The sequence below is a fragment of the Salvelinus namaycush genome, chromosome 23 (assembly GCF_016432855.1).
Source record: "Salvelinus namaycush isolate Seneca chromosome 23, SaNama_1.0, whole genome shotgun sequence".
Lineage (NCBI taxonomy): Eukaryota > Metazoa > Chordata > Actinopteri > Salmoniformes > Salmonidae > Salvelinus > Salvelinus namaycush.
In genome coordinates, this window is record NC_052329.1 from 32,051,262 (window position 1) to 32,122,945 (window position 71,684).

General features: G+C 41.1%; 4 protein-coding genes across 6 annotated transcripts; 3 read left to right on the forward strand and 1 right to left on the reverse strand.

Moving 5' to 3' along the window:
- Positions 1–2,694: 2,694 nt before the first annotated feature.
- Positions 2,695–17,161, reverse strand: LOC120018320 (ribosome biogenesis protein NOP53-like). The gene is made up of 13 exons (XM_038961451.1): positions 17,089–17,161; positions 15,840–16,140; positions 14,719–14,795; positions 14,526–14,622; positions 13,823–14,022; positions 13,675–13,730; positions 13,425–13,520; positions 11,284–11,385; positions 11,016–11,165; positions 10,739–10,914; positions 10,358–10,424; positions 4,159–4,235; positions 2,695–3,547 (listed from the first exon to the last, which is right to left on the reverse strand). The coding sequence occupies exons 2-13, from the start codon at positions 16,043–16,045 to the stop codon at positions 3,487–3,489; spliced, it is 1,365 nt and encodes a 454-aa protein (XP_038817379.1). The 5' UTR covers positions 16,046–16,140; positions 17,089–17,161; the 3' UTR covers positions 2,695–3,486.
- Positions 16,629–19,729, forward strand: LOC120018322 (histone H3.3A). The gene is made up of 4 exons (XM_038961454.1): positions 16,629–16,758; positions 17,810–17,953; positions 18,089–18,242; positions 18,768–19,729. The coding sequence occupies exons 2-4, from the start codon at positions 17,826–17,828 to the stop codon at positions 18,894–18,896; spliced, it is 411 nt and encodes a 136-aa protein (XP_038817382.1). The 5' UTR covers positions 16,629–16,758; positions 17,810–17,825; the 3' UTR covers positions 18,897–19,729.
- An 863-nt stretch (positions 19,730–20,592) lies between these two features.
- Positions 20,593–23,813, forward strand: LOC120018321 (histone H3.3A). 2 transcript variants are annotated; one of them, XM_038961452.1, is made up of 4 exons: positions 20,593–20,724; positions 21,580–21,723; positions 21,924–22,077; positions 22,310–23,813. In XM_038961452.1, exons 2-4 carry the CDS (start codon positions 21,596–21,598, stop codon positions 22,436–22,438), a joined length of 411 nt encoding a protein of 136 aa, XP_038817380.1. In that variant the 5' UTR covers positions 20,593–20,724; positions 21,580–21,595; the 3' UTR covers positions 22,439–23,813. The 2 variants fall into 2 exon arrangements, with proteins under 2 accessions (XP_038817380.1, XP_038817381.1); XM_038961453.1 differs by having other exon boundaries at positions 20,605–20,720.
- A 20,128-nt stretch (positions 23,814–43,941) lies between these two features.
- LOC120018876 (homeobox protein otx5-like) lies at positions 43,942–46,266 on the forward strand. 2 transcript variants are annotated; one of them, XM_038962095.1, is made up of 4 exons: positions 43,942–44,038; positions 44,544–44,550; positions 45,301–45,469; positions 45,637–46,266. In XM_038962095.1, the coding sequence occupies exons 1-4, from the start codon at positions 43,942–43,944 to the stop codon at positions 46,264–46,266; spliced, it is 903 nt and encodes a 300-aa protein (XP_038818023.1). The 2 variants fall into 2 exon arrangements, with proteins under 2 accessions (XP_038818023.1, XP_038818025.1); XM_038962097.1 differs by lacking the exon at positions 44,544–44,550 and having other exon boundaries at positions 45,318–45,469.
- The last annotated feature ends 25,418 nt before the right edge of the window (positions 46,267–71,684 follow it).

The following is a 71,684-nucleotide window of genomic DNA, read 5'->3' on the forward strand; positions in this document are numbered from 1 at the left end:
TTCATGCAAAAACCTTTCTAAGCAGGAAATTACATCACACAGCCACAGCGTCAATGGGAGTGGAATGCGGAGGCCTTTACAAGGTGTATATACTAGTGTGTCTGTGTATCATCAGCTGGACACCAGCACAGACGCCAGACTGGGAGGACTCATGGAGAGCAGTCACAAGGATCCAGACCCTTATCCTCCCTGGTGAATACAGATGTGGGATCTGACTTGTAAGCTACTGTATGTACACAGTTCATATCACTATGCTACCCATCATCTCACATTCAAGGAAGCATCCACTGTGAGGTTCAGGTGAAGATTAGAAATACCTCCCAAGAGAGGGGTCTTTGACAGTCATGTCCTGAGCAAGTGAGTTATGGTCAGTATCAGTGCAGTCGGTAGGGGAGGGGATGAGGTATTCACCACTCACCTTCACTATTCATGTGTCTTTGAGATAGGAGAAAGGACAGCTTAAAGACCGGTATATAGGACTATAGGTGAGGAGACTGATGGTTGCTGGCTCAGCACACCGATGTGCTCGGGGAGCCGTGAGACACACTATAATGAAGTGATGCAGGTGAACAGTGAGAGCGTTCATAATGTGTACCGCACGACTCCACTCACGACGCACCATAGTCATCTACCTCATGCTAAGGCAATCTGGCTCCATCAACGGCTCGCACGTGAGGTGAGGGAGAATAGGAGAAAAACATGAAAACCATCGCTCTCAAACATACCTAAATCTGAACACTCAAAATGACTGACGGTCATGGTGAACCAAATTGAACACCAAGATGGCTGGTAGCATTGACAGAATAGATTAAACGAGAACATTATTGTCCATTGCATTGTGAAATAGAAATGTGCCTTTTTAGTGCCATTGCTGTCGACGGCTATACCATAGGTAAGGTTTACTGTGGGCACAGTCTCAGAGCCATCAGTGTGTTGAGGGTAACTACACCGTGGGTAGGGGCAGGGTAATGTGGGCACTGGATGGTGCCTGGCTGGCAGGCCCGAGGATTTGCGGTGCGGGATCAGAGGCAGGCGGTGGGCCACTCTTTAGGTAAAAGATTACATTTGCACCCCGATTAAGGGATAAGCAGCTTTGTCCACGCTCCAGACACCCACAGGGCAGCGGGATAGATGTCCATACCGCCCGGCCAGGGGTAATTAAGGATTACCCCCCCACCCGTGTCCCCCTCAGCTCCCCAACCCCATATTAATGCCCATGATTTTAGAATGAGATGTTTGATGAGCAGGTGTCCACATACTTCTGGTCATGTAGTGTAAGTTAAATGGACTCGCTGTTTGAAATAATAAGGGTTCACATGATTTTTGAATGACTAACACTTTCCCCTGTTCCCCATACTTACATATGTAAGGTCCCTCAGTTAAGCATTACATTTCAAGCACAGATTCAAGTACAAAGACCAGGGCGCTTTTTGGCAGCCTCATAAAGACTGATTGGTAGACGGGTAACAATAACAAATAAGACATTGAATATCTCTTTAAGCATGGCCAAGTTAATAATTATGCTGTGGAGGATGGATTAAACCACCCAGACACATCAAAGATGCAGTCGTCCTTCTGAACTGAGCTTCAGGACAGGAAGGAAACTGCTTAAGGATGTCACCATGAGGCCATTGGTGATATTAAAAGAGCTACCAGAGTTCAATGGCTGTGATGGGAGAAAACTGAGGATGGATCAACATTGTAGTGACTCCACAATAATGACCTACATGACAGAGTGAAAAGAACACAAATATACCAAATATGCATATGTAGGCAACAAGGCACTAAAGTAATACTGCAACAAAAACAACTGAGCAAAGGAATACACTTTTTGGCCTAAATGCAAAGCCTCATGTTTGGGGCAAATCCACACAGAGTAACTGCCTCATTTTCAAACATGGTGGTTGGTGGCTGCATCATGGTATGGGTGTACATGACATTGCCAAAGACTGGGGAGTTTTTCAGGATGAAAAGAAACAGGATGGAGCTAAGCACAGGCAAAATCATAGAGGAAACTCTGCTTCACACGAGACACTGGGAGATGAATTCACCTTTCAGTACGTCAACCACCTACAACACAAATCTACACCTTAGTTGCTTACCAAGACTTGAAAATTTGGATCTAGAATTTTGAAAATAGTGGTCAAATATTGCACAATACAGGTGTGGAAAGCTCAAGAGACTCACCCAAAAAGACTCTTTGCCAAGAGACTCACCCAAAAAGACTCTTTGCTGTAATCGCTGCCAAAGGTGTTTCCAACATGTATTGCCTGAAGGGGGCAAATACTTATCTAATCAAGGTAGTTTTATGTCATTCTTTTTTTTTGTGTGCATTTCATCCACTTTGACAGAATTGTGTGTAGACAAAAGTACAATAAAAACAATTAATCCCACTATGAAACACAATCAAATTTGGAAAAATATCCAAGGGCACTGTATAAATTTGAGCCACTATATTCCAAAGGTCAAAACTGACTGCTAAGATTTTTTCCATATATCACAAGCATCATGGATACAATGTATGAAAAATTAAGACATGTAAACTAGACCCTTAAAAAAAAAAACACACTATTTCAATGTATTGGTATTTTAAGTAGTGTAATACAGACTGGTGCCAAATTCATCTGTAAAAGGAAACCTTTGAGATTTATGCTTGTGGTTTAGACCATTGAGAAATCATACTAGACACCTTAATAATGCATTACTTATTTATTGATTAATACAGCTAATGTCTCCAGAGCCTGTAAAGTACACATCCCTCTCCACACTATTGTGACCAATGGGATTAAATAGGCTTTATTTTATTGTTACTACAAATGCAATGAGGCATTTAAATAGCAGTCTGTAAAAACAATGTCAATAATTAACTTGCTTTAATGAAATCAAGTCAGATTATGGCAAAAAAAGGGATTTTGTACACAATAACAGATGTAAGTGACAGAACGCACACAAGTCCAACTCTTGACACGTGGTTTTAAACGTTAGTCTGTCATTAATTGCTTTGCGTATTCACGCAGGCATCCACCCCTTCTAACGAGGGCATTAATCTTGGTTTGACAAGAGCAAAAGACAAGATTACCAACTGGGAGGGATAGACAGGAGCTCCCTTCTGAAGCCTTTAACGTTCCCCAACTGATGTTGACAGACACAGAGGATTTAAATATCCTGCCAATGAACTCATTTGACCTCAAAATGCATTAGAACTGACTGAATCTGTATAGCACTACCTGGGTTGGGCTGGTTCGTGTTGTATATAGATGTGTGAAAATATCAAGGCACGGCAAATGGAACAAGTTGTGGGGACTTCAATATTTTACAGATTTAAAAAGGTGGCAAATCCATCAATGACAGAAAATGGGCTGAGTTGATTGATGACAATTGATGGGGCAAACAGTAGCTCTCTGGCTGGCTGTCACTCAATGGTGGGTGCCGCTGTGTTGTTAGTGACGTCACAGTCTTGAACAGTTCCATAGGTTGGTTTGGTCTCTAGGTGATCTCCTTGAAGGCCCTCTTCTCAACATACTTCACCTTGTGTCTCCTCTTGAACCTGTGGGAGGCGGAGCGCACAATCAAACACTGTCCATTCTAAAGCACGTCAACGGCTTCACATCAAAGACTATTCTCATGTACAAGAAAAACAAAAAGGTGATGTGGAGGGGAAGCAGCATGTTGCCCTCAGTTCCCAGGAGGCTGTTTACACAACAGCTCCCTGAGTTCCATGATTGTCTTCACATTTCCGAGGAAATACTGTGAGCGCAAGGATGGGATCATCACTGGACACAGTCATGCTCAAGCTGACTGAACCAACGGGGGGAGCACTAGTTACCCAGCTAACTTTGATAAACAAGCAAAAATAACTATTGATTTTCTGGTTCATTAAGAAAGTCAAAGATGTGTTTGAGTCAGACCATTCCCATTTCAAGCTCAGCTTTCTAAAAAAGGTATTTCACAATATTTAGGCAAGTTAACTGGCTAACGCATTGATCCTGCTTTGTAGTATAACTCCCTGGAAATAAACAATAAACACAAATCTAGAAAGTTCTATGAAAGTTAGACATACAGACCACTATGTATATGACATCACTGTTCAATATCCATTATAGGCAAATACATTTCTGACATGAGATGCTGTTTGTTTTTAAAGGGAGAATAACTTACTTGGCTCGCTCTCTGGGCTCAATCATGTTCCTCTTCTGCATACTCTTGAAGCGGTCCTTGAGGACACTGCCCTCTGGCTGCAGGACACATAATTACATGTGAAGGGAAACATGTTAGTACATGTCAGTAAACCCAAATAAATAATGAGTGCTCTGATGAAGGACCGTGCGCCAAAACAGGGGTCAACGTGAGACATTATTGAAGGGAATTACATTGCTATCCTGAAACTTTTCAGCATTTCAGTTCCACATACACTATCGTTCAAAAGTTTGGGGTCACTTAGAAATGTCCTTGTTTTGGAAAAAAGCACATTTTTTGTCCATTAAAATAACATCAAATTGATCAGAAATACAGTGTAGACATTGTTAATGTTGTAAATGACTATTGTAGCTGGAAATGGCAGATTTTTTTATGGAATATCTATATAGGCCCATTATCAACAACCATCACTCCTTTGTTCCAATGGCACTTTGTGTTAGCCTTTTAAAATGAGAAACTTGGATTAGCTAATTGTTTAGAAAACCCTTTTGCAATGACTTTAGCACAGCTGAAAACTGTTGTTCTGATGAAAGAAGCAATAAAACTGGCCTTCTTTAGACTAGTTAAGTATCTGGAGCATCAGCATTTGTGGGTTTGAATACAGGCTCAAAATGGCCAGAAACAAAGACCTTTCTTCGGAAACTCGTCAGTTTATTCTTGTTCTGAGAAATGAAGGCTATTCCATGCGAGAAATTGCCAAGAAGCGGAAGATCTCGTACACAAGAATATACTGACGAGTTTCAAAAGGTCTTTGTTTCTGGCCATTTTGAGCCTGTAATCGAACCCACAAATGCTGATGCTCCAGATATTCAACTAGTCTAAAGGCCAGTTTTATTGCTTCTTTAAATCAGGTCAACCGATTTCAGCTGTGTTAACTTTTTAGGGATAGGGGGCAGCATTTTCACTTTGGATGAATAGCGGGCCCAGAGTGAACTGCCTCCTACTCTGTCCCAGATGCTAATATATGCATATTATTAATACTATTGGATAGAAAACACACTGAAGTTTCTAAAACTGTTTGAATGATATCTGTGAGTATAACAGAACTCATATGGCAGGCAAAAACCTGAGAAAAAAGCCAAACAGGAAGTGGGAATTCTGAGGCTGGTCGATTTTCAACCCATCGCCTATTGAAATCCCAGTGGGATATGGATCTGTTTGCACTTCCTACGCCTTCCACTAGATGTCAACAGTCTGTAGAACGTTGAATGAAGCTTCTACTGTGATATTGAGCCGGATGGGAACTGTTTGAGTCAGTGGTCTGGAAGAGTGACAGGTCCTGGTCACGCGCATTCCACATGATATCGACTTGCGTTCCATTACTTCTATAGACACAAAGGAATTCTCCGGTTGGAACGTTATTGAATATTTATGATAACATCCTAAAGATTGATTCTATACTTAGTTTGACAAGTTTATTTGACCTGTAATATAACTTTTTGAAGTTTGTCAGAAGTTCGCCTGGACCTGCGCGAACGTTTGGACATGTGTACTAAACGTGTTAACAAAAGTAGCTACTTGGACATAAATAATGGACATTATCGAACAAAACAACAATTTATTGTGGAACTAGGATTCCTGGGAGTGCATTCTGATGAAGATCAAAGGTAAGGGAATATTTCTGATGTAATTTCGTATTTCTGTTGACTCCAACATGGCGGAGAAATGTTGTTTCTATCGGAGCGCCGTCTCAGATTATTGCATGGTTTGCTTTTTCTGTAATTTTTTTTTGAAATGACACAGCGGTTGCATTAACAAGTGTATCTTTAATTCTATGTAAAACATGTATCTTTCATCAAAGTTTATTTGTTATTTGATGTGGCTCTCTGCAATTTCTCCAGATATTTTGGAGGCATTTCTGAACATGGCGCCAATGTAAACTGAGATTTTTGGATATAAATATGCACATTATCGAACAAAACATACATGTATTGTGTAACATGATGATCTTCATCAGATGACACTCATAGGACATCAAAGGTTAGTGATTAATTTGATCTCTATTTCTGCTTTTTGTGACTCCTATCTTTGCTGGGAAAATGGCTGTGTGTTTTTTGGACTTGGTGGTGATCTAACAATCGTATGTTGTGTTTTCGCTGTAAAGCCTTAAAATATATTATTATTATTTAAATCGGACACGATGGGTAGATTAACAAGATGTTTATCTTTCATTTGCTGTATTGGACTTGTTAATGTGTTAACCTGTTTGGGCTGCAGGGGCAGTATTGAGTAGCCGGATAAAAGGTGCCCATTTCAAACGGCCTCGTACTCAATTCTTGCTCTTACAATATGCATATTATTATTACTATTGGATAGAAAACTCTCTAGTTTCTAAAACCGTTTGAATTATATCTGTGAGTAAAACAGAACTCATTTTGCAGCAAACTTCCTGACAGGAAGTGGAAAATCTGAAATCGATGCTCTGTTCTAGGGCCTGCCTATAAATGTCCTTGATATTTATTAGAATAAATGCAGTTCATACGTCTTCCACTAGATGTCGACAGGCAGTGAGAGAAGAAATGGAGTGTATAACTTGATCTGGGGTCGAATAAAAGCTCTCGGGCATGACGTGTCACCAGTTTCCTGTTTTCTGGAGAGCGCGTGAAGGGACCTGGTTTTGCCTTCTGATAAGCTGTCGTTATAGACGACTAATATCTCCGGCTTTGATTTTATTTGATACATGTGACAATATCATCGTAAAGTATGTTTTTTCAATATAGTTTTATTAGATTATTGAAATTTATTCGGGACGTTATGCGTGTTGCGTTGTGTGCCTTTGTTCAGGAAGGAGAGCTTCGCGCCACTTTGCTAGCTTTCCGTGCTAATTGACTGGAGAAGAGGACATTCTAAATCCAAACAACGATTGTTCCCGACAAAGGACCCCTTGTACAACATTCTGATGAAAGATCATCAAAAGTAGGACCCATTTTATGATGCTATTTCATATATCTGTCGAACATGTGAAATAGTCGTTTGCGCCCAGATTTTGGGTACTCTCTCGCTATACCTAAGCTGGATGTCGTAATTAAGTTATTTTTAGAATTCTAACATGGCGATTGCATTAAGAACTAGTGTATCTATCATTTCCTATACAACATGTATTTTTTAGTAACGTTTATGTATAGTTATTTGGTCAGAATAGTTGAGTGCCATAAAAATATCCGCACATTCTGGGAAAAATATGCTACGTTAGCACAATGTATAACCACTGATTTCAGCTCTAAATATGCACATTTTCGAACAAAACATAAGTGTGTGTATAACCTGATGTTATAGGACTGTCATCTGATGAAGCTTATCAAGGTTAGTCAAAAATTATCTTTTGCTGGTTTATTCGCTATCGCTAACGTGCCTATTGCTATCGCTAACGTGCCTTGATGAATGAATGCGGTAGTGTGGTAGGCTATTGTAGTAAGCTAATATAATGCTATATTGTGTTTTCGCTGTAAAACACTTTAAAAAAAATCGGAAATATTGGCTGGATTCACAAGATGTTTGTCTTTAATTTGCTATACACCATCGATTTTTCAGAAATGTTTTATGATGAGTATTTAGGTATTTGACGTTGGTGTCTAATTACTCTGGCTGCTTCGGTCCTATTTGTGACGGTAGCTGTGATGGTAGCTGCAATGTAAAACTGATTTATACCTCAAATATGCAAATTTTTCGAACAAAACAGATTTATTGTATAACATGTTATAAGACTGTCATCTGATATCCTTGTCTCAGTATGTAAAATGTAATGAAATGTAATGTAAAAAAAAAAAAACGTTATAAAATGTATGCACTCTACTGTAAGTCGCTCTGGATAAGAGCGTCTGCTAAATGACTAAAATGTAAAAATGTGATGAAGTTGTTTCTTGGTTAGTTTGGTTGGTTCTTGGTTAGTTAGGTTGGCTTTGTGCATGCTACCTGTGCTGTGAAAAATGTCTGTCCTTTTTGTATTTGGTGGTGAGCTAACATAAATATATGTGGTGTTTTCGCTGTAAAACATTTTAAAAATCGGACATGTTGGCTGGATTCACAAGATGTTTATCTTTCATATGCTGTATTGGACTTGTTAATGTGTGAAAGTTAAATATTTCTAAAAAATATATTTTGAATTTCGTGCCCTGGACTTGAAGTGGCTGTTGTCATATTGTGCCCGGCTTCGGGCTTGCAGCCCAAAGAAGTTAAAGTTACATATTTCAAAAAAAATTTTTTTTATTTCTCGCGCTGCCTTTTCAGCGGAATGTTGTCGAGGGGTTCCGCTAGCGGAACGTGTCCTAGAAAGGTTAACATAATTGCAAAAGGGTTCTCTAATGACCTATTAGCCTTTTAAAATGATAAACTTGGATTTGCTAACACAAGGTGCCATAGGAACACAGGAGTGATGGTTGCTGATAATGGGCCTCTGTACGCCTATGTAGATATTCCATTTAAAAAATAAAAGCCGTTTCCAGCTACAATAGTAATTTACAACATTAACTTCTTTAGGGTAGGGGGCAGCATTTTCACGTTTGGATGAAAAGCATACCCAAATTCAACTGCCAGTTACTCATCCCCAGGAGATACGATATGCATATTATTAGTAGATATGGATAGAAAACACTCTGAAGTTTCTAAAACTGTTTGAATCATGTCTGTGAGTATAACAGAACTTATTTAGCAGGTGAAACCCCAAGGACAACCCATTCAGAGTTTTTTATTTTTTTGAGGTCACTGTCTTTTCAATGAGTTTTCATTGGGAAACCAGATTTCTAAGCGATTTGCTTGCAGTTCCTATGGCTTCCACTAGATGTCAACAGTCCTGAGAAATAGGTTGAGGTTATTCCTGTGTGAAATGAAGAAATACGGCCATCTTGAAGTCGAGGCACTCCAGGTGTCCTGGACATGCGCTTCAATCAAACAGAAGGCATGCAACATTTCGTTTTAATCCTGTATTGAACACATATCATCCCGTCTTCAATTTTACCGATTATTAACATTAAAAAATACCCAAAGTTGTATTACAAAAGCAGTTCGAATTTTTTTTGCAACGTTTACAGGTAACCTTGGAGATATTTTGCCGTCACGTTTGAGCAAGTTGGAACCGTTGTTTTTCTGGATCAAACACGCCAAATAAATTGACTTTTTGGATATATATATATATATATATATATATATATATATATATATATATATATATATATATATATATATATATATATATATATCGACAGAATTAAATCGAACAAAAGGACCATTTGTGACGTTTATGGGACATATTGGAGTGCCAACAACAGAAGCTCGTCAAAGGTAAGGCATGAATTATATGTTTTATTTGTGCGTTTTGTGTCGTGCCTGCAGGGTTTAAATGTTCTCTCTTTTGTTTCAGATAATAGCATTGTATGCTTTCGCTGAAAAGCCTATTTGAATTCTGACATGTTGGCTGGATTCACAATCAGTGTAGCTTTAATTTGGTATATTTCATGTGTGATTTAATGAAAGTTTGATTTTATAGTAATTAATTTTAATTTGTCGCTCTGCATTTTCTCAGGCTTTTTGCCAAGTGATACAGTAGTGTCTTGCCTAAACCCAGATTTTTAGATATAAATATGAACTTTACCGAACAAAAAATACATGTATTGTGTAACATGAAGTCCTATGAGTGTCATCTGATGAAGATTATCAAAGGTTAGCGATTAATTTTATCTCTATTTCTGCTTTTTGTTACTGCTCTCTTTAGCTGGAAAATGGCTGTCTTTTTCTGTGACTTGGCTCATACCTAACAATCGTTTGGTGTGCTTTCGCCGTAAAACCTTTTTGAAATCGGACACTTTGGCTGGATTTACAACAAGTGTAGCTTTAAAATGGTGTAAAATACTTATATGTTTGAGGAATTTAAATTATGGGATTTCTGTTGTTTTGAATTTGGCGCCCTGCAGTTTCACTGGCTGTTGACGAGGTGGGACGCTACCGTCCCACATACCCTAGAGAGGTTAACAATGTCTACACTGTATTTCTGATCAATTTGATGTTATTTTAATGGACAAAAAAAAGAAAAGGGCTTTTGTTTCAAAAACAAGGACATTTCTAAGTGACTCCAAACTTTTGAACTGTAGTGTATATGTACATGGGTTCAAAGGTCAGCCGAGTATGATTGTATTGTAGAATGTGATAGGGATACAGTCTGTCAAACCTTGAGTGTCCGCAGGGATCCAGGAATCTCATCACTTAGCTGGACCTCTAGATCCTGAGCCTGGAACCTGGGGAGATATGTGGGGGACAAGTTCAGACAGAGTATGGAGACCATAGACAAAACAGCACAGACGCAACTCACACTTAGGGGAAAGCAGCACTATAGAAATAAGGCTAAATTATTTGGTTTGGAATGGGGTATAGGCTCTTCTGGAGCCCATTATTACAGAAATGTCTAGGGCTACTTACAGTTCATTCTATGATGCATTTTACTTGATCTGCTTTGCAAAATGGGGGAACTGTTGCATCTCGCTCTAGGTATAAAATTGTAATAAATAACCAAGATAGCAGATAACAGTGGCAGCCCTGTGGAGGTACTGACTTGAGTCTGCCGAGACGTCGAGGCATGGACTTCTCTGCCTCTTGGTTGGCCTTGCGCTGGGCCACCCTCTCTCTAGTCTGCTGCTCCCGCCTCTTCAGGGTCGCCTGGATGGAGCGCAGCTGGAAGAGCTGCTGCTTCTTGTCAGTGAACGCCCTTGCTGCCTGCTTCTGTTGCGACTGCACAGCGAGAGAGACACTGTCGGTCAGATGCTAAGCTAGCACATGGAGGGGAAAGACTAGGGCACATTAGGGGAAAAAGGCTTTGTAGTCTCGCGTACCTTTATCTTGTTGGCTCTCTCTCGCCTCCTTTCTTTCTCTGTCTTTTTCTCCTGCTGCAAGCCGCCACGAATAGAAACATCCTCTTCCTCCTCATCTTCATCTTCCTCCTCTTCCACTAGCCCTTCCACTTGTTCCTGGAAGACTGTCTCCTGCAGAGAAACAGCGAGGAAGGTCAGGCAAAATTGAGCTGGACAGACCACATACAGGTCTGAATTGTGAAACGATGAACAGTTGAGAGGCGGGGGGAGGGGTGTACTGTTGTTGTACCTCAGTGGCGGTATCCTCTTGGTTGACAGCCAGCTGTCTCTCTATTCTCAGCTCCGCTTTCTCCCTCTTCACCTCCACCTCATGGGCCTCTAGTAACAAGGCCTGGGAGAAAGGTCAGCACTTCAATACATCAACCACAGCATTACTCAACATGAAGACAGAACACCACACACACACACCAAGGGAGCAGAAACATTGATGAACGAACTAGAGGTCGACCAATTAATTGGAATGGCCGATTAATTAGGGCCGACTTCAAGGTTTCATAACAATCAGTAATCGGTATTTTTGGATACCGATTGTGGCCGTTTTTTTTACACCTTTATTTAACTAGGCAAGTCAGATAAGAACACATTCTTATTTTCAATGACGGCCTAGGAACGGTGGGTTAACGGCCTTGTTCAGGGGCATAACGACAGATTTTTACCTTGTCAGCTCGGGGATTCGTTTCTGCAACCTTCCGGTTACTAGTCCAACGCTCTAACCACCTGCCTTACATTGCACTCCATCAGGAGCCTGCGTGGCAGGCTGACTACCTGTTACGCGAGGGCAGCAAGAAGCCAAGGTAAGTTGCTAGCTAGCATTAAACTTACCTTATAAAAAATAATCAATCTTAACAATCACTAGTTAACTACACATGGTTGATGATATTACTAGTTTATCTAGCTAGCGTGTCCTGCATTGCATATAATCGATGCGGTGCCTGTTAATTTCTCATCGAATCACAGCCTACTTCGCCAAACGGGTGGTGATTTAACAAGCGCATTCGCGAAAAAAGCACTGTCGTTGCACCAATGTGTACCGAACCATAAAGAAGAAATGCCTTTCTTTAAAATCAATACACAAGTATATATTTTTAAACCTGCATATTTAGTTAATATTGCCTGCTAACATGAATTTCTTATAACTAGGGAAATTGTGTCACTTCTCTTGTTTTCCGTGCAAGCAGTCAGGGTATATGCAGCAGTTTGGGCCGCCTGGCTCGTTGCGAACTGTGTGAAGTCCATTTATTCCTAACAAAGACCGTAATTAATTTGCCAGAATTGTACATAATTATGACACATTTTTGGGGTTGTACAATGTAACAGCAATATTTAGACTTAGGGATGCCATCCGTTAGATAAAATATGGAACGGGTCTGTATTTCACTGAAAGAATAAACGTTTTGTTTTCAAAATGATAGTTTCCGGATTCTACCATATTAATGACCAAAGGCTCATATTTCTGTGTGTTATTATGTTATAATTAAGTCTATGATTTGATAGAGCAGTCTGACTGAGCGATGGTAGGCAGCAGCAGGCTCGTAAGCATTCATTCAAACAGCACTTTTGTGCATTTGCCAGCAGCTCTTCGCTGTGCTTCAAGCATTGAGCTGTTTATGACTTCAAGCCTATCAACTCCCGAGATTAGGCTGGTGTAACTGATGTGAAATGGCTAGCTAGTTAGCGGGGTGCGCACTAATAGCGTTTCAAACGTCACTCGCTCTGAGACTTGGAGTAGTTGTTCCCCTTGCAGATGAGTAACGATGGGTAACGATGCTTCGAGGGTGGCTGTTATCGATGTGTTCCTGGTTCGAGCCCAGGTAGGGACGAGGAGAGGGACGGAAGCTATACTGTTACACTGGCAATACTAAAGTGCCTATAAGAACATCCAATAGTCAAAGGTATATGAAATACAAGTGGTATAGAGAGAAATAGTCCTATAATTACTACAACCTAAAACGTCTTACCTGGGAATATTGAAGACTCATGTTAAAAGGAACCACCAGCTTTCATATGTTCTCATGTTCTGAGCAAGGAACTTAAATGTTAGCTTTTTTACATGGCACATATTGCACTTTTTTCTCCAACACTTTATTTTTTGCATTATTTAAACCAAATTGAACATGTTTCATTATTTATTTGAGGCTAAATTGATTTTATTGATGTATTAATATTAAGTTAAAATAAGTGTTCATTCAGTATTGTTGTAATTGTCATTATTACAAATAAATAAAAATCGTCTGATTAATCGGTATCGGCTTTTTTTGGTCCTCCAATAATCGGTATGTATCGGTATTGAAAAATCATATTCGGTCGAACTCTAGAAAGAAAAAAGATGGAAGGTTTGGGTTTTAATCACTGTTAAGTGTAGTAAGTTACCTGATGGGAGAAGAAGTCTGGATTGTAGGAGCCTCCGGGGGCTATGACCTCCACTGCCGGGAGAACAGAGGGCTTTGAGTTGAGCTTCTCTGGTCGCTAAGAGTGAACAAGACAGTGTTAAACACCTCATGGTCAGACACTAAATATACAAACGCTCCCATTTGCCTAAGTATCCCTCTTCACTATACAGCACATACAATACTGAGAAACTATAAACTTTCAGGCAGTGACAATGCAGTATTCTTCTCACCTTCACACGCTTCTTCCCTGTTTGCTCAAGGTAGTAAGGATCAGCTGTCTCTTTGGCTGCAATATGTAGAAAAGATGGTCACAAACACTGACAAAAGCACTCCAGGATTTATTTGAAATAATTTAGCATTTTGAATAGTCAAACTTACCATCACCTCCCCACAGATCATAATAGGGTCTGTCTGGGAAGTTGTTGGCCGCCGTTTTTGATTTTGACGTTGTAATTGCCGGTCTGCGGTTCAAGAGCCGTTTCTGTCTCCGTGGTAACACACCCATGGCCGCCAATTTCTCTGCATTCTCTGCAATGCGGCGGAGTTTCTTTGCATTCGGTTGCTGGTAGGCCAAAACACTGGGGGAGAGGGGGAACTGAATTTTAAGTAGTGTCCTCAAGAAAAGGAAGACTTCAGTGCACAATCACAGTTTATTACGAGAATGAGGAATAAGCTAACCTAAGTACACTTGTGTACTTTTCAAAATATAGCCTTGCTGCATGGCTTCAGTTTACAAAGTGGAGGCAAATCTGGGTTGTATTAGTTAGTGCAAACAGTAGGAACACCTTTCGCAACAGAGAACAAAAGTAAGTTCAGGTAGTCCCTCCGTGAGTTTCTGTTTCATTTCTAGTACATACGACCCCGGAGAGGGTAAGCAGCACAGCATGTTGCCCTCAGTTGCCAGAAGACTGTTCACACAACAGCTCCCTAAGTTCCATGATTGTCTTCACATTCCAGAGGAAATACTGTGAGCACAAGGATGGGTTCACCGAGGGACATTGTGCCATGCACAACTTGACTGGCCCATCTCCGGGTAAGGGGGAGGATAACGGGGGTGAGCGGGCCATGGTCAGAAACTCACTCTTTAGGTGGATGGACGAGAGAGTCATGCTGCAGGATTAGGTCTATCCTCAAGGGCCGCAACTTTGACTTCTTCCCCTTCTTTCCCTCTTGGACTTCTGGCATCAGACACAGAAAACATCAGTGATTTGACACTAAACATTTACAAAACTGAGGCAGAAAATGTATTTATTGTAAACAGTGGTATTACTTACCTGGCTGGACATATTTTCTCTGCTCTCCGATGTCCACAAAGAAGAGACTAGCATCTGGCTTCTCAGATATCAGTCCTCTGTTAAAAAAAAGAAAGAAGGTTTAGACAAGTAAATGAATAACTTCATATTTTGAAGCAAATAAAATTTGGCTATACAGCATGTGTTAAACTGTAAATATGAGCATTAATGTTAGCTAGCTAAGTACATAAAAGCAGCCTAATCATAAATGAGTAAACCGGTCAAGAAACAATTCAGTTTAGGTGTATTGCTCAAGTCTGGGTAATTATAGCCTGTGGTGTACACTACTTAAGTAAAAATACTTTAAAGTACTTAAGTAGTTTTTCAGGGTATCTGTACTTTACTATTTATATATTTATGCCAACTTTTACTTTACTACATTCCTTAAGAAAATAATGTACTTTTTAGTCCATACATTTTTCCCTGAAACCCAAAAGTATTCGTTACATTTTGACAGGAAACTTGTCCAATTCACACACTTACCAAGAGAACATCCCTGGTCATCTCTACTGCATCTGATCTGGCAGACTCACTAAACAGAGAACATCCCTGGTCATCCCTACTGCATCTGATCTGGCAGACTCACTAAACACAAATGCTTCGTTTGTAAATTGTGTCAATTTTTTTATGCCGTCTGGTTTGCTTAATCTAAGGAATTTGAAATGATTTATACTTCTACTTTTGATACTTAAGTACATTATAACAATTTAAATTACTTTTGATACTTAACGTTAAGTATATTTAAAACCAAATTCTTTTGGACTTTTACCCAAGTGGTATTTTACTGGGTGACTTTTTCCACCACTGATTATAGATAGGAATGTAGGAAGGAAATGGTAAAAAATAAAATAAAGCATAGCTAGCTAGAATAAACAACCCAACGTGTATATTAGCATTGCTAGCTAGCAAAGTGGTGTTTCCATTTTTTCCAAGTGGACTTGGATTGATATGCAAAACTAGTTAGCGTAATCACACAGTGGTTTGATAATGTCGCAATACCTGCTAAATAATCGCTTATTGGTACAGCAAGTAATACACCTAGCTAGATAGCCACTGTAGCTAGCTATAATGCAAGCAGGTATTGGCTAACACATGCTGCTCACCCTGTAGCTCTTTCCTGAAGTCTCACGTCATCCAAAAACTCTTCAACATCTTGAATATCACTGTGTTTGTTCCAATTCTTTTTCTTATTCTTATTCACACGCTTTCTCTGGCCACTGCCCAAGTCATCTGAACTGGCCGACGATTTAAAAGACATGAATCCTGCCTGCGCCGCTGCCACGCGTTTCAGTCTCTTGACCGCCGCCATGCTGGATCATCTGAAGACGATGCTGATGACGTATGTTCTTCCTCTGTTGAGGTTCAGCACGAGTTGATGGGCCCCTATGGCCACCTTGAGGAGGACTTGCGTAAGAAAAAAATGAACACCCCTGGAAATAAGATATTTGTAGGCCCCAAATGTATACATTGATAATACTTTTTTTTATTGATAGGTCATTTAATACTTTTGTGATTTAAAACGTGTATATAATACAATTTATACTAAAGCAATGTTTGTCACAATACACAAACCTTCCAAGAAGTGTAATCTGATAATCTAAATTGTTTGAATTCTTACATGAAGAACTACAGGTAACAGAAATCCTGTAATTGCTAATTTTGCAGTTATAGCCATTTTGTCTCGCGCACTCACGTGGAATCATCTTGAGTCCCATAAAACACTTTCAATAATTGTCATCAATTTGTAAATTTGTCAAATGACCAATATCTGCCAATGCAGTAAACAGACGTTTCACTAACATATCTCATTATGGAGTATATCACGCTTTTAAGATGATTGATAATTGATTGAATTGGTCAATTCATAATCGTGTAAAAAAGTTGGTCTCTTGTCACAGCAGATGCATTGTGGGTAACCTGCCATTTTAACCCAATATAGGACTCCATTCTGTTGTGTGAACAACGTATAAATAAGGACACGAGACGAGTTTCATATTTTTAACATTGTCTGTTGTATCAAAGGTAAGTGTCGCGTTTGAAATATTTTTTTACAAATATTGTGTATTTGTAAATTTTAACTTTTTTGTTATTTAGACTATCTTTTTGCAAGTAAATCCGCAGTCATAGGGAAAACACAACCCAGACAACCGAAAAAGCAAGCTATTATCCGCTTGTAGGAACTACAGACCAAAGCATTCCTTTCGAATTTGACACGGTTATGCACGGGTTCTGAGTAATTTTCTGAGTACAGAAGTTTTTCAATAGATTCCTAAGGATGTCTAGAACAATCCTTCAATGTGTTTTAGTTTAAAGCGACAATGTCCTCGTTTTAAATGTCGTTTTAATTGTCACCTTCTTGTTAAACACATTCGAATTTTCCTTCACGTTAATACGTTCCTGTTACAGCAGCCATAGTCTTCAATGCGTAAGAGGCGGGGACCTACTTGGTGAAAGACGTTGCTCATTGGCGGAAAAGGAAGAAAATCCCACCCCTTGAATCACTAAACAAATCCCTATTGGTAGTTGTATGAAACCTTTTACGCTGTAATTCGCTGAAGTTAATGTACATCTTTGCGGACTTGTGCCACAGACTTGGATACAATCACAGAGGGTTATATACAAATAACGATTAAAAAAAAAAAAAAAAAAGGATGTCATAGGTTACTTTCTAAATGTAATCCGTTAGTTTCTATTTACTTGTCTGACAACTTTCAGTTGTATTTTAATTAATTTGCCCTTAAGAGCCATTACAATACAAAATGTCCATCAATGCATTTGGTGTGTAATTCTAGGGTTCTGACTTGCTTAGGTGGAACAAACTTAATCATTGAATAAAAGCAAGTTTAATTGAATGTCATTGACAACAAAGGTGTCTTAATGTATTTTTTGCAAACATTTTTTCTAAATTTAAAACAAGTAATGGTTTAGTTTTCCAAAGTATAATTTTATTACACTATTTTTGCTGGTAGTGTAATTGGTGGTGTTTAGTAGACTAACATGGGTTTTTCGCTGGATTTGATAGCTATTTTGTTACTTCCATTAACGTTCCTGTCTCAATTTCCCCTTTATTCAGGTGATTTGTAGGAGCCATGGCCCGTACCAAGCAGACAGCCCGTAAATCTACTGGAGGCAAAGCCCCACGTAAGCAGCTGGCCACCAAAGCTGCCCGCAAGAGCGCCCCTTCTACTGGTGGGGTCAAGAAGCCCCATCGCTACAGGTGACGGCGGGACAAAATGCAGTGCCTGAACATGCAGGCTTCGACCCACCTGGTGTCGTGCTCTCTCCTTTAATAATTTGATGCAAATAAAGTAAAGGACCACAGTGGTGTTACTTAATTACTGTTTCCCTCCAGGCCTGGTACGGTGGCCCTGCGTGAGATCCGTCGGTACCAGAAGTCCACTGAGCTGCTGATCCGCAAGCTGCCCTTCCAGCGCTTGGTGAGAGAAATCGCTCAGGACTTCAAGACTGACCTGCGTTTCCAGAGTGCAGCCATTGGAGCCCTGCAGGTCAGTGTGTTTATGATTTTTGTTCACCCACCAAATGACACTAAAGCCAGACCTATCAGATTTTGTACACTTTTTGGGATACTAAGGAATTTTGGCCATGAAGACCTTTCTACTTTCGCTGAGTCTAAAATGGATGCATGTTTGTCTGTCCAGTATGAAGAAAGTTAGTTTGCATTGGCTCACCAACCTAACTAGCGAGCCCAATGACTGCAAGTCTATGGGTATCTTCTAGCATGCTTGAAGATGCCATAGAATCTGTCATTGTGCTAATGCTAGTTAGCATTGGCATGCAAAACTACCTCTAACATCCTTCATACTGGAGACAGACAAAAAATATATCCACAAGTTCATCTGACTCTGGGGAAGTGGACAAAGGGCCTCATTACCAAAATATTGAAGTATCACTTTAATGGTGGCCTACTGGCAGTACTCTCTCCAAATGTTTGAAGAAGGCATTGTCCCATACCAAGTTAACGCTTATGCATATCATCAACTGAATTGAACTTGTATTTTTTTTGTCTGCAGGAGGCAAGCGAGGCTTACCTGGTTGGTCTGTTTGAGGACACCAACTTGTGTGCTATCCATGCCAAGCGTGTCACCATCATGCCCAAAGACATCCAACTGGCCCGTCGTATCCGTGGGGAGCGCGCTTAGATGCCTCCCTAATTTACGTGTCCTCAGGCTGTCTTTCCCTCCCTTCCCACTTTTCTTTTTAAGTAGCTTGGTTTGAGTAATGATGTGATAAAAGTAGTGTGCAGTCTTGTCCCCCTTAGTTCTCTTAGCAGAAGACTTTTAGGGTACTTTGTGTATCATGTATCTGTTTTGAAGCTGATCGGAGTCACACCTTTAATGTGTGTGCAAATCGGCACGGCAAAGGGTGCATGCATGAAGCATCTTGGGCAAGCATTTTCTCCTATTGACGATGCTATTACATTGTTATAACAGGCTTTTCTAATTGATAGACATGCATTGTTTTTTTACATGTACCCTTTCATTTGTTTTTTTACAACTAGTGTTTCTACTGTTTACAGGATGCATTTACAAATAGTTAATTCTGTTCTGAAATTGATAAGTGACATTGATTCAAAACATTGCGAAGGCCTATATGTAGCGTAATGTTTATGTATTTCTCCCATGTTTTATCCAGGTAATATTTTAGTTCCTTTCTCAGGTTGTGATACCCTTTTCTTACTGGTTTTGATTTAAATTTTCTGTTCTTTTTTTTTTAAGCAGACATTTGTAATATCCAGAATTCTCACAAAGGTGATAAACTGATGTTCCACAACTGGTTGAGTAAAGTGATTGACCTACACAAAGTACTGAGTTGCATGCTGCTGGCAATGATATTTTACTCAATTTGTATTTTAAATAGTGAGTTTTTCATATTTGGTCATTTGAAGAACTGTCATATTCATTGGAAAAAGTACCCAGTTTTACTTGTAACGATGCATTTTAATAAAAAAATGACAGGTGAGTCACCAGTAAAATACTAGAGTAAAAGTATTTAGTTTTAAATATACATAAGTAGCAAGTGTACATTTGATATTCCTTAAGCAAACAGCACCCATGTGTTAATTTTTATTTATGGGTAGCAATGGGCACACTTAACTCAGACATACTTTACAAACACAGCAGTGGTGTAAAAATACTTTAAAGCAGTTTGGGGGGGGGGGTGTTATCTGTACTTTACGATGTTTGACTACATTCCTAAATTTACTTTATAATCACTTTTCCCTGACACCCAAAAGTACTCGTTACATTTCAAATGCTTAGCTAGACCGGGAAAATGGTCCAATTCACTTAACAAGAGAACATCCCTACTACCTCTTCAGTGAGTCTGCCCGATCAGAGGCAGCAGGAATGATCAGGGACGTTCTCTTGGTAAATGGGTGAATTGGACCATTTTCTTGTCATGCTTAACATTCAAAATGTAATGAGTACTTTTGGGTGGCAGGGAAAATGTATGGTGTGGAAAGTACATTTTTCTTTAGGAGTTGTCCAATATAAATGGTAAAGTACAGAAACTAAAGTAGTACTTCACACCACTGGTCGGAAACCATACCTTTCTCTGACGACATTTAAGGTTAACATTTACGGCTGACATTTGCCTAAGACTTGTGAAGTTAAGGTTGTACACGGATATACAATTGCATAATTTTCTTGAGCATGGCAAATTGAAAAGCCAATACGTTTCCACAATATCTGGAGAAAAATATCGATATTACTACGATGTTCGCTTATGAAATTCTGAGACCGATACAGTAACATTCAGTAGAGTACAAAATAAATATCCAAAACATGTGGCCGAAGTGCTACAAAACAAGAAATGTGTGTACACTGTTGCATTATGGGAGAAATGATTGACATAGCAGCCATTTTCCCGCTGTACGTTTGTTCCCATTGTGGATACGAGGAAGAAAATACTGACACGGCCAGACAAGCTAAACATTTCTCACATCCTTTTTAACCACTTTTGGTGTAGGTAAGTCAGACACTCGACTGCTTTTAATTTACGTTAACTTCACATTTGAAAAGTTTCAAATTGCTTCAATTCTGGTGTTATTTTGTTGTAAATCCATTTCATTTTCGTCGTAGAGAAAAATAACAAACCCGACTCGAAACGGCACAGAATTGCAGCCTTTTCTACAGCTAGTGCAGCCGGAGAAATTGTTTCAAATTATGCGCGGGTTCGCTTCGGTTGTACGCAGGCATTGGCGGTCGAACTCCGTTTCTATGCCTACATACGAGTTCCCTGGGATGTCTTCTTTAATGTATATTAGTTGTTTAATGAGATTGTCAAACATCTGTTTCTTTAAATGTCAAAGTTTTAGTGCTACTCCTTTGCTTTTATGCCTTGGGTCTTTATCCCGGTTGCGCATTAAGCAGCCGCCATCATCACAGCTGAGTGGGCGGGGCTACCAACGTCTGGGAGCTGTAGATCCCGCCTCTTCGTGACAGAACACACACTGATTGGTCTTAGTCATATGTTTACACAATTATATTGACTAACCAACCAATGCCGTCGTTTTCCCCGTTGATTGATTGATTGGCTCACTGTCGACTTTGATTGGGGGAGATTCATGTTGTATCTTGTCCGCACTTTTTGTTCTAAATGTGTTCAATGACAATGAGTTGAACACCCAATTACTGTATAAAAATACTCTTGTTTCACAGTGCTTTTCAATTTTGTTTAAGTTCTGAATCAGCCGAGAACGGATTAATAAAAATGCAATGACTTGATTATCAGGTCTAATTGCAACAACTGAAAGTTAACATTTTTAACCTATGGTCATTCTTATATCTCACATCTATGTATGTGGTTCTCCCCTTCATGCAGGTGATTTGTAGGAGCCATGGCCCGTACCAAGCAGACAGCCCGTAAATCTACTGGAGGCAAAGCCCCACGTAAGCAGCTGGCCACCAAAGCTGCCCGCAAGAGCGCCCCTTCTACTGGTGGGGTCAAGAAGCCCCATCGCTACAGGTGAGAGAGAGTGACAGAGGCTGAAAGGTCTTACCAAAGCTGCCCTCTGTCCCTGAGTCACGCTACTGGCCCTTATTATGACTCCATCACCACCTGATACAAGATAGGATTTAGGCCTAAAGAGTTTGATTCTGGATTTTTGTAATGAATCCATACAATGGTGTTAGTCATGGGATTCTTCTAACTGTGTTTCCCTCCAGGCCTGGTACGGTGGCCCTGCGTGAGATCCGTCGTTACCAGAAGTCCACTGAGCTGCTGATCCGCAAGCTGCCCTTCCAGCGCTTGGTGAGAGAAATCGCTCAGGACTTCAAGACTGACCTGCGTTTCCAGAGTGCAGCCATTGGAGCCCTGCAGGTCAGTGCTACACCATCACCGTTGGTTGCTGTCATAAACCACATAACTCAAGTTTGAGGCAGAAGAAAAATAATTGCATTATGTTGATTGTTTTATCACACACTGAAGAGGAATACTTGGATCATGTGCCTGAGTGTATCACAAAATAGCATTTTATAGGTTGATATTGTCCACACATTTTTAAGTGTGTTGTCGTGAGCCATTTTTCCAACCTGTTCTTTGTTGTCTGCAGGAGGCCAGCGAGGCTTACCTGGTTGGTCTGTTTGAGGACACCAACCTGTGTGCTATCCATGCCAAGCGTGTCACCATCATGCCCAAAGACATCCAGCTGGCCCGTCGTATCCGTGGGGAGCGCGCTTAAATGCCTCTCTAATTTACCTCTCCTCCCCTCACCAGTCTATCTTCCCCCTCCCCTCCCTGCCCTCTCCTCTTATGTTGGTAGTGATTAGAGAAACAATGATTATGACAAGAATAACGTGTATAGTGGTGTTTTCTTAGTACTCTCGGCAGCAGACTATTATGGGTACTCTTTTGTGCATGTACCTGCTTGTTGCTGGTCAGATCTCCCACCACCACACCTTCAAATCAGATGTTCCATTGTCATGATGCCGTGTGGAGAGATCAGATAAAACAGAACGCAGGGAATCTGAGACGGGTGGTGGTCACAGGAGGATGGGGTTAGGTTTTTGTCTGCAGAGGGGAGTACCTCATTCTCTGCAGGGTGCTACAACAACTGCCCTAGTCCCCTTCCTCCTTCCCAACTCTGCCAGTGAAATAAAGACTGAGCTGGTGTCTTTCATGGGAACGCATGAATGGGAGTCCAGCCACCCCCCCGTGTGTGAGTGTGTAGATTCTGATCAGCACAGCAAATTGTATACAATTCAAAAAAATCTCTGGAGCAATGGTTTATTCTTACAATATTGATCATCACTATCATGGTTATTTACATTTACGTCATTGAGCAGATGCGCTTATCCAGAGTGACTAACAGTAGTGATTGCATACATTTCCATACTTTCTCCTGACTGGTCCCCTGTGGGAAATTAACCCACAACCCTGGTGTTGCAAGCACCGTGCTCTACCAACTGAGCCACATGGGTCCGGTTGTCAATTATTTTTTTAGCTTACGCACATTTTTCATAGTGGAAATAATATTTGTGAATGAAATGGAGATGGGGGATTCTAATTAAATTTTGTACAGGAAACAACATCGACGTAAGCTTATTTTGGCTGTCAAAGGGGATCCTTGATTGTTCATTGTTATTTAATTTCCCCTTTACCTGATTGACACTGTTTTCCCTTTGTCTTTGAATTCTCAAATTTGGTTTCAGTGATAAATAATTGGAGACAGCATTTTAAGGCTTTTGAAAACAAATAGTGAATCCAGTGATATTCTTTGTGATCACTCCTGAGGGGCCTCGTTGTGAGGGTAATGGAGCTTGGTGGTCAATGCTCTCTTGCAAACCAAAAATTGTGTAATTGGTAAAGTGATCATGTATGTTAATGTTATGGGAGCTATAAATGGGATGGTCAGATATTTAGACCTCCCCCTTCACTTCGCTCCAGATTCTACATTTGTGTAATGTTTCTCAGGTTGATGTGTCACCCTTTTAACTTAAATCATTTTTATTTCTTAATTTGAATTTGAAATGTTAAGATGTTGAAATAAAACAATGTTTGTAATTTCCAGATTTCTCATATAAGGTGGTAATAAATGGATGTTACACACACACACACCTGTCTTCTGTCAGTTTTGTTTAGTCCATTGACTATCAATCAATTACTAACATAGATATTTGATGTTATTGCCAGAGCTGTGAAAAGCACACCTTTGACCATTATGAATAAGGTTTGTTATGACCATCACAATCTGGTGTTCTTCTGAATGCATTAACAATCTCATGTTGTTTCAAATACTGGACCAAATAGGGTATCATGTGTGTGATTATACTTTTTTTTTTTACCTCTTTATCTCCCGAATTTCGTGATATCAAATTGGTAGTCTTGTCCAATGTTTTGAGGCAATGGAAAAACATATTTTTTTAAAACGTGGATTGTGCTCTTTATAATTTTTTGAGATACAAAACGACCACTAGAGGGCAGTAAAGTACCACATTTGAACAACGAGCCAACTAGACAAGTCATACTCTGAGTGAAGAGAAGTCCATGGATGGAGGGTATCTGTAGAGCCCTATACTAAACATTCTTTTAGGTATCTCTTCAACAATATTCAGACCGTTGGAGCTGTACTGTTTTATCTACATACAACTGAAACCTTACAGAAACAATCAACATCATTGTATCAGATATCTGTTCTCAGCTGTGGTAAGTTAGGCCTAGAGCACAGTGTCATTCTATGTGTCCCTGTTTTTATGTGAAGTCTTCAGATCAGAGAGAGAACATCCTTATAGAGAATGTCCAAAAAGTGCTCCGTTTATTTGTTCCGTCATCACATTGATAAATAAATTTTACTTTTACTAGCATAAAAACTGGGCTCAGCCTCAGAGACCCTTGCTATCTCTTCAACATTCACACCAATTTATATTTGTTTTGCTCTATCCTGTTTTATTGTAAAATATGTGAAAGTCTGCCCTAATGAACTGCTAAAAGTGAACTGGTGTTAGAGTGGAAATACATGATTGAGGCTGCAAGCATGCAAGGGCCTCAGAATAGCACATCTCTCACAGGGGTGGACAGGACAAATCAACAAAAAGATCGAATTTATCTTCTTGACTTTTAGAATTCCCCACTGAACAAGTATGACTGAAGTTTTCCACCATGTTGCTTAACATGTTCAGAAAACTAGTAGAAACCTGTTTATTATGGTAATCAAAATATGTGCTTAGGAATTGAGGGGATGTAGCCGAATTAAATTAGGCTATGTCCCCTTAATTCAGGTTATGTCCTATGCACACATACATATTTCTACTCAGGTGCTACTTTTAATATTGTAGGTGTAGTTTGCAGACTTCTCTTCATTTTAACAAGTCTGCAAGGAAATCTGCTAATTTTGCCTGCAACATAAAACAGTAGCATCTGATTAGAAATGCCATACAGGGTTGTTGTCCTGAAGTAAATGAGGGTGAAAATCTATTGTGTACATCAATTTGTGGGTGAGTGTGTTGGGCAGCAGGACAGAAAAGCCTGGGTCTATATATTCTCCGGTTCAGGAATAGCTGTCCCTCATTCCTAGTTTCCACCCACACTGACCTTCTAATCTAGTCACCGGATCAGTGTCCTTGTCAATTACTGCCACACACCTGACAATCTGTACACACACAGAGGCACACTCAAATATATACAGTACGTATAGCTACGATACAGATTAACACCAGCATAAACACACAACAGTAGACACACAGACAGGAGAGAGCAATATAAAATCAGGCTAGGTACGATTATTAAAGGAAGAAATACTGTAGAAATGTAGGTCGTCAACTGTAAATGGCAAAAGCACAATGTAGCCTGCAGACATTGCACCAAAGTCAGATTGTATTTTTTGTCATTTCATTTTATTGAATTACAACATTGGACCCTTGCTATAATTCTAAATAAAACATTCTAAAGCAGTAACATTTTGTAAATTCCTATTCATTTATCTCTGTCCACATATCCTTTTTGTTCTCCATACACTCATAGAAAAAACGGTTCCAAAAGGGTTCTTTGGCTGCGTCCATAGGAGAACCCTTTTTGTTCCAGGTAGAACTCTTTCTGGTTCTAGGTAGAACTCTTTTGGGTACCATGTACAACTCTCTGGGGAAAGGGTTCTACCTGGAACCAAAAAGGGATCTTCAAAGGGTTCTCCTATGGGGACAGACGAATAACTGTTTTAGGTTCTAGATGCACCTTTTTCTCTAAGGGTGTATATTAGCAGAACAAAATACTGGTGTTTCCTTAACTCTGTAATGTGACTTTAGCTATAGTACCACTGAACTACACAGTACATCAGAGAAAGTTGTATAGATGTGCTGTTATTTGTTTTCACTATATACACTGAACAAAAATATAAATAATTTAAAGTCTTGGTCCCATGTTTCATGAGCTGAAATAAAAGATCCCAGAAATGTTCCAAATGCACAAAACGCTTATTTCTCAAAAATGTGGCGTATTAATTTGTTTACATCCCTGTTAGTGAGCATTTTTCCTTTGCCAGGATAATTCAGGTGTGGCATGTCAAGAAGCTGATTAAACAGCATTATCGTTACACAAGTGCATCTTGTGCTGGGGAACAATAAAAGGCCACTCTAAAATGTGCAGTTTTATCACACAACACGTGCAATTGGCATGCTGACTGCAGGAATGTCCAACATAGCTGTTGCCAGATAATTTAATGTTAATTTTTCTACCATAAGCCGCCTCCAACATCATTTTAGAGAATTTGTCAGTATGTCCAACCAGCCTCACAACCACAGACCACATGTAACCACTCCAGCCCAGGACCTCCACATCTGGCTTCTTCGGCAGGTAGCCTAGCAGTTAGAGCGTTGTCCTACTAACCGAAAGGTTGCTGGATCAATTCCCCAAGCTGACAAGGTAAAAATATGTTGTTCTGCCCCTGAGCATGGCAGTTAACCCACTATTCCCAGGGCGCTGAAGACGTGGAGGTCAATTAAGGCAGCCCCCTGCACCTCTCTGATTCAGAGGGTTTGGGTTAAATGTGGAAGACACATTTCAGTTGAATGCATTCAGTTGTACAACTGACTAGGTACCCCCTTTCACCTGCAGGATTATCTGAGACCAGCCACCCGGACAGCTGATGAAACTGTGGGCTTGCACAACCAAATAATTTCTGCACAAACTGTCAGAAACCGTCTCAGGGAAGCTTATCTGCGTGCTCATCATCCTCACCAGGGTCTTAACGTGACTGCATTTCGGCGTTGTAATAGACTTCAGTGGGGAAATGCTCACCTTCGATGGCAACTGACACGCTGGAGAAGTGTGCTCTTCACTAATTAATCCCGGTTTCAATTGTACCGGACAGATGGCAGACAGCTTGTATGGCGTTGTGTGTGGGCGAGCGGTTTGCTGATGTCAACATTGTGAACAGAGTGCCCCATGGTGGCGAGGGGGTTATAGTATGGGCAGGCATAAGCTACGGACAACGAACACAATTGCATTTTATCGATGGCAACCTGAATGCACAGAGATACCATGACGAGATCCTGAGGCCCATTGTCATGCCATTCATCCGCCGCCATCACCTCATGTTTCAGCATCATAATGCACGGCCCCACGTCGCAAGGATCTGTAGACAATTCCTGTCTGCTGATAATATCCCAGTTTTCCCATGGCTTGTATACTCACCAGACATGTCACCCACTGAGAATGTTTGGGATGCTCTGGATTGATGTGTACGACAGCGTATTCCACTGCCTGCCAATATCCAGCAACTTCACACAGCCATTGAAGAGGAGTGGGACAACATTCCACAGGCCACAATCAACAGCCTGATCAACTCTATACGAAGGAGATGTGTCGCGCTGCATGAGCCAAATGGTGGTCACACCAGATACTGACTGGTTTTCTGATCCACGCCCCAACCTTTTTTAAAAAGGTATCTGTATTGCCGACTGGGTATCTGTATTCATTTAAATTGACTGATTTCATTATATGAACTGTAACTCAGTAAAAAATCGTGGAAATTGTTGCATGTTGCGTTTATATTTTTGTTCAGTACAGTATATGAAACGGAACCTGAGTATCGCTGGGTTTCAGCTTCATGTTGATAAATCCAAATGGTGTTATCCACTTAATCTGATTCTTTATCTGTTTGCTTGTTTGCAGACAGTTAAATTAGGATCAACACTACTGAAAGAAGCTTTGACAATTCATTCTAAGAAACAGTTCCTTCTAAGTGAGACCATGAGAAACCCCTGCAGCCCTCCCATCCAGGCCCTCTCTCCGTATTCACTGGAGCACTTTGGTTCACTGCCAGGGCTTGTGGCTCTCTGGGCTATTCAGGGGTGCGGAGTTGGTAGACACAGTGACAGGACCTACAGGGAGACACAAAAGAGATCGACATCAGCAACATGAGGATGTCTGACTCTCAAATGCATTCTCAGAGCACAGAAGATCTATTGTTGACATAGCACCTGCAGAATAAACAAGAAAACAAATGCTTATCATGCGATGTGACAAGGACAATAGAACCAGAATATCTGTGTTGTGGGAGAAAATGGTTATTTAATGATGTGCATCCTGGTCTCTTTAAATGCCTTCACTCCCTCTCTCTGTGCATCATACATTCTCATAAACCATCTTATAGCATCACTACTATGTTAAACACTACTGAAACTCACCCCAACTCTATCCAGCTGGCTCTTGTACCCCCCCATCCCCCCCTTGCATCTCTCCCCTCCCCCTGGCACAGAAGGTTGACCCTGCAGCTCGTGTCACCCAGTGCTGGGACCGGCCACCCGCCTGGAGCCAAGGCCAATGGGCCGCCCGGTGTTGGTGTGTGGTGGCTGTGGGCGGGCGGCTGTGTGTGTGTCTGTGTTGGGTCACGGCGTGGGGATTAAGCATGTGTGAGTGATTGGGGGTGACAGCAGTCTCAGCATTAGGGGCCTCGCAGCCTTATTTGCCGGGCCTGTTTTAGACACGCTAAGCTGGGATTTGGACCGCAGCAGTGTGTCAGCAGTGATGCTGCCCTGCCTGGTCTTCCTTCAACCCCCCCCCCCCCCCCCCCCTTGTCTGACCTCTTCTCCCTCCTTTTCTGTCTCATTCCTTCCTATCAATATTCCTCTCTACTACTCATCTGCATCATTTAACCTGTGTATCTATATTTCACCTCACTCCTACTCTGGTCCTTCAGCTCCTGGTACAGCCACCTCTTTGTCACTGTACAGACTTACACACGTTCTACTCAGCATGACACCTGTCACTAGGCCCAGTGCTGACTGTCTGCTTCCAGCATGCCCACAGTCTTGCACTTTAACCAGTGAACAGACTTGGCTCTGGAAGGCATCATTCGCTCGATCTTCTTTGGTGGTGCTGTTATCCTCATCAGGAAATGTTTTATCAGAGTCAGGCTGAATGGAACCCAGCCATAATCTAGAGCTGTTTTTTTACTGTTCACACCCCGTTGCAGGCGCAGAAACGCCTGACCTTAGTGGGATAGAAAGGACGCTGCGGAGTACACAGCAAAATCTAGCAAACAGTAACTGGTTCATTGCTCATGCACTGAGGCCTAGTCTAGTGATGACAAACACAACTTGTGACTCTATTACCGGGCTGGGCTTAGGTCTACCATGGAGATTCAGTAAAGTGAGCTCAAGGTTTACAGTCCTGTTTGCCAACAGTTAGCAAGACATCCAATAACATGACTTGTTGCCAGATAATGGCTTCTGATGTACATCTGAGGGACTGAGACACAGAGAGTGTGTGTACTATTGAATGGTGTACTGTAGCTAATGATGATCTGTTTGTCATTTATCATATGCATTAGATTTTTCTTCAAATGCCAAGGAATCAACTGAGTCCTAGATGCTCTATTTGCTCATCAATATAAATGCATAGTATTATTGTCACTGACACCCCAAACTGACCTCGTCATGGAAACCTGATTGGAAAATAAAATCATGAGTATCAATGGCTTTGCTTGTGATGAGGTGACAGTGTGTGACTGTAACAGTCTACAGATTCTGCTACGTGTGTGTGTGTGTATGTGTGTGTGTGTGCGTGTGCGTGTGCGTATGTGTGTGTATGAGTGTGTGCGTGTGTGTGTATGAGTGTGTGTGTGTGTGTGTGTATGAGTGTGTGTTGTGTGTTTGTGAGTGTTGGGGCATGGGAGTTTGTTTGACCGTGTGCTTGAGAGAGTGTGGTCTGAGATCCCCATTACAGCCAGTCTATTGTAACGCAGCAGATTGAGTCAGATCCTCACCCGCCAGAGTGTACTAATTAGAGACATTCCACAGGATTAAACAGCCAATTAACAATAAGAGGACCATTGTGAGAGTGTGTACTTGTGCGTCACCGCAAAGGGGTTTGTGTGTGTCTGTCTGAGTGTGTGTGTGTCCGTGTGTGTGCAATGTCAGGTTTGGTGGGTTAACAAGGTGTTTTTGTGGTAAACTGAAAATGTGTGTTAAAGGTATGTAAATGTGTGTGCAAATGTGGCCCTATAATACTGTGATTTATTTGTGCGCTAAATTAGGGTAGATGTGTGTATTTACAATATACAGTGAGACAGCTATGCTGTGGAAGTTCCTGCACGTCTATAAGTGTGTGTGACAGCGTTTCACAAGGCGCATGCATGACACCCTTGGTTCGTGCATCATGTTTTAGGTGTGTTGTTTGTATATCATTGTATTTGAAATTTGTGTGACTGTCCTTGTCTATCAGCGAACCATTGTTCTGTTACTTGTCATGTTTTGTGTTTTTTGTGGACCCAAGGAAGAGTAGCTGATGCTTTTGCTACCAATAAACAAGCAGTAATGTGTGCGCCAATGTTTATTGTGCTTGTTGTGCTTGTTGTGTGTACTCTAGTACCTGTGTAGGTAAGGCAAGCATTGTAGTATGCAGTTGGAAAACAGCATGAGTGTTGTGTCACTGAAGGATGACAAGTAGCCTAGCAGCTTAGAGTGTTGGGCCAGCAAAGGAAAGGTTGCTGGTTCGAATCCCTGAGCTCATTAAGGGGGAAAAACTATTGATGTTTCCTTGACCAAGGCACTTAACCCTAATTGCTCCTGTAAGTCACTCTGGATAAGAGTGTCTACTAAAATGTAAGAAAATAGTATTTTGTGAATATGTGTTTTTAGATGTTTTGTGTGTCAATGGTGTGGCGCTCATCTCTTCTTTGTGTGCATCTGTATATTTACGTACAGTGCATAGGTAAAGTATTCAGACCCCTTGACTTTTTCCACATTTTGTTACGTTACAGCTTTATTCTAAAATGGATTAAATAAAAAAAATCCTCAGCAATCAACACACAATACCTCATAATGACAAAGTGAAAACAGGTTTTCAGACATTTTTGCAAATGTATTAAAAATATAAATAAAAACAGAAATACCTTATTTATATAAGTATTCAGACCTTTTGCTATGAGACTCGAAATTGAGCTCAGGTGCATCCTGTTTCCATTGATCATCCTTGAGATGTTTCTACAACTTGATTGGAGTCCACCTGTCATACATTCAAATGAGGTTGAAGGAATTGTCCGTAGAGCTCAGAGAAAAAGGATTGTGTCGAGGCACAGATCTAGGGAAGGGTATCAAAAAATGTCTGCAGCATTGAAGATCCCCAAGAATACAGTGGTCTCCATCATTCTTAAATGGAAGACGTTTGGAACCACCAAGACTCTTCCGAGAGCTGGCCGCCCGGCCAAACTAAGCAATCGGGGAAGACGGGCCTTGGTCAGGGAGATGACCAAAAACCGATGGTCACTCTGACAGAGCTCCAGAGTACCTCTGTGGAGATGGGAGAACCTTCCAGAAGGTCAACCATCTCTGCAGCACTCCACCAATCAGGCGTTTATGGTAGAGTGGACAGACGGAAGCCACTCCTCAGTAAAAGGCACACGAAAGCCCTCTTTGAGTATGCCAAAAGGCACCTAATGACTCTCAGACCATGAGAAACAAGATTCTCTGGTCTGATGAAAGCAAGATTGAACTCTTTGGCCTGAATGCCAAGTGTCACGTCTGGAGGTAACCTGGCACCATTCCTATGGTGAAGCATGGTGGTGGCATCATCATGCTGTGGGGATGTTTTTCAGCGGCAGGGATTGGGAGACTAGTCAGGATCGAGGAAAAGATGAATGGAGCAAAGTACAGAGAGATCCTTGATGAAAACCTGCTCCAGAGTGCTCAGGACCTCAGACTGGGGCGAAGGTTCACCTTCCAACAGGACAACGACCCTAAGCACACAGCCAAGACAACGCAGGAGTGGCTTTGGTACAAGTCTCTGAATGTCCTTGAGTGGCCCAGCCAGAGCCCGGACTTGAACCCGATCGAACATCTCTGGAGAGACCTGAAAATAGCCGTGCAGCGACACGCCCCATCCACCCTGACAGAGCTTGAGAGGATCTGCAGAGAATAATGTGAGAATCTCCCCAAATACAGGTGTGCCAAGCTTGTAGCGTCATACCCAAGAAGACGCGATGCTGTAATCACTGCCAAAGGTGCTTCAACAAAGTACTGAGTAAAGGGTCTGAATTCTTATGTAAATGTGATATTATTATTTTTTTGCTTTGTCATTATGGGGTAGTGTGTAGATTGATGAGGGGGGAAATTATTTAATACATTTTAGAATAAAGCTGGAACGTAACAAAATGTGGAAAAGGTCAAGGGGTCTGAATACTTTCTGAAAGCACTGTATGTATGTGTGTACATGATGTGCATCTTTGCGTGTGTGTGTGTGTGCATGCGTTTGTGCGTGTGCATGCATCCAAGTGTGTTTGTGTGCCGGGTGGTGTATGCGTTAGCATGGCACGTGTCAGAGTGTGGCTAGGGATTATAAGGGCTCAGGCCTGTTGCTCCACTTCCTTGATTACTACTGCTGTCTGCTGCCATATGGGCCGGGGAGGGTCCCCAAGCCACTGTGTACCCCCCTTACCCCACTCAACCCCCACACAGCACACCCCCACACACACATACACTGCCAATGTGCCCCAGCACAAACGATAAAGCTGATATGTGTATTTTCTACATCGTAGAATAATAGTGAAGCCATTAAAACTATGAAATAACACATATGGAATCATGTAGTAATCAAAAAAGTGGTAAACAAATCAAAATATATTTGAGATTTGAGATTCTTCAAATAGCCACCCTTTGCCTTGATGACAGCTTTGCACACTCTAGGCATTCTCTCAACCAGCTTCATGAGGCAGTCACCTGGAATCCATTTTAATTAACAGGTGTGCCATCTTAAAAGTAATTTTTTGGAATTTCTTTCCTTCTTAATGCGTTTGAGCCAATCAGTTGTGTTGTGACAAGGTAAGGGGGTTATACAGAAGATAGCCCTATTTGGTAAAAGACCAAGTCCATATTATGGCAAGAACATATCAAATTAGCAAAGAGAAACGACAGTCAATCATTACTTTAAGACATGAAGGTCAGTCAATATGGAAAATTTTAAGAACTTTGAAAGTTTCTTCAAGTGCAGTTACAAAAACCATCAAGCGCTGTGATTAAACTGGCTCTCATGAGGACCACCACAGGAATTGAAGACCCAGAGTTACCTCTGCTGCAGAGGATAAGTTCATTAGAGTTACCAGCCTCAGAAATTGCAGCCCAACTAAATGCTTCACAGAGTTCAAGTAACAGACACATCTCAACATCAACTGTTCAGAGGAGACTGTGTGAATCAGGCCTTCAGGGTGGAATTGCTGCAAAGAAACCACTACTAAAGGACACCAATAAGAAGAAGAGACTTGCTTGGGCCAAGAAACACGAGCGATGGACCTTATACCGGTGGAAATTTGTCCTTTGGTCTGGAGTCGAAATTGAAGATTTTTGGTTCCAACCGTGTCTTTATGAGACGCGGTGTGGGTGAACGGATGATCTCTGCATGTGTATTTCCCACCGTAAAGTGTGGAGGAGGAAGTGTTATGCTGTGGGGGTGTTTTCTTGGTGACACTGTCTGTGATTTATTCAGAACTCAAGGCACTCTTAATCAGCATGGCTACCACAGAATTCTGCAGCGATATGCCACCCTATCTGGTTTTGGCTTAGTGGGACTATCATTTGTTTTTCAACAAGACAATGACCCAACACACCTCCAGGCTGTGTAAGGGCTATTTTACCAAGAAGGAGATTGATGGAGTGCTGCATCAGATTACCTGGCCTCCACAATCTCCCGACCTCAACCATATTGAAATGGTGAAGGAAAAGCAGCCAACAAGTGCTCATTATATGTGGGAACTCATTCAAGACTGTTGGAATAGCATTCCAGGTGAAGCTGGTTGAGAGAATGCCAAGAGTGTGCAAAGCTGTCATCAAGGCAAAGGGTGGCTATTTGAAGAATCTCAAATATAAAATATATTTTGATTTGTTTAACACTTTTTTGGTTACTACATGATTCCATATGTGTTATTTCATAGTGTTGATGTCTTCACTATTATTCTACAATGTAGAAAATAGTAAAACTAAACAAAAACCCTTGAATGAGTAGGTGTTATAAAACTTTTGACCGGTAGTGCACATATATATTTTTTGCTTTATTTTAGTTAATGTTTCTCTGTAATACTGCTAGCTAGCCACCTAGCAATTTTTATCAAGTTGGGTTTAGCTAGCCTAGACCCAATCTCCCAACCTCATAACTAGCTACCAAGAAGCCATTTCAGGCAATAAATAGTCGCTAGCTTGTCTAACTAGCTTAGCTGGCAGGCCTGCTGGCAAGGTTGGTAGACTTTAGAAAAGCAAGCAATAACTAAATGTACTGAATATTGTACCCAGATTTTAGCAGAGATGCAGAGAAGCATAGTTTGTTTCTTTAAAAAAAGAACCACGAGTCAGGAGGATATAGATAGCTAATTAAAAATCATGATTATGGTTCTAGATTGCAGGAAAAAGCTGTTTCAGGTGTTTGAAAAATGCAAAATTCTCCAATTTAAGGACCGGAGGCATGACACCCCTCTGGGCCACCCCCAGCCATTTTCACACACTTTATGTTATGCTTCTCTTATATTATGCCTGTCTTACTGCAGAGATGTTAACTCTAGTCCTGTCCACCACATAATGCCCTCTCTAAATAGATGTACAGTACAAATACAAATACATATTGTCCCCTACTCCAAGGAGGGATGAAATGAAATGGGAGACAGACTTGGTAAACTTTGCAGCTCTTATTTCTTGAAATGGGGGAAAAAAAACTGGTGCAAATTATTAGATATTCAGGGGGAATGTCACAAAGTAATTTGACAAATTATGCATATATGATAAAAGTATTCATACTAATAAGTACACCTATGCTATGTGACATAGCAGCATAGGTTGAAATGTAGTGGATTTTATCAAAAGATCATTGAAAAGGTCATTTGAAACAGGGACTATATGCCGGAGTGAAGACCCAGTGTACGTTGAAGCAATAAGCAGCATATCAAGTGTTAACCTATGTAATCCCCAGACAGGACAGTGTGGTCCAGGGCAAGACAGGGTGTCTACTCTAAACGCCAGCCATTAGCACAGTTAAACTGCTGCCTGCTCTGCTGACACACCGAGTCCCAGACCCCACCTGCTGCCGTCTGCACAGGATTAGGAATCTCCCCGTACGCCGTCAGACGCAGTCAGCAGCACACGCCGTTAGTGTGTGTGTGTGTGTTTTACAGAGTAGTGTCATTGATTAAGACAGGACCCAGACTGTGAGTATTGTTGCACACACACTGAGATTCAATAGACATCGACTGAGCCACAAATCCTGGCTGAGGACAGTGTATTAACACTGCAACACTATATGACATATTGCATTCCTTCAATGTCCAATATCACTACAATACTAACTTTAATAAGCCAGGAATATTGATAATACAATCAACAACAAAACCCTTGCAAAAATATAAAGAGAACATAATCTAGCCATGAAGGCATGCAAACATGAAAACTTTGAAAGCATTACTTCATCACCTTTTTCCCAGCATGTGTCGTATTGATATACAGCATAGCAGACATGCTCAGAGTTTTGCAGGACTGATTAGAAGCATAACCAAAGGGCAGATTTAGAAGAGTAAATATCTTGGTGAGCAGCACCAGACCTGTACTGTATAATGAGAAGCCCAATATGTTCATAAAGAAGCAATAGTTTATCGAGATAGTAATTCAAAGGTGTCTGGGCCTAGACTTTACATACCATACCCATCCGTCCTATAAGAAACCCTATACAAGGTGTACTACATTGTAAACATTTAACCTGCCACATGGGCATACACTGTAGTAGGAACCCTATCCTAACAAATGTACCCAGACTGAATGGCCTGTGATTAGAAGGGGCAATCTGGGATCGGTACATCCATTTTTTGATTTGTTGTTTGAATCCCAGATTGCTCCTTTAATACAGGTTCATAATGAGAAGTGCTATGCTACCATATCATAGGATCCATGAACTCTAATTTACATAAAACAAACGTAAAACAATGTATGTAACATAAAGCAGGAACTACTAATGTAAATATAAAGCAATGATATATACTGAGTGGACAAAACATTAAGAACACCTGCTCTTTCCATGACATAGACTGACCAGGTGAATCCAGGTAAACGCTATGATCCCTTATTGATGTCACCTGTTAAATCCACTTCAATCAGTGTAGATGAAGGGGAGGAAACAGGTTAAAGAAAGATTTTGAATTAAGCCTAGAGACAATTGAGACTGGGGTCGTGTATGTGCCATTCAGGTGAATGAGCAAGACAAAAGATTCAACACTGCTGGGTTTTTCACTCTCAGCAGTTTCCATTGTGTATCTAGAGTGGTTCACCACCCAAAGGACATCCAGACAATTTGACACAACTGTGGGAAGCATCAGAGTCTAACATGGGCCAGTATCCCTGTGGAACGATTTCGACACCTTGTAGAGTCCATTCCCTGACAAATTGATGCTGTTCTGAGGGCAAAAAGGGTGCAACTCAATATTAGGAAGGCGTTCCTAATGTATCGTACAGTCAAGTGTATCTGTGCACAAAAACCCACTACTGTCACTGCCTGGCTTAGTTACACAGCGTAATCCCTACATCAGTTTAATTTAAGTATTGACACAGCCTGACCTTGATACCACGACAACCACTGACATGGATGTTAACCCTTCACTATTAACCCTTTACAATTCAATGGAAATGCCAGTGCTTTCAAGATTTACACATAAGGACAATCACATACAAAAAAACAATCACGCAAGACACATACAGAAACCTATTTGAATCCAAATGTAAACATAGCACAACAAAAGGGTTCAAACCACTCTAAACGTCTTTGTTGGCCAAACACACACCTGTAAAAAGCTTTTAGCTATGCCCCTTATAATGTCTCTGTGGACAGGTCCTACCCCACGCCCCTCCCACTATGCCCCTCCCTTCCTCTCTCTCTACTTCCTCTCGTTCTCTACACTCCTTCATCAGGAATCCCACCATTCTTTTTCCTTCCAACTATAGAAAAGGCCCCCAGTGGGGTCCAAACACCCTACCCTCCTCCTCGGGGGTGACCTGTTCATCCATCCATCCCTTCATCTATGTACGACGATGGTCCCTCCAGGTCCATCTGTCAATCATATCTCCCAGTGCCGTAGAGACCTAGGTTCCCGGGTACAACACTTCCCCATTGTGTCGGCGTATGGGTCCCTGTATCTTATCAGTCATAATCCGTTCCAAACAGGTCCTTCATGTCCTCCCTTTGGACCAGCCGACTCGCTCCCTCCATCCTCTCCCTTCCTCTGCCAATCTGACTACAAGCCCCACTATCCTCCCTTTATCCCGAGGTAAGATACTTACTTTTCAGATAAAGCATATTATGATAAATCGGCTGAACTCTGTGCGTGTGTGTGTGTGAGCGTGTTGGTGTCCCACTGTGTGTATCGAACAAATTCCATGAAGTCAGGGCTCTAGCAGCTGCACAGTAACACTGGTGGGGTTTCAGGGGTTTTGGAGGAGGGGGTTGTTGTGTTTTGGTTTGTCTTTTTTGGCCCATGCTTGATGCAACCCATCACCAACGCTCTATATCGGTGACCTCTTAAACTCTGTGGTGATCAGTGGGTAATCTCCTCTTTTCTGTGCTTACACAATCTCTCTCTCTCTATCTCTCTCTCACACACACACACACGCACACACACACACACACACGCACACGCACACACGCACACGCACACGCACACACACACACACACACACACACATACATTCCCTGAGAGCCATAGCACTGTCAGCCATGACCATAGGCCCTGTCCATCCAAGGTATCACACACTCCCATAAATACACTCAAATTGTGTACGCAACCAACTAAGGTTACATTGTCTTAACATGGCCTTGATGTTAAATAGACATGAATATCCCTCACTAATAAATCACATCCTTACATTCATGACAGTTTTTTCAGTGGGTCCCTGAATATCCACAGCCCTCTGCTTGTTTTACAACAGAAGACACCAAGAGGGGAGACTGGCTCCACAAACTAATGTTTGACCCTAGTAAATACATCAATACACGAATAGGCCGATTACTACGTGTCTGGTGCATTACTACGTGTCTGGTGCATTACTACATGTCTGGTGCATTACTACATGTCTGGTGCATTACTACGTGTTTGGTGCATTACTACGTGTCTGGTGCATTACTACGTGTCTGGTGCATTACTACGTGTTTGGTGCATTACTACGCGTTTGGGGCATTACTACGTGTCTGGTGCATTACTACATGTCTGGTGCATTACTACGTGTCTGGTGCATTACTACATGTCTGGTGCATTACTACATGTCTGGTGCATTACTACGTGTTTGGTGCATTACTACGCGTTTGGGGCATTACTACGCGTCTGGTGCATTACTACATGTCTGGTGCATTACTACGTGTCTGATGCATTACTACGTGTCTGGTGCATTACTACATGTCTGGTGCATTACTACATGTCTGGTGCATTACTACGTGTCTGATGCATTACTACATGTCTGGTGCATTACTACGTGTCTGGTGCATTACTACGTGTCTGGTGCATTACTACGTGTCTGGTGCATTACTACATGTCTGGTGCATTACTACGTGTCTGGTGCATTACTACGTGTCTGGTGCATTACTACGTGTCTGGTGCATTACTACGTGTCTGGTGCATTACTACATGTCTGGTGCATTACTACGTGTTTGGTGCATTACTACGTGTCTGGTGCATTACTACGTGTTTGGTGCATTACTACGCGTTTGGTGCATTACTACGTGTCTGGTGCATTACTACATGTCTGGTGCATTACTACGTGTCTGGTGCATTACTACGTGTCTGGTGCATTACTACGAGTCTGGTGCATTACTACATGTCTGGTGCATTACTACGTGTCTGGTGCATTACTACATGTCTGGTACATTACTACGTGTTTGGTGCATTACTACGTGTCTGGTGCATTACTACGTGTTTGGTGCATTACTACGCGTTTGGTGCATTACTATGTGTCTGGTGCATTACTACATGTCTGGTGCATTACTACGTGTCTGGTGCATTACTACATGTCTGGTGCATTACTACGTGTTTGGTGCATTACTACGTGTCTGGTGCATTACTACGTGTTTGGTGCATTACTACGCGTTTGGTGCATTACTACGTGTCTGGTGCATTACTACATGTCTGGTGCATTACTACGTGTCTGGTGCATTACTACGTGTCTGGTGCATTACTACGAGTCTGGTGCATTACTACATGTCTGGTGCATTACTACGTGTCTGGTGCATTACTACATGTCTGGTACATTACTACGTGTTTGGTGCATTACTACGTGTCTGGTGCATTACTACGTGTTTGGTGCATTACTACGCGTTTGGTGCATTACTATGTGTCTGGTGCATTACTACATGTCTGGTGCATTACTACGTGTCTGGTGCATTACTATGTGTCTGGTGCATTACTACGTGTCTGGTGCATTACTACATGTCTGGTGCATTACTACGTGTCTGATGCATTACTACGTGTCTGGTGCATTACTACGTGTCTGGTGCATTACTACATGTCTGGTGCATTACTACATGTCTGGTGCATTACTACGTGTCTGATGCATTACTACATGTCTGGTGCATTACTACGTGTCTGGTGCATTACTACGTGTCTGGTGCATTACTACGTGTCTGGTGCATTACTACATGTCTGGTGCATTACTACGTGTCTGATGCATTACTACGTGTCTGGTGCATTACTACGTGTCTGGTGCATTACTACGTGTCTGGTGCATTACTACGTGTCTGGTGCATTACTACGTGTCTGGTGCATTACTACATGTCTGGTGCAAATCATTTTTTTGTTGCACATTTAGACATTGTTTACTGTAATGTGTATTGTTTTGGAAAGTAACGTGTTTGCACTTTACCCCTTGTCTTTGTAGTCAGACAGCAAACAGAGTGCATGTTTTGGACAAATTGTACAGTGAAAGAGCGTGCATCTTTGGTAATGAAATTGGACAAGAGCAATCATGCAACATATGGCTGCAGTCTTCTGACAAAGCTGGAGAGAAGTCGGGGTCAAATGGGGAATAAAATAGTTTAGAGAAGATGAACATTAAATCAAAATACCGCAGTTGTTATGTATGCCTCTGAGACCAATTGCGTACCCATTTAAAAAATATGATGTTTCTAAGTGGTGTGTGTGTGTGTGTGTGTGTGTGTGTGTGTGTAGCTTAGATATAGTAAGCCTCTTATGTGGTGGTTGTGTCCTGAATTTGTATCTGCCCTGGGTCCTAGTGCAACCTTAGTAATAGTAATTGCACTGTCCAGTAAATTTCCAAGACAAACACCTATTTAAACATCCATCCACAACAATTATTATGGTTGTTATTAACAGCACAAAAGAACAACAGCAATAATAAGTTATTTAACAGCAATACTTTCAGAAATTAAATTGTTGCCGGTTTACAATTTTCTGGAATACTAGAAATATAATAATGATTGTCTACTACCAAATGTCTCAAAATGCAGTGGTTCGTCATGAACAATTTGTAGGCTATATTTGTTTGGTATTTAGAATGTCCTCCGTTTTAAACACAATTTTAGTACACAAAAGAATGAAATAGGCTAGTGTAGGTCAAACACAAACACCATTAACGAGCGTGTCTTTCTGTTTTATCGAATAAATTCGATAAACCAAATGGCTAAAATTTGCATTTTATGCAACAAAAGCATAAAGCAAAAAAATAATATTTCTGAAAACAGGAAGCGTAGCGTTCTGTGTACATGAATATGTTGTTAAAGTTTGCATTTTTCAATGTTGGGCATGGAAATATACCTAACCAAAAGTCAATCATTTTTATGGATATAATTTGGTTGTCTTTGGATAGGCTAATGGTTTGATCATGGTTAAAGAATATACAATCAGGAAATGCGTGGAAAAACGTACATAATTTATGTGAAATGCTATATTTTAAAAGGTTTTGTAAATGTTAATTGTTTCTCCCAACGCATAAAAGCATATAGGCCTACTAAAATTGTACTGAAGGAATGGTAAGAGAGCGAGAACTAGACAGGCAAACGAACAGGTGCATGTCTGAGTGCGCGTGTAGGCCTACTCTGACACGCGCTCTTGGTTTTGCTTCTCAGAAAGTACGTAACACGTAGTTTTGAAGTCTTGACCCATCGACTGTTGCGCTTCTTGTCATATTTACAAATAATAGGCTATTTCGATCGCCAGCTTTCGACCTTATCTATATAAAAATCAAAAGACCAAAACCATACCTGATAGCCTAGTTGAGCAGGTGATGTGGCCTCTTGAAACACATATTCCAAATTGGACGGTTAACACAACACACATACTCACGCTGTGCGCACCGGCAGATGCCGCAGGTAAAGACGTTTATTTGAGATTTAAAATGTTCAACATGCGGGTATAGTCTCTCTCTCTTTATATCTCCGCCGTGGCTTTACAGATTCAGATAAACCCCTTATACAGTTTCGGCAGTACATGGGTCTGTGTGGATTTTAAACTATAAGAAATCCGATTCAATTAACCAGAGCAGAGAATCGGCTTTGGACACTGTGAAATTGTCTGGCCACAGGGATAGGATGAGGCACAGGCCAACAATCGCAGGATGGACAACAACTCGTCGCATTTAAAGAAATGCACCAGCAGAACTTTCGACAGGCCATTCGGATCTCCTGGCTAGATTTCGGCAACGAGTGAAAACACTGGATATTGTAACCCACAGCAACGCAATGTTCTCAGTCCCAACTAAACAACACGTGGCATTGCGCTTTATTATAATGTTTTAGCCAATCTTAATGCTGCCCCTAACATTGTTTTACACCATAACAGACGATACTATCTATCAAACCATATATTTATAATTAAAAGCGCAGAGGGACATGGGCTAACGAGTACAATTTAAATAGACTTCTGCAAAGTTTGTCTATAATAACTCATCCACTTATTTGGAATGAAATGCCCCAAGAGACAATAAAAAAGAATAGCTTTAACTTACAATTATGACCATACAGTTGTTATCATGTTACTATTTTGATATACAATAATAAGATGCACTGTTATCCCTGTTAATTATAATATTATAACAGATAACATCATACCATTATTATTATTATCATAATTCTAAGTATTATTATTATTATCATAATTATAACTATTAATATTGTTATTATTATTACTACAGAAAGATGAATATAGAAGAGGGAGTATGTTGGGGATCAGTAGGGGTTTTAGTAGAGAACAACGCGGCCTTTGTGTAGTTTTAATCCTGCTTGTACACCCACCCCACCCCCATTCCCTTCTATCCCTTGAACTTCCTCACTCAGACTACATCGCCCAATTATTTCTGTATTTTAAGAGCGGTGTAAAATGTATTAAATCTGCTCTCTCCAAACAAGACAAGAGATTCGATACGGATGTACTCTTCTGATAGCTATCAAGCTTTCCCTGACAGTGCAGCACTGCTGTTCAACTCCTAAAGGTCCTCTTCGTCTCCAGGAAAATGACTTGAACAGTGTTTCTAGCTTGTCTTTTTTTCTTTAACAATTCAAAACGGACTCTCATAACACACAAAACCTATTGGCTACTCAGAAATTATGAGTGGCACATCTATTTAATTGTACAATTTAACTTTCATGAATGAGTGTAACATTCCATTTTTTTGGTTAAGTGGATTGGTAGGCTATGAAGTTACTGTACGTTTTTATTCAAAATTGTTATACCAATGTTTCCTCTTTTAACTCGAATGTGGACAGAGGAGATTCGAAAAATAACAGCGTAAATCAGTTTGTCTCGCCGGTGTTCAATATGCTTTGTGTCCACCTGTTGTTCTTGAGCCTACACATATCAAACTGTTGTTTCATTTGACTGGATGAATGTGCATGGTGTGCGGAGAAAAGAAAGACAGAATCAAATCCAACAAAGTGCAAAGCCTGCGTGTGTCAGGACAGGGAGAGAGAGAGAGGGAGAGAGAGAGAGAGAGGGAGGGGTCAGAGTCTACTCCGCGCAAGAACTTCACTCTAATTAGCCAACTTCTTTCTTGGTTTGCTCAGTTCCGCGTTCTCACCCAAGCTTATCGCCACTCACCGGAGGGACGACTTGATCCTCTTTGCTTCAACAGACTTCAACAGGCTCGAGCTCAGTCCAGGGAACGCTAGATCTGACAAGGGAAGAATAAGGAAGCATACAGTCACTTCTTGACGCCGATGAGCACTTCGAAAGCGCACGTGGATCGAAAGGTTTATCACACTTAAAACTGTGATCATACCATTGGTTAGTGTGTTTAATTATTGCTTTCAGGTTACTTTGTAAGTGAAATTGAAAACAATACACCGGCACCACAATACCTATTGAATAGCTGTGCCTTGAAACAGCTTGATCAACAGGTGTGAAGGCAGCAGAACAAGGAGTACCGGCGCCCTGCACCTGCACTCTTTACCGGTGCCCTGCACCTGCACTCTTTACCGACGAGCACAGGTGCTACTGTAGCCTCAAAAGTTGGCAACATACTGCGACAGGGTCAGCAACAAAAGAGGAAAACAAAACAAAAATCAGATCGACAGATATAAAGAAAAACAAGTGACTGAGAGAAAGAGAGAGAGGGCGGGACATAGAGAGAGCGAGAGAGAGAGAGAGAGAGAGAGAGAGAGAGAGAGAGAGAGAGAGAGAGAGAGAGAGAGAGAGAGAGAGAGACACCCCCTGGAGAATAGTAGAAGACCCGGCCCCCGGCCTGATTGTAAGAGAGAGAGAGGGTGAGGGAGCGTTTTAAAGCCGGCACAGGCATGATGTCCTACATTAAGCAGCCTCATTACGCCGTGAACGGGTTAACTCTGTCTGGCCCGGGCATGGATCTACTACACTCTGCCGTCGGATACCCAAGTAAGTCATATTTTCAACTAATGTCAACTAATGTTTTAGAAATGTTTGTCTCAACAATTGCACTTTATATTATGGAAAAACGGGCAGAATCCAGCCTGAATTCCAAGCGGTACTGCTACCCTATCCATGCGCAACGAGTGCGTAAAAGGACCGGTGCGCAACGAACACCCATTATGTTGTTTTCGTTCTTATTGTTAGACTTATGACAGTGAATTGTGCATAATATATCTTCATACTACGGACACCATATTTTATTCTTAGCTGATGCCAAATTTCGACGGTCATCGTTGTTTCAAATGGAAATGCCTTATGCGCACATACAAAAAAACTCCATGTTTGTTTATCTTTTTAAAGATATGGGGAACGTCCATAGTAACTTGTTTGAAGGGCCTAGGATAAAATGACAGCTTTAAAATGAGATGACCTATTTACTTGATGTGTAAGTGGTAGGCCTAACAACTATTTGTATGAAAATGTGTGTTTTTTTGTTCAATGATTGATCCAGGGCCATGCGTTATGATCACCAGTCTAATTCACTAAGACCTGTAATTCTAGATATTTTATGTTCCTGTCAGTTGTGAAATGAAGATTTATAGATCTCTACCTTCCTGTGAAAAGATACATGTTTTATCAAGATACATTTCGTTCCCTTTATCAAACGTATTTTATTTCGTGTTTGTTTATGTTTTATAAAGCCACAATGTATATCTGAATCAATGGATAATGTTAAATATTCTAATTAAAGTTAATAAAACACTCGAACATTAAATAACACTTTTTTTTTTACATAAAGGGAACGATATCTTTTTTTACCAAAGTTAAAACAACTAGATTTTGAACTGTATTAATGTTTATCTAATGATGTAACAAACGAAAGGACTTTTGGCTGAATGATCCACGATATGACATGTGAAGGCCAGAGCCATATATTTATTTTCTATAACATTGGAAACAAAGCATCCCTGAATATACAATATATATTTTCGTAGAGAACATAATTTATGCCTCAGTATAACTACTTACTAGTACAATTATATTACACGAATATACACGAATTAAATTCTAAATGAGACTAATTTAATTTAGACTATTATTTAACTTGGAAATTTGACCAAATACCAAATTAGTGATTTACAGTTCATTTTTCCCGTTCTCTTTTTCTCGTGTTCCATTTGAAAGCATGTTGGCCAAGGGGGAAAAGGTTCACAAAAACAAATATATGATGAAACGAAATATAAGAAAAATAATATGTGTGTGCGTGTGTGTGTGTGTATTTTAGACATCCCCAGAAAGCAGCGTCGGGAAAGGACCACGTTTACGCGCGCGCAGTTGGACATCCTGGAGGCACTGTTTTCCAAGACGCGCTACCCCGACATCTTCATGAGAGAAGAAGTGGCCCTTAAGATCAACCTACCAGAGTCTCGTGTACAGGTAATAAACATGATATATACTCTCATGCATAACTGCCCACTAGAATTGGTTAAATTATCTTGCAAAAATGAAAGTGTGGTTCAATTGTCTATTTACAAAACTTCAGTGATTGTTTGGCCAGAATGGGAGCTGAGTTGCCTGAGAACTCACCATGTGCTCCTCCACAGGTATGGTTCAAGAACCGCCGTGCTAAATGCCGCCAGCAGGCGCAGCAGAGCACGGGCCAGTCTAAACCTCGTCCACCCAAGAAGAAGGCCTCTCCAGCCCGGGAGGCCAACTCTGAGGCCAGTGTCAACACCAACGGGTCCTACAGTCCAGCACCGCTTCCCCTTGGCACCGCCATCACCCCCAGCTCCAGCAGTGCCAACGCGACCGTGTCCATTTGGAGCCCTGCCTCCATCTCCCCGCTGCCAGATCCACTGTCAGCCTCCACCACGCCCTGCATGCAGCGCTCCTCTGCCTACCCCATGACCTACACCCAGGCCCCGGCCTACACCCAGAGCTACGCAGGCTCATCCTCCTACTTCACTGGCCTGGACTGCAGCTCCTACCTGTCTCCCATGCACTCACAGCTCTCCGCCACAGGGGGCGCCCTCAGCCCCATCACCTCTATGGGCGGGCACCTAAGCCAGTCCCCCTCTCTGTCCTCACAGGGCTACACAGCCGCCTCGCTGGGCTTCGGGGCCGTCGACTGCCTGGACTACAAGGACCAAGCTGCCTCCTGGAAACTCAACTTCAACGCAGCTGACTGCCTGGACTACAAAGACCAGAACTCCTGGAAGTTTCAGGTCTTGTAGGGGGGAGGAGGTAAGGAAGGGACCAGCCAGGAGAAGCTCCCATTCCATTCAGTGTTAAAGACTTGGACACATAGATGGTCAACTAATCATTTCAGTCCATGAACTCATTGACTGAGTAATATGTCATTATTTTTTTGTGTTATGGAAAGCAATGTGGAAGCAGATCCAATGATGTTGGACTTTGTGATTGTTGGGAAGGTGACAAGAAATCAATGATCACATCAATATTGTCAAATCTATTATATCCAATCAATACAGCATTATCAATGTGAGGATGCACAATCAATGGGACATTAAAGTAATAAAGATAGTCGTATAGAATTGATGACAAACAAATCAACATGTAAAAAGATAATTGAGATACTAAAATTGAAAAACGATTTTATTAAAAAGGACTACATACCACACTATTGAAAGCAATACCTGTGAATGAAATTGAATACATGTATAATTTGATGATTACATTGAGAAAAAAACTGCATCATTGACAATGTTCCATTCTTGTATTCCATAATCAGGGTTTTGTGAACCAAATGAACAGAGATTGCAACTTGAAGGGTGAATGGAGTATCAATTCGATGGCGAGAATGAACAATTGATTTAAATAGAGAAGAAAAAAGGAGATTCAAATATTGGTTGCAATGGATCCCATCGTTCAGGTAGCTGATAGTCAACCCCAAGTTGATTTCTGAACAAGATCTGTCACTCCTTTAGTGGTCTTGTTGTGCTTAATGGTAACTGAAAACTAGAAAGGAAAAGTGGAATTCAACCCCCAAGATGGGTGGGCTGGCCTTGACTTTTGACCAAATTTGATCCAGTGGTTATTTTTGTCATTACTTCAGAACAATTGAAAGTTGTGTACATTGTAATGAAGAAAATGACTCTGCCTTGAATTTGATATTGAACAAACATAGGGAGTTCCAGCCATAGGTGAAGACTGACTCCAATGGGGACAATGTTGTTTTCTTTTTCCCTCTGTCATTTGTTTTATGGTTTATTTTTGTTATGAAGCTGCTTTTCATATTTGGTGAACTGAGAGATCCTGGAGCCAAACAGACACACAGACAGACACACAGACAGACACACAGACGTGCATGTGTTTCTCAATAAGCCAGAGGGGATGGGTAAAGCAAGGATAACCTTTGGTACTGTCAAGTAGAGACCTTAGGCTATCGTTGTATCCTTTTCCCCAGTAGCTTTGAAGGGAGGGGACCCTCGGCAGACAGTGTGTTAGAGTGAAGGGCGGTGAGGGGGTAAGAAAGAGGGGCAGGGTTAGGGCTATAGGGTTAGTAACAGACCTCTTGTCTTTGAGCACCCATCATGGAATGAATCACATCTGGGCACAAGGCATTCTGGGATCTGCAAGGATGACCAATGTGTAGCCTTTGCGTTTCTATCCAACTCTGTGTTTGTTGGGGGAGGGTGGACGACTTTGATGATTACGTCACTTAAATACAACATTTTCCCTTAATGACTTAACAAACCCTGTTGCCGAATATACTGTTACAATGAGATATTTGCAGGAGAGAAGACTCAACAGTAGAAAGGGAAGGGTCTGGGCATGATTGCGCTACCCTTGCACAGAAAGCACGGAGCTTCTCTCAGTTGTTACCTGTAAAGGAGCGAGGGGTACCATTTTGTGTTGATGTATTGTTTAATCTTTTTTGTATTAGACTATAACATATTATGTTTCTTTAAATTTGTGAGTCCTTTGAAGTACAATTGTGGTAATTTGTTTGACGTTAATATTATCATTATTAATATAATTATAATTATTATTAATTCCACAGCTCTTATGAATATTGCTATTATTCTGTTTATTTTGTTCTTTTTGTAAATATTAAACTTTACTTGAAAATGCAATCATGTCTGGCACCAACAATGTGTTACACAAACACACCATGCAACTTCACTCCTAATTTCTACAAGACTGGCAATATTTTTTTTAAATTCTGTTTTCTGGTCTGGTCTATTCTGAACAACGTTTTTCAAACTCAGGGCTTTATCCAATAAAGTTCGTGGTGATAGGATATAATACTGTGTATAGTTCTTGATTGTATACTTTCATTATTTGCATTCTAATATATGCTTTTTTATGTTTCCTGATACGAATGACTCACCCTCTTTAGTATTAGTACATCAGACATATCTCTTCTGTGTTTCCCCAACTCTACATAGGACAGATATTTCGTTTTAAGACATTAAACAACTGAAGAAAGTCTGTGGGGTCTTTGTGTTTTATGGTCATATTCCAATACATTGAGCTTCACAACAAGCTAAAAGACGGATGGATACAGTACTACTAGGGGTAGCATAACTTCATTGTCTAAGAGAAAAATTGCTTTCAGCTAAGAAAATAACATTTAATCAAAGACTCCAGTGCAATCAAAGATTATCCCTACACACTGATTGCATCCAGTTCATACGCTGAAAAAAAGGAATTCTCTCTGTTGACACACAAATAAAATATGCAACGTTACTCTTTTAAAACGGGTACATAAATGCTCGCATAATAACCACGTGTATAAAAATGTGCCCAAACAAAGTACTAACACAATCCTATCATTGTGCAATGAACCGCAGCATTCCAACTACATTGTATACGTTAGCGGCACTTAATCATCCAACCAATAAGAATGAAGCAACTATTAAGATTGCAGGCCTCTCCTAGATCACTTTCCCACTCTTACATGTGTTTTCCTGTTGTATCCCTGCAAAGAGAGCAGGAGGTAAAGTATCTGTCGTACATACACAGAGTGGGATAGACATGTGACGTCCAGGGACACTACTCTAATCCATGCAAAAGGTTGAGAGGGGAGATGTTGAGAGGAGAAAGAACAGAGTAGAAACAAATTAGAAGTAGGCCTAAGATTGTGGGGGCCAATTGATGAACCTCCCAAAACAGAGACATGAGAGAGGTAGGGATTTTGATGGCTCACATATATGTCCATGTGTTTTGTCAGTAAGGTCAGCTAGACCTGTGTTATGAAACGTGCACTGGACAATAGGTTGTAAAAAGACCAATGCAGGTTAAACAAATATCTGGAACCGTATTCACAAAGCGTCTCAGAGTAGGAGTGCTGATCTAGGATCAGGGTCCTTCCTGTCCATATAATCTTATTCATTATTATCTAAAAGACCAAACCAATCCTCGATCAGCTCTCTTACTCAGACTCTTTCTGAATATGAGCCCTGGTTATTGAGCCTAAATAAAACTTTATAGAACCATCTAGAAGACTAATTCTGTACCTGTTTTATGAGTTCATTGTGATATTTGTTGATTTGTATTCTTCCACACTATCAACTGAGTTTGGCATTGACATATTTGGGTCAAAGTTTGTTTTAGGACTGTAATGGCACAGCGTCTCTGTTCAGATGAAAATCTCATTGGTGAATAATGTTCTTGCTCAGTAGATCTTCGCGTTTCAACACGATGTCCACAGAGTTACATAGATTATATATACAAATAGCCACCCTTTGCCTTGATGACAGCTTTGCACACGCTTGGCATTCTCTCAACCAGCTTCATGAGGTAGTCACCTGGAATGCATTTCAATTAACAGGTGTGCCTCGTTAAAAGTTCATTTGTGGATTTTCTTTCCTTCTTAATGCATTTGAGCCATTCAGTTGTGTTGTGACAAGGTAGGGGTGATATACAGAAGATAGCCCTATCTGGTAAAATACCAAGTTCATTACTGTGGCAGCTCAAATAAGCAAAGAGAAACGACAGTCCATCATTACTTTAAGAGATGAAGTTCAGTCAATCCGGAAATTTTCAAGAACTTTGAAAGTTTCTTCAAGTGCAGTCGCAAAAACCATCAAACGCTATGATGAAACTGGCTCTCTTGAGGACCGCCACAGGAAAGGAAGACCCAGAGTTCCCTCTGCTGTAGTGGATAAATTCCTTAGAGTTATCTACACCTCAGATTGCAGCCCAAATAAATGCTTCACAGAGTTCAAGTAAGAGACACATCTCAACATCAACTGTTCAGAGGAGACTGCGTGAATCAGCCCTTGGTCGAATTGCTGCAAAGAAACCATTACTACAGGACACCAATAATAAGAAGAGACTTGATTGGGCCAGAATGTCAAGAGTGTGCAAAGCTGCCATCAAGGCAAAGGGTGGCTACTTTGAATAATCTCAAATATAAAATATATTTTGATTTGTTTAACACTTTTTTGGTTACTACATGATTCCATGTGTTTTTTCATAGTTTTGATGTCTTCACTATTATTCTACAATGTAGAAAATAGTAAAAAATAAAGAAACACCCTTGAATGAGTAGGTGTGTCCAAACTGGTACTGTATATATATATATATATATTATCATATTTTTTAAGGAACTCAGTCAGCCTTCAATTTACTCTTGAAAGTTGTAATTATAGAATCCACAAGGTGCAATTTCTAAATTGGGTTGTGCACCATCAGTTTTCCTCTTGTCATGTCAGTCATCGCAGACCTTAGAGCTATTTATAACTTTTAAGTAATATCCAGATCAACTAGCCCGTGTCAGCTAACGTTTTTTAGCCCATATATTTTGTTGTAATGTTTGAGTCACTCAACTATCACATGAACACACATTAGCCATGGCAATATGTGTAGAATAGCAGAAAATATGTTTTGAAAAGGCAACATTTTCACCACACTCCATGACAAAACGTGTGGAATTGCAGGAAATAAACTTTAAACATGTCAAACGTTCTCTCCACCGACAAGAGGAGTGTGAACAGTTTGTGTCATGAACAGTGCTTGTTCCCATAGAAATAAACATGACGCGTGCACGCAGGAGGAGGGTGTCGGATGTTACCTAATGCTGGAAGGGGGGCCTGAGTGAAAAAAATGTGGGAACCACTGACATAGATGGTAAGAATACCCAAAAGATAGTGCAGATTAGGGAAGGAGAGATCTAGTCAGTTGCACAACTGAATGCATCCTCTCAATCAGAGAGTTGCGTGGGGCTGCCTTAGTCGACATCATCGGCGCAGTTGTTGGGAGTTGTTGTTGGGAGTTAATTGCCTTCCCCAAGGGCAGAACAGAAGATTTTCCACGTTAGCAGCTTGGGGATTCGAACCAGTGACCTTATGGTTACTGGCCCAACACTCTTAACCGCTAGGGTACCTGCCGCCCCTCTATTAATTTACGCGTCTATAGTCAGGGAGCAGAGAGATGATAAAGAAAAATAGGAGAGGGAGGAATAGAGAGAGGGATAAAGGGATATGAGAAATGAGGCAGGAGAGGAAAGAGAGATGAAAAGTAAGGAGAGAGATAAGAGATGAGAAAGAGGAGTAGAGCGATGGAGGAAACAGACGAGAGGACCAGAACCTCCCCCATGGTAATCCCTGGGAGCAGCATATGGACTAGTAAAGCACAGAGACAGAGTGGGACAGAGCGGGAGACACAGATACACTTAGGACTTAAAAATATGATTCATTTCTTTGCCTCTAATCCCTGGCAAACAAGCTGGCCCCCGGGATGTTCTGTAAATACTGTAATCATCCTGCGGCCAGGCCAGCGCCCCTGCGAGGCGTAGTCAGCCCTACAGTCCAATTTCTTCGTAATCGATTCCTAATCCCAACAACCCAACAACCCCCCCCCCCCCCCCCCCGACATTCTGCACGAGGGGGGTGGGTGGTTTGTGAGGAATAAAACTAAATGAAAAAGAAATCACATTTCCCAATTCTGTTCTTTCCGAGGCATAGTTTCACAGAGATGAATTGGCGTCACGTAAGAGTTTACTTGGGGTGGATCATTGTTTGGGAGAACATGATGGCATGTAGGACGCTTGGGTTCTCTGGCTCTGGGTTCTAGACTGCTCTCTGGGATAGGTTGGACGGAACTAAAAGGTGTGTGGGGAGCGAAGGGAAATTAAAATAGCATTTCCCAATTATGCTCTGTTCTGTCAGAAGCCTAGTTTCACAGAAATTAATTGGCGTCACGTAAGTGTTGGGTGGGGGTATCATTGTTTGTGAGAACGCGGTGGCATGCTTGGGTTCTCTTGGTTCAAGACTGGGTTCTAGGCTGGGTTCTAGACTGCTCTCTGGGATAGGTTGGATGGAACTAGAAGATGGTGTATTGTTGGGTGAGACAACTGAGAGGTTATGTGAACAGAAAAGAGACAATCAAAGGATACTGGATACCACATGTTTTGTTTGTGAATCAAGCCGATTAAAAGTCAATTCCAATTCTTTGGGTGCAAAATTCATTTACTGAAAGGAGGAAAAACCATTGAATTTGTTCATCTCATGAAAGTGAAGTTTTAATAATTGTTTTATACAATAAAGTCCAAAATAAGACTTAAGAGGAAGAAGACAGAAGCTGAGAGTGAAAGTTTATTTTGTAGATATAGAAGATGGAGACAATTTGGCTGCCTTTGTTTTAAATACCATCTGTGATCATTTACAATCCCCAAAAGCCTGTATTCTCTATGACATAAAGCCTAATCCTAATATGCTATTGGTTGTAAATGTACATCTAAATATTACCAACCTTAACAAATAGCTTATGTCTATCCCTGTCAAGCTCTATATGCTATTTACTGTACCTCTCTTCAATCAACCAAACAACGTTATGGATGTCCATTTGAATCTTTAAATGGTGTCTGATTCTGAGATTGGTTGTTTGATATGACAAGGCTGACAACATCTTAGTAGTAATAGATCTATTCTATCATTATCACTGAGAATACTGTTCATTCCATCCTCTTTTGACACTGTGAAGATGCACTTCCATAAAGATGCTTTTAACGTTTGATTTCAATGTACAGTACGATTTTAATTAGGCATCTTCTTTTTTCATTTCTCCTTCCTCTTGATTTTGTTTCTTTGTTAGTACTTTTGTTTTATGACGCGAAGCACTTTGTTACTTGCATTAAGTAGTGCTATACAAATAAAGTTGTTGTTATTCTTGTTTTTATGAAAATGTTCTGTTATTATTATTGTCATGATTTCATCTCAAATAGAATCAGGAATGACTCAGTCCATAATTCGTTTTAAGGGTAAGTGCAGTATTTTCAGTTGAATTTAGTGTCGTAATAAGATCAGTATTATGGTTAGGCCTATCACTGGATCAACACTTGACTGGCAATCATGTTATATCATTTTACTAAGTCAATACTGGGGCTTAAAGTTTAACACCTAGTTATTATCGAGAGTAATAGTCAGTGTTTGGATCCAAGATTTTTGTCCATGTCTTGGACTGAGATTATTGTCAGGATTAGATTTGTTTATGAGAGAAGTCTGATTTGGGAAAAGTCAGGGTTGGAGGAGAGAGGGAAATGGGGTAGTTCAGCCTTAGAATTAGGGTTAAATTGAAGTGGAACTAAATAGGGGATTCTGGTTCCTTCTCTGACTTGGAGAGAAGTCTCATACAGGAGCACTAGGTCAACCTTCTCTGATGTCTGTCAGTAAAGATGTCCATTATCATCCTTAGTCCCCCTCTCCCATCCTGTTCCCATGTCCTTTAATGTCCCCCTGTTCTGTCCTGTCCTGTTCCCCTGTCCTGTGTCATGTGCCCACATGTCCGCACTTGTTCTCACCTCTCGTTGCACTTAGTTATTTTTACTGATCTAATTTAGAGAATGTCCCAATCCTCTTAGTGTCTTGCCCCTTCAGCGCTTCACTAAGTGAATTAGACAGGATTACAGTCTCTCTCTCTCTTCCTCCTCCTATTTCTTTCTCTCTTCTCTATGGTGTCACTGTCTCTCCAGCCTTTCTTCTCCATCTCCACGTGCATCACTCTCCTGACATCTTTCTCTCTGTTGGCAGGATTACTGTCCTTCTCTCTCCAGATGACAAATTGGTTCCACCATTACCCATGACAGCTGCCCTCGAAGCCCAGTGCATCCTGGGAAAAAGGATCTTTAATTAAACTTTGACCTGTAGTACATAAATGAGGGACGAGACAAGGCCTACATACAGACAGGAACAAGAGTGGACAAAAATGTATTTGAAAAAAACATGAAGAAAACTAGACAGAACACCTGAAAATTACAGTGAAATACTTTCCATCCCTATCATGTTTTCATACAGTATAGTGTTTTCCGGGTCTTCATGGCAATGCTGGCAGTATTTGGAGTGTGACTTCTTCCAGTAGCCGGTCCCAGGCCTGCCAGGCCCTGCTGTGCCAGTCTCTCACAGACTAATCTGGAGAGTCTGCCTCAGAGGAATTCACTGGGTTATAGTAACTAGTCATAGTCCATTTAGGATTTCTATCTCACCTAAATGGTACGTCTAACAACATACCGCAGTTAGTGGCTTCTGTTATGAACCTGTCTTTGTTATAGATTCAGACTTCTGTTAAGAACCTGTCTTTGTTATAGATTTAGACTTCTGTTGTGAACCTGTCTTTGTTATAGATTTAGACTTCTGTTAAGAACCTGTCTTTGTTATAGATTTAGACTTCTGTTATGAACCTGTCTTTGTTATAGATTTAGACTGCTGTTATGAACCTGTCTTCGTTATAGATTTAGACTTCTGTTATGAACCTGTCTTTGTTATAGATTTAGACTTCTATTGTGAACCTGTCTGTGTTATAGATTCAGACTTCTGTTATGAACCTGTCTTTGTTATAGATTTAGACTGCTGTTATGAACCTGTCTTTGTTATAGATTTAGACTTCTGTTGTGAACCTGTCTTTGTTATAGATTTAGACTGCTGTTATGAACGTGTCTGTGTTATAGATTTAGACTTCTGTTATGAACCTGTCTGTGTTATAGATTTAGACTTCTGTTGTGAACCTGTCTGTGTTATAGATTTAGACTTCTGTTATGAACCTGTCTTTGTTATAGATTTAGACTTCTTTTGTGAACCTGTCTGTGTTATAGATTTAGATTTCTGTTATGAACCTGTCTTTGTTATAGATTCAGACTTCTGTTAAGAACCTGTCTTTGTTATAGATTTAGACTTCTGTTATGAACCTGTCTTTGTTATAGATTTAGACTTCTGTTATGAACCTGTCTGTGTTATAGATTCAGACTTCTGTTATGAACCTGTCTTTGTTATAGATTCAGACTTCTGTTATGAACCTGTCTTTGTTATAGATTTAGACTTCTGTTGTGAACCTGTCTGTGTTATAGATTCAGACTTCTGTTATGAACCTGTCTTTGTTATAGATTTAGACTTCTGTTATGAACCTGTCTTTGTTATAGATTTAGACTGATGTTATGAACCTGTCTTTGTTATAGATTTAGACTGCTGTTATGAACCTGTCTTTGTTATAGATTTAGACTTCTGTTATGAACCTGTCTTCGTTATAGATTTAGACTTCTGTTGTGAACCTGTCTTTGTTATAGATTTAGACTTCTGTTGTGAACCTGGTACCAGGTATGAACATGTGTCTAGTTGTTATAGACTGCAGGTATGAACATGTGTCTAGTTGTTATAGACTGCTGGTATGAACATGTGTCCAGTTGTTATAGACTGCTGGTATGAACATGTGTCTAGTTGTTAAAGACTGCAGGTATGAACATGTGTCCAGTTGTTATAGACTGCTGGTATGAACATGTGTCTAGTTGTTATAGACTGCAGGTATGAACATGTGTCTAGTTGTTATAGACTGCAGGTATGAACATGTGTCTAGTTGTTATAGACTGCAGGTATGAACATGTGTCTAGTTGTTATAGACTGCTGGTATGAACATGTGTCCAGTTGTTATAGACTGCTGGTATGAACATGTGTCTAGTTGTTATAGACTGCAGGTATGAACATGTGTCCAGTTGTTATAGACTGCAGGTATGAACATGTGTCTAGTTGTTATAGACTGCAGGTATGAACATGTGTCTAGTTGTTATAGACTGCAGGTATGAACATGTGTCTAGTTGTTATAGACTGCAGGTATGAACATGTGTCCAGTTGTTATAGACTGCAGGTATGAACATGTGTCTAGTTGTTATAGACTGCTGGTATGAACATGTGTCTAGTTGTTATAGACTGCTGGTATGAACATGTGTCCAGTTGTTATAGACTGCTGGTATGAACATGTGTCTAGTTGTTATAGACTGCAGGTATGAACATGTGTCTAGTTGTTATAGACTGCTGGTATGAACATGTGTCTAGTTGTTATAGACTGCAGGTATGAACATGTGTCTAGTTGTTATAGACTGCTGGTATGAACATGTGTCTAGTTGTTATAGACTGCAGGTATGAACATGTGTCCAGTTGTTATAGACTGCAGGTATGAACATGTGTCTAGTTGTTATAGACTGCAGGTATGAACATGTGTCTAGTTGTTATAGACTGCAGGTATGAACATGTGTCTAGTTGTTATAGACTGCAGGTATGAACATGTGTCTAGTTGTTATAGACTGCAGGTATGAACATGTGTCTAGTTGTTATAGACTGCTGGTATAAACATGTGTCTAGTTGTTATAGACTGCTAGTATGAACATGTGTCTAGTTGTTATAGACTGCAGGTATGAACATGTGTCTAGTTGTTATAGACTGCTGGTATGAACATGTGTCTAGTTGTTATAGACTGCTGGTATGAACATGTGTCTAGTTGTTATAGACTGCAGGTATGAACATGTGTCTAGTTGTTATAGACTGCAGGTATGAACATGTGTCTAGTTGTTATAGACTGCTGGTATGAACATGTGTCTAGTTGTTATAGACTGCAGGTATGAACATGTGTCTAGTTGTTATAGACTGCTGGTATGAACATGTGTCTAGTTGTTATAGACTGCAGGTATGAACATGTGTCTAGTTGTTATAGACTGCTGGTATGAACATGTGTCCAGTTGTTATAGACTGCAGGTATGAACATGTGTCTAGTTGTTATAGACTGCTGGTATGAGCATGTGTCTAGTTGTTATAGACTGCAGGTATGAACATGTGTCTAGTTGTTATAGACTGCTGGTATGAACATGTGTCTAGTTGTTATAGACTGCAGGTATGAACATGTGTCTAGTTGTTATAGACTGCAGGTATGAACATGTGTCTAGTTGTTATAGACTGCTGGTATGAACATGTGTCTAGTTGTTATAGACTGCAGGTATGAACATGTGTCTAGTTGTTATAGACTGCAGGTATGAACATGTGTCTAGTTGTTATAGACTGCAGGTATGAACATGTGTCTAGTTGTTATAGACTGCAGGTATGAACATGTGTCTAGTTGTTATAGACTGCAGGTATGAACATGTGTCTAGTTGTTATAGACTGCTGGTATGAACATGTGTCCAGTTGTTATAGACTGCAGGTATGAACATGTGTCTAGTTGTTATAGACTGCTGGTATGAGCATGTGTCTAGTTGTTATAGACTGCAGGTATGAACATGTGTCTAGTTGTTATAGACTGCTGGTATGAACATGTGTCTAGTTGTTATAGACTGCTGGTATGAACATGTGTCTAGTTGTTATAGACTGCTAGTATGAACATGTGTCTAGTTGTTATAGACTGCAGGTATGAACATGTGTCTAGTTGTTATAGACTGCAGGTATGAACATGTGTCTAGTTGTTATAGACTGCAGGTATGAACATGTGTCTAGTTGTTATAGACTGCAGGTATGAACATGTGTCTAGTTGTTATAGACTGCAGGTATGAACATGTGTCTAGTTGTTATAGACTGCTGGTATGAACATGTGTCTAGTTGTTATAGACTGCAGGTATGAACATGTGTCCAGTTGTTATAGACTGCAGGTATGAACATGTGTCTAGTTGTTATAGACTGCAGGTATGAACATGTGTCTAGTTGTTATAGACTGCAGGTATGAACATGTGTCTAGTTGTTATAGACTGCAGGTATGAACATGTGTCTAGTTGTTATAGACTGCAGGTATGAACATGTGTCTAGTTGTTATAGACTGCAGGTATGAACATGTGTCTAGTTCTTATAGACTGCTGGTATAAACATGTGTCTAGTTGTTATAGACTGCTAGTATGAACATGTGTCTAGTTGTTATAGACTGCAGGTATGAACATGTGTCTAGTTGTTATAGACTGCTGGTATGAACATGTGTCTAGTTGTTATAGACTGCAGGTATGAACATGTGTCTAGTTGTTATAGACTGCAGGTATGAACATGTGTCTAGTTGTTATAGACTGCTGGTATGAACATGTGTCTAGTTGTTATAGACTGCAGGTATGAACATGTGTCTAGTTGTTATAGACTGCTGGTATGAGCATGTGTCCAGTTGTTATAGACTGCAGGTATGAACATGTGTCTAGTTGTTATAGACTGCAGGTATGAACATGTGTCTAGTTGTTATAGACTGCTGGTATGAACATGTGTCCAGTTGTTATAGACTGCAGGTATGAACATGTGTCCAGTTGTTATAGACTGCTGGTATGAACATGTGTCTAGTTGTTATAGACTGCTGGTATGAACATGTGTCCAGTTGTTATAGACTGCAGGTATGAACATGTGTCTAGTTGTTATAGACTGCTGGTATGAACATGTGTCCAGTTGTTATAGACTGCAGGTATGAACATGTGTCTTGTTGTTATAGACTGCTGGTATGAACATGTGTCTAGTTGTTATAGACTGCTGGTATGAACATGTGTCTAGTTGTTATAGACTGCAGGTATGAACATGTGTCCAGTTGTTATAGACTGCAGGTATGAACATGTGTCTAGTTGTTATAGACTGCTGGTATGAACATGTGTCCAGTTGTTATAGACTGCTGGTATGAACATGTGTCTAGTTGTTATAGACTGCTGGTATGAACATGTGTCTAGTTGTTATAGACTGCAGGTATGAACATGTGTCTAGTTGTTATAGACTGCTGGTATGAACATGTGTCTAGTTGTTATAGACTGCAGGTATGAACATGTGTCTAGTTGTTATAGACTGCAGGTATGAACATGTGTCTAGTTGTTATAGACTGCAGGTATGAACATGTGTCTAGTTGTTATAGACTGCTGGTATGAACATGTGTCCAGTTGTTATAGACTGCAGGTATGAACATGTGTCTAGTTGTTATAGACTGCTGGTATGAGCATGTGTCTAGTTGTTATAGACTGCAGGTATGAACATGTGTCTAGTTGTTATAGACTGCTGGTATGAACATGTGTCTAGTTGTTATAGACTGCAGGTATGAACATGTGTCTAGTTGTTATAGACTGCAGGTATGAACATGTGTCTAGTTGTTATAGACTGCTGGTATGAACATGTGTCTAGTTGTTATAGACTGCAGGTATGAACATGTGTCTAGTTGTTATAGACTGCAGGTATGAACATGTGTCTAGTTGTTATAGACTGCAGGTATGAACATGTGTCTAGTTGTTATAGACTGCAGGTATGAACATGTGTCTAGTTGTTATAGACTGCAGGTATGAACATGTGTCTAGTTGTTATAGACTGCTGGTATGAACATGTGTCCAGTTGTTATAGACTGCAGGTATGAACATGTGTCTAGTTGTTATAGACTGCTGGTATGAGCATGTGTCTAGTTGTTATAGACTGCAGGTATGAACATATGTCTAGTTGTTATAGACTGCTGGCATGAACCTGTGGCTGTTGTTATCTCCCAATGCGTGTTGATATGGTACGGTATGTACTAGTGAATTAAAAAATATATATTTCACCTTTATTTAACCAGGTAGGCCAGTTGAGAACAAGTTCTCATTTACAACTGTGACCTGGCCAAGATAAATCAAAGCAGTGGGACAAAAACAACACAGTTACACATGGGATAAACAAACGTACAGTCAACAACACAATAGAAAAATCTGTATACAGTGTGTGCAAATTAAGTAAGGAGGTAAGGCAATAAACAGGCTAATAGCGGCAAAGTACTTACAATTTAGCAATTTACACTGGAGTGATAGATGTGCAGATGAGGATGTGCAAGTAGAGATACTGGTGTGCAAAAGAGCAGAAAAACAAAAACAAATATGGGGATGAGGTAGGTAGGTAGGTAGGTAGGTAGGTAGGTAGGTAGGAGCCAGTGGGTTTGGCAACGAATATGTAGCGAGGACCAGCCAACGAGAGCATACAGGTCGCAGTGGTGGGTAGTATATGGGGCTTTGGTGACAAAACGGATGGCACTGTGATAGACTGCATCCAATTTGCTGAGTAGTGTGTTGGAGGCTATTTTGTAAATGACATCGTCGAAGTCAAGGATCAGTAGGATAGACAGTTTTACGAGGGTATGTTTGGCAGCATGAGTGAAGGAGGCTTTGTTGCGAAATAGGAAGCCGATTCTAGATTTAATTTTGGATTGGAGATGCATAATGTGAGTCTGGAAGGAGAGTTTACAGTCTAGCCAGACACCTAGGTATTTATAGTTGTCCACATATTCTAAGTCAGAACCGTCCAGAGTAGTGATGCTAGTCGGGCGGGCGGGTGCGGGCAGTGATCGGTTAAAGAGCATGCATTTCGTTTTACTAGCATTTAAGAGCAGTTGGAGGCCACGGAAGGAGTGTTGTATGGCGTTGAAGCTCGTTTGTAAGTTTGTGTCCAAAGAAGGGCCAGAAGTGTACAGAATGGTGTCGTCTGCATAGAGGTGGATCAAAGAATCACCCGCAGCAAGAGCGACATCATTGATGTATACAGAGAAAAGAGTCAGCCCGAGAATTGAACCCTGTGGCACCCCCATAGAGACTGCCAGAGGTCCGGACAACAGGCCCTCCGATTTGACACACTGAACTCTATCTGAGAAGTAGTTAGTGAACCAGGCGAGGCAGTCATTAGAGAAACCAAGGCTGTTGAGTCTGCCGTTAAGAATACGGTGATTGACAGAGTCGAAAGCCTTGGCCAGGTCGATGAAGACGGCTGCACAGTACTGTCTTTTATCGATGGCGGTTATGATATCGTTTAGGACCTTGAGCATGACTGAGGTGCAACCATGACCAGCTCGGAAACCAGATTGCATAGCGGAGAATGTACAGTGGGATTCGAAATGGTTGGTGATCTGTTTGTTCACTTGGCTTTCGAAGACTTTAGAAAGGCAGGGCAGGATGGATAGAGGTCTGTAACAGTTTGGGTCTAGACTGTCTCCCCCTTTGAAGAGGTGGATGACCGTGGCCGATTTCCAATCTTTAGGAATCTCAGACGATACGAAAGAGAGGTTGAACAGACTAGTAATAGGGGTTGCAACAATGGCGGCGGATAATTTTAGGAAGAGAGGGTCCAGATTGTCTAGCCCAGCTGATTTGTAGGGATCCAGATTTTGCAGCTCTTTCAGAACATCAGCTGTCTGGATTTGGGTGAAGGAGAAGCGGTGGGGGCTTGGGCCAGTTGCTGCGGGGGGTGCAGAGCTGTTGGCCGGGGTTGGGGTAGCCAGGTGGAAAGCATGGCCAGCCATAGAGAAATGCTTATTGAAATTCTTGATTATCGTGGATTTATCAGTGGTGACAGTGTTTCCTAGTCTCAGTGCAGTGGGCAGCTGGGAGGAGGTGTTAGGAAGCTGCTATCACTGACTGTTATCATCATCGACCATCAATAACAAGTCTCCAGACATAATCTCCTGAGAAATGGAGGGTGGAATGGAGAGGGAGAGGAGAGAACAGTGCAACAAACAGGCGGAGGTGACTGCCCATATGGTTTGATAAACAAAAACAAAGTTATACAATGAATACATGAGAGTGGTCAACAGAGTTACAGAATAGACAAATAGAGACACAGTGGAGTGATCTCCACAACAGTCAACAAATCCTTTGACTGTGACCCCATTCCTGTCACGCCCTGGCCATAGAGAGGCTTTTATTCTCTATTTTGGTTAGGCCAGGGTGTGACTAGGGTGAGCATTCTAGTTTCTTTATTTCTATGTTTTGTATTTCTTTGTGTTTGGCCGGGTGTGGTTCTCATTCAGAGGCAGCTGTCTATCGTTGTCTCTGATTGAGAACCATACTTAGGTAGCCCTTTTTTCCACCTGTCTTGGTGGGAAGTTGACTTTGTTTAGGGCACATAGCCTTTAGCTTCACGGTTTGTTTTTGTAGTGTTTATTGTTTTGTTCGGCGTCATTTTTATTAATAAAGGAAAATGTACGCTCACCACGCTGCACCTTGGTCCTCATCTTTCAACGGCCCTGACAATTCCTGTGGGTCACGTATCCTTCCTCCTCACTTATGTCGCCATTAGAACACCATTATCTCAGTCATTATCTATCTGCTGATAATGAATTATTGTTAGAACTCTAACAGAGGTCAACTGCATGGCCACACACAAACCGCACTTCAACAAAAGTATGGAAATGGAATTTAAGTTGCTTGCTTTGTACAATCCCCCGTTTTACGTTAAGCTCTCTACTGTACATTTTCTGGACTCTTGTTTCTCTCCCCTTTGCCCTTCTTCCCGATGCCCCTCTTTCTTCTTAATGCCCCCCCCCTCTCTCTCTCTCTCTCTCGCTCTCTCTCTCTCTACCCTCTGAACCCCCCCTCCTCCCTCCACTTCTCCATCACTTTCAGTAATTCCACCACTCTCCCAGCATCCTAATCCAGCGCTGACCTCAATCCAGTGATGTAATGGGTCATGTGACGCTGGCGTGGAGAACAGGGGAGGTAAAGTGGGGAAACATGTCTTAATCTCTGCTGCCGGGACGCGGTGACCAATCACAGATGGCAAGGCGGGGATGGGGGGGTTTCGGGGGGGGGTGTATTTCCCTTAAATTTCAAAATATCAGAGGACCTTTTGAGACTTCCAGTCAACATGTTTATTCATGATGACTCCAATGATTCCATGAGACTCATTGTGTCTGTGTCTGTTGATTTTCGATAATAAAGACAACTGTCAGGGTTAGACAAACAAGTACAGACACGGTATTCAGAACCAGTGTTCTCCATTTATACAGCTCTAGAACAACAAAAATAATACTTTACGTTACACTCTTCATTAAGCATAACCCTTCCAATACCAGTTTGCCCGTCCTTTTTTGGGTTAATTTCAACTATAGGAAAATGTTGGCAGAATACACAAAGACAGTTACCAACTATACTAAGCTTGTCCTGTATAGGGCTTTTGATACGTTTTTACCACACACCCGATCACAAATGGAGAAATGCTCAATAATGACTTACTGGTCAATTGGCACTTTGAATGGCATGAGATGACTGACAAGTCAAGCCATTATAAAAGAGAAAAACAGTTGCCGAGACAATATAATTGGACAGAGCAAATTCAGGCTACAGTGGTGTTTGCACCTCAAACACATTCTCATGTTATAAAACTAGTCACAAACAATGGGCTGTCATTAATATTAGACCGATGAGGGCCATGTTGTATTTAGGTGCTATAACAACAGCAGTCAGTTGGGGGAGGCCTAGAGCAGAGAAGTCAATGACACAGTAAGGTGGCGCCAGCTGAAAACTCTGGCACGTGTCCAACCCACTCCCTCCCCTCTGGCCTGGCCTTCTACTGGAAGAGTGAGACCTGAGGAACACATGGTCCGGGAGCCAGTGTGAGGGCCAGTGTGAGAGTCCTGAACAATAACTCTGTTACTGTAGTCATATTCCAGCACGGCTGATGACCATATTCAATCAAACCCGCAATAACAATGTTGACAGTGTATTTGTGCGCACACACACACGCACTAACACACACACGCGCACATACACACACAGCAGTTCGACACATACAACAACACAGAGTTACACATGCAATAAACAAACATACAATCAATAATACATTAGAAAAATCTATATACAGCATGTGCAAATGAGGTAGGATAAGAGAGGTAAGACAATAAATAGGCCATGGTGGCAAAGTAATTACAATATAGCAATTAAACACTGGAATGGTAGGATGTGCAGAAGATGAATGTGCAAGTTGAGATACTGGGGTGCAAAGAAGCAAGATAAATAAATAAATACAATATGGGGATGAGGTAGATTGGATGGGCTATTTACAGATGAGCTATGTACAGGTGCAGTGATCTGTAAGCTGCTCTGACACCTGGTGCTTAAAGCTAGTGAGGGAGGTAAGAGTCTCCAGCTTCAGAGATTTTTGCAGTTCGTTCCAGTCATTGGCAGCAGAGAACTGGAAGGAGAGGCGGCCAAAGGAAGAATTGGCTTTGGGGGTGACCAGTGAGATATACCTGCTGGAGCGCGTGCTACGGGGGGTGCTGCTATGGTGACCAGTGAGCTAAGGCGGGGCTTTACCTAGCAGAGACTTGTAGATGACCTGGAGCCAGTGGGTTTGGCGACGAGTATGAAGCGAGGGCCAGCCAACGATATCATATAGGTCGCAGTGGTGGGTAGTATATGGGGCTTTGGTGACAAAACGGTTGGCACTGTGATAGACTGCATCCAATTTGTTGAGTAGAGTGTTGGAGGCTATTTTGTAAATGACATCGCCGAAGTCGAGGATCGGTAGGATGGTCAGTTTTACGAGGGTATGTTTGGCAGCATGAGTGAAGGATGCTTTGTTGCGAAATAGGAAGCCGATTCTATAATTAATTTTGGATTGGAGATGTTTAATGTGAGTCTGGAAGGAGAGTTTACAGTCTAACCAGACACCTAGGTATTTGTAGTTGTCCACATATTCTAAGTCAGAACCGTCCAGAGTAGTGATGCTGGACGGGCGGGCAGGTGCAGGCAGCGATCGGTTGAAGAGCATGCATTTAGTTTTACTTGCATTTAAGAGCAGTTGGAGGCCACGGAAGGAGAGTTGTATGGCATTGAAGCTCATCTGGAGGTTAGTTAACACAGTGTCCAACGAATGGCCAGAGGTATACAGAATGGTGTCGTCTCTCGTAGAGGTGGATCAGAGAATCACAAGCAGCGAGAGCGACATCATTGATGTATACAGAGAAGAGAGTCGGCCCGAGAATTGAACCCTCTGGCACCCCCATAGAGACTGCCAGAGGTACGAACAACAGGCCCTCCGATTTGACATACTGAACTCTATCGGAGAAGTAGTTGGTGAACCAAGCGAGGCAATCATTTGAGAAACCAAGGCTGTTGAGTCTGCCAATAAGAATGTTGTGATTGACAGAGTCGAAAGCCTTAGCCAGATCGATGAATACGGCTGCACAGTAATGTCTCTTATCGATGGCGGTTATGATATCGTTTAGGACCTTGAGCGTGGCTGAGGTGCACCCATGACCAGCTCTGAAACCAGATTGCATAGCGGAGAAGGTACGGTGAGATTCAAAATGGTCGGTAATCTGTTTGTTAACTTGGCTTTCAAAGACCTTAGAAAGGCAGGGTAGAATAGATATAGGTCTGTAGCAGTTTGGGTCTAGAGTGTCTCCCCCTTTGAAGAGGTGGATGACCGCGGAAGCTTTCCAATCTATGAGAATCTCAGACGATACGAATGAGAGGTTGAACAGGCTAGTAATAGGGGTTGCAATAATTTCTGCAGATAATTTTAGAAAGAGAGGGTCCAGATTGTCTATCCCGGCTGATTTCTAGGGGTCCAGATTTTGAAGCTCTTTCAGAACATCAGCTATCTGGATTTGGGTGAAGGAGAAGTGGGGGAGGTTTGGGCGAGTTGCTGTGGGGAGCGCAGGGCTGTTGACCGGGGTAGGGGTAGCCAGGTGGAAAGCATGGCCAGCCGTAGAAAAATGCTTATTGAAATTCTCAATGATTGTGGATTTATCGGTAGTGACAGTGTTTCCTAGCCTCAGTGCAGTTGGCAGCTGGGAGGAGGTGCTCTTATTCTCCATGGACTTTACAGTGTCCCAGAACTGTTTTGAGTTTGTACTACAGGATGCAAATTTCTGTTTGAAAAAGCTAGCCTTAGCTTTCCTAACTGCCTGTGTATATTGGTTCCTAACTTCCCTAAAAAGTTGCATATCACGGGGGTAGTAGTAATAATAGTTGTAGTAGGAGTTGTAGTAGTAGTAGTAGTAGTAATAGTAGTATTAGTAGTAGTTGTAATAGTAGTAGTAGTAGATGTAGTAGTTGTAGTAGTAGGAATAGTAGGAGTAGATGTAGTAGTTCTAGTAGTTGAAATAGTAGTAGTAGTAGTAGTAGTAGTAGTAGTGGTAGTAGTAGTAGTAGTAGTAGTAATAGTAGTAGTAGTAATAGTAGTAGCAGCAGTAGTAGTTGTAGTAGTAGTAGTTGTAATAGTAGTAGTTGTAGTAGTAATAGTAGTAGTAGTAGTAGTAATAGTAGTAGTAGTAGTAGTTGTTGTAATAGTAGTAGTAGTAGTAGTTGTAATAGTAGTAGTAGTAGTAGTTGTAGTAGTAGTAATAGTAGTAGTAGTTGTAGTAGTAGTAGTAGTAGTATTAGTTGTTGTAATAGTAGTAGTTGTAATAGTAGTAATAGTAGTAGTAGTAGTAGTAGTAGTAGTAGTAGTAGTGGTAGTAGTAGTAGTAATAGTAGTAGCAGCAGTAGTAGTTGTAGTAGTTGTAATAGAAGTAGTAGTAGTAGTTCTAGTAGTAGGAATAATAGTAGTAGTTGTAGTAGTAGTTGTAATAGTAGTAGTAGTAGTAGTAGAAGTAGTAGTAGTTGTAATAGTAGTAGTAGTAGAAGTAGTAGTAGTTGCAATAGAAATAGCAGTAGTAGTTCTAGTAGTAGGAATAGTAGTAGTAGTTGTTGTAATAGTAGTAGTATTAGTTGTAGTAGTAGTAATAGTAGTAGTAGTAGTAGTTGTAGTAGTAGTAATAGTAGTAGTAGTTGTAATAGTAGTAATAGTAGTAGTAGTAGTAGTAGTAGTTGTAGTAGGAGTAGTAATAGTAGTAGTAGTAGTTGTAGTAGTAGTAGTAGTAGTAGTTGTAATAGAAGTAGTAGTAGTAGGAGTTGTAGTTGTAGTAGTATTAGTCTAAGGTGTCTAACACAAGACAATAGCACATACTTCCAATAGGGTTGTTGTGTTAGCATGTTTCCCATAAACTGAACTGTTGTGTTTTAGTGTACTGCAGTCTATATCGTAGCATGCAGTAGAATCCTAAAATCTCAGAATACATTGAATGATAATTTCTCTTTAGCCTCAACCCGTTACATTTCAGTATAACCTTACCAGTAGCATTTCAGTATACTTGAGTGTGTGACATTTTAGTGTATATGTCAATACTCTCTGAACTATACTATCATTGACTCTAGGTAAGACTAACGCCAGTCATAAAGTATGATGGGTTAATAATATATGCAGTATAATGTAGACTCCAGAATCAGGATGCGTCCCAAATGGCACCCTATTCCCTGTATAGTGAACTACTTTTGACCAGAGCCCTATGGACCCTGTTCAAAAGTAGTACACTATATAGGGAATAGGGTGCCGTTTGGACACGACCATGGTTGCTGTGGGGCCAGGTTGTGCTGTTGCTCGTGGCTGAACAAGGTTAATCTCCAGCCCCCGCCCCCCCCCCCCCCCCCCCTCTTCCCCCCATCATCTCTTTGTGCACTACGCCGTACTAATCTCTCCATGCCTCCCTGTGCTGCTCTAATCTGCCCCCCTCCCCGCCCCCACAGTCTCTGGCACTGCTCTGATAATCTCGCTGTATCTCCTCCCCTCCTCTCTCTCCCTGGTCCCTCACTCCCCCAACCCGTTCTGCTGCTGGTGGAGGCAGTGCTCTGCTAATCTGGGGTCTGTCCGTCAGCACTTTGAGAGGCAGACAGACGGATGGGGCTGTAATCCCCAGAGTGGCACAGATGGAGCGGCACTATGCAGACCTTGGGGAAGGTGAACACAAACACACACATGCCGCGTCCTGTTTCGGATCCACTAGGTTGACAGAGACCAACACACTACTGCCAGACACACACACACACACACACACAGTGTGCACACACCTGCTGCGCATACTGGTGAACTCTGTTTGTCCCAGTGCCATACAGATGTACAGGAGACATGCTTTTACCAACCTCTCTGGAATATCAAGAAAACATGCTATGGTTACTTACAGGAACTATGATCAGGCCTACATCCTGTAACAAACCTCCACAGGTAGTGGGTGGCAGTTAGCCTAGCGGTTAAGAGTGTTTGGCCAGTAGATGAGAGGTCACTGGTTCGAATCCATGAGTCGACTAGGTGAAAAACCTGCCGATGTGCCCTAGAGCAAAGCACTTAACACTAATTACTCTGGATAAGATAAATGACTAAAATGTTTTTTTTAAAGATACAGTCCCTAATCCTCCAACTTGATTTTATAACTAAGTTATTATGATGTTTGCTTTTCTTCTGTAAGAATAAAATCGAGCGAATATTACAAGTTTACTGTAATCTGCCACGCACAAAGTTTCACACAAGTGTTTTAATGAATGGTATACTTCATGTACTCTACTTTAGACATAGGCTGTAGTGTGTTGGTGTACTGTTACTGTAGTAAGCTGAGTAAAGGCCTTAGATGTACTGTAGTGTAAATGATCTGGGTTTTGATGTGAGGGTGCTCAGGTGAGTTAGCCATGATGATCTGTGTAGATATAATCTACTGTACTACAGCTGGCTGCAGTTACTACCTGTCTGCCTGGACATGCCCAGATAAATACAGTGCAACACATGGCCTAGCGGTTAAGAGTGTTGTAACAGAAGGGTTGCTGGTTCGAATCCCCGAACAGGAAAGGTGGGGAAATGTGCTGTTCTGCCTTTGAGCAAGGTACTGCTCCCCAGGTTGTCGATTAAGACAGCCCCCGCACCTCTCTGATTCAGAGGAGTTGGGTTAAATGCGGAAGACACATTTTGTTTGAATGCATTCTTTTCCCCAATGAATCCAAAACCTATTTTCACAGAACAGCCCCATAACCTGTTGCATTTTCCATTTGGATTACAGTAGCCTAATATAAACAGTGGCACCCTGCAGCCTTAAATGCCCACAAAACGCAATAAAGACCATCCCATGTCATTTTTAGCACAACAATCCAATACAGTCCAGTCAGTTTGCATGGTACAATTGTTTCAGACTGTACAGGCCCTTACTTTCATTTAAATTCAGTTAATTCAGGAAGTAAACTGAAATTCCAATTCCAATTTTGATGTGCTCTATAAAAATTAAGTTTACTTACTGAATTGCCTGAATTTAAATGGAATTGACCCTGGATACTAGGTTGACTGACTCATTGCACTATTCCCCTTTAGTTTTGACAGTGAGTGTTTTCATAAATTAAATCTGTAGTGTCAGAGTGCACTCAGAGTGTGCTCTTAGCGTTCGTAAATTCAGAGCTGTTGTCAGACTGTCCTAAATTCAGAGCGTTTTGCTCTCAGCGCGTTTAGAGCGCACACTGGACGCTCCGGCCGATGAGTAGGGTTGATCCGAGCGTTCTGATCTAACAAAAGCAGTCAAGCACCCAAGCTAACTGGCTAACATTGGCTAGCTACTTCAAGACACAAATGAGAGAACAGCTCACTCTGACCATTTTACTCGCCCTAGCAGAGCTGTTTAGGCTGTATTCATGTTATACAGAGCGTTGGTGACTGTAACTGTGCTGCTGGCAACAATCTAATTACGCTTTTTTTTGCCAACGTTTACTGATACCCGGCCATATTCAACGGGTGTTGACCATATTCAGCTGGTGTTGAGCTTTCGTAAATTCGGTTATTATCTGTCATTCTGCGCCCTGGCACACTCAGACGAGTGCTCTGAAACCGGAGTAGATAGCCAGGGTGAATTTACGAACGCGCCCAGTGTTGTGTCACGTGTTGTGACAGTGTTGTGGCGGTGAGGCCCATTCAAAACAACAGGATTAGAATTGTGTCTTTGATTCGATGTTTGTTTGTGTCTGCATGTTTCACTGTAATGAATATGGCTGAGGCTGGCTTTATCCCAGGGGTTTACTCATCTACAATGGAGGATGGCATTTGCACTGTCAGAGTGGGGGAGATTGGTGATGATGTTTGGGTCGTAGTGCTATATTGTACGGAATAATCGTTTTTATCAGACAGGGTCTATGTCGAAATGCTACCCAAATCGATCTATATGGTGCACAACATTTGATCAGGTCCTATAGGGCTCTGGTCAAAAGCAGTGCACTACATAGGGAATCATATTCTACCATTAATAAACCTAAATTATAAAGCACACATAAATGTACCATGGCATTATCAACAGGCACAAAAAACATCAACATGGCTATATGAAGTACCAACGAGGCACATGTGCATGCCTTGTGCTGAAGTGGCAGCAAGGCCGCAAGGGGAAGGATATCACAAGTTAAGCAACATCGCTATCCACTGGTTATCTAGTGTAGGTGAACTGAATTCCTCTTTCACTGATACCTGCTGAAACTCTGATCATTATCTCAATAGCACCGTTTACTGGCCCAGTACTGAAGTGTAGCCTCCTACAGTGGGATTCAGAGGGAAAGCGTGTGGAACAGAGAAGTGAGGTCATGGCCAGTGGGAGAATTGTAATAGAATGTGTGTGTCCCTCATTTGTGCATGGATTATTCTGTGTCCCAGAATAGGGTTAGCTGATCTGGGATCAGGTCCTCCCTCTTTTTCATTATGATTTAAAAGGACACATCGATCCTAGATCAGGACCAGCTGATCTGGGATCAGGTCCTCCCTCTTTTTCATTATGATTTAAAAGGACACATCGATCCTAGATCAGGACATGTATCCTCAAAGCGTCTCCAAGTACAAAATTGGTCGGAAGTGCTGAATAGAGACATTTTACACCTACTCTTATGGGTAAAAATATAAGCTATGCATGAAGCCTCTTTCGTCATAAGAGTCCCACCTAGTCGACAGATATTTAGGACACCTCATGATACCAGTTAAAAGTTACCAGCAGGTTTCTTGATAATAGAAAAATGCAGTGAGTCAGTGCTTCCGGCGCCACATGCAATTGCTTTGGAGTAGTTAGAATGTTTTGATATTTCCATTTAATCAATCTATAAATAACTGTATCTCTTGCACTTTTGACAATGACTTCACATGAGGACTATTTCACATGATATCCCTAAATACTTATAACCACTAGGCTAATCAATAATCACGTTTTTATTTTGATTATTTAATTAACCTACATCATGTTAAATCAAGTTATCCTTTTGAAGAGCAATATCACATTGATTAAAAATATGCCTAAATTGGGCATGACTATAAGTTGGGCAACTGAAGCCATCTAGGGCCTACGTTAACTTTGATTGTGTTCGATGAAAATGGAAGACCTTTCAAACGTTTTATGCAACATTATCGGCAAGTGACTTGATGCCTACTGTGCCAAAGTGATTAGGAGTTGTTACACAGGAGTGACGAGTGTCTTGATATAATGGTAATATTATGAAAATTCCACTTTTTACAACCATCAGATTTTTTTTATTTAAAAAAAAATGATGGATGCTATTAGGCAAGAATTAAGAGTAGGCAAAGTGATCGCATCAGGCGAAAATGATATCGTTTTACCATTGCAACATTTGATGGTTGTCTGAAACATGCTATAGAGTTCACAGCTGGCGATGCCTCATCACCAACGGTTATTCCCCATCATATGCAACAATGTCAATGAGCGTCATCACTATCTTTCCTTTGTGGTACCTCAAACTGTTGTGATTACCAGCTGAGATAAACTTTTATGAACGGATTTTACTCCTGGCTCAGAGATTGTCTTCCTGGCTCAGAGATTGTCTTCCTGGCTCAGAGATTATCTTCCTGGCTCAGAG

What these genes read in the sequence shown, in the direction of transcription:
- LOC120018322 (XM_038961454.1), top strand. Translation starts at nt 17,826, where the DNA reads ATGGCCCGTACCAAGCAGACAGCCCGTAAATCTACTGGAGGCAAAGCC. An exon ending in AAGAAGCCCCATCGCTACAG is followed by an intron (nt 17,954 to 18,088) that starts GTGACGGCGGGA and finishes GTTTCCCTCCAG; the next exon opens with GCCTGGTACGGTGGCCCTGC. An exon ending in CAGCCATTGGAGCCCTGCAG is followed by an intron (nt 18,243 to 18,767) that starts GTCAGTGTGTTT and finishes TTTTGTCTGCAG; the next exon opens with GAGGCAAGCGAGGCTTACCT.
- LOC120018320 (XM_038961451.1), bottom strand. Translation starts at nt 16,045, where the DNA reads ATGGCGGCGGTCAAGAGACTGAAACGCGTGGCAGCGGCGCAGGCAGGA. An exon ending in AGAGAGCCAACAAGATAAAG is followed by an intron (nt 10,915 to 11,015) that starts GTACGCGAGACT and finishes CTCGCTGTGCAG; the next exon opens with TCGCAACAGAAGCAGGCAGC. An exon ending in GATCCCTGCGGACACTCAAG is followed by an intron (nt 4,236 to 10,357) that starts GTTTGACAGACT and finishes TGTGTCCTGCAG; the next exon opens with CCAGAGGGCAGTGTCCTCAA.
- LOC120018876 (XM_038962095.1), top strand. Translation starts at nt 43,942, where the DNA reads ATGATGTCCTACATTAAGCAGCCTCATTACGCCGTGAACGGGTTAACT. An exon ending in TACCAGAGTCTCGTGTACAG is followed by an intron (nt 45,470 to 45,636) that starts GTAATAAACATG and finishes GCTCCTCCACAG; the next exon opens with GTATGGTTCAAGAACCGCCG.
- LOC120018321 (XM_038961452.1), top strand. Translation starts at nt 21,596, where the DNA reads ATGGCCCGTACCAAGCAGACAGCCCGTAAATCTACTGGAGGCAAAGCC. An exon ending in AAGAAGCCCCATCGCTACAG is followed by an intron (nt 21,724 to 21,923) that starts GTGAGAGAGAGT and finishes GTTTCCCTCCAG; the next exon opens with GCCTGGTACGGTGGCCCTGC. An exon ending in CAGCCATTGGAGCCCTGCAG is followed by an intron (nt 22,078 to 22,309) that starts GTCAGTGCTACA and finishes TGTTGTCTGCAG; the next exon opens with GAGGCCAGCGAGGCTTACCT.